The sequence below is a fragment of the Chiloscyllium punctatum genome, chromosome 21 (genome assembly GCF_047496795.1).
Source record: "Chiloscyllium punctatum isolate Juve2018m chromosome 21, sChiPun1.3, whole genome shotgun sequence".
Taxonomy (NCBI): Eukaryota; Metazoa; Chordata; class Chondrichthyes; order Orectolobiformes; family Hemiscylliidae; genus Chiloscyllium; species Chiloscyllium punctatum.
This window is the reverse complement of record NC_092759.1, coordinates 73,975,224-74,047,312: the sequence shown is the minus strand read 5'-3', so window position 1 is coordinate 74,047,312 and position 72,089 is coordinate 73,975,224.

Genomic DNA, 72,089 nt, shown 5'->3' with positions numbered 1-72,089 from the left:
CTCATCACCGCCCACACACCGCCCCCAGCCTCACCCTCAAAATCACGAAGACACCATCCCCAGGCCGACACTCCTTGATGTCAAAAACACCACCCCAGCCTGACCCTCACTACCGTCCAAATGCCGCCCCCAGCCTGACCCTCACCATCGCCCACACACCGACCCCAATTTGACCCTTACTGCAATCCAACCTGACCCTCACTGCCATCTTCACACCACACCGAGCCTGAACCTCACCACCATCCACACAACGCGCCCAGCCTAACCACCACCGCTATCTACGCTCTGAGCCCAACCTGATGCCGACCGCTTTCCACACACCGCACCCAGCCTCACCCTCACCACCGTCCACCAAATTCCCCCTGCCTGTCCCTCACCGCCGACCATGCACCACACCCAGCTTGACCCTCAGCACCGTCAACCAACCGGCCCATCCTGATCTCCCCTGCCGTCCACCAAACCCCCCAGCATGACCCCCACCACTGTCCAACACTGCTTCAAGCCTGACCCTCACTGCCGTCAAATACCTCCCTGGCCTCACCCTCACTGCCGCCCACACTCCGACCCTAGCCTTATCCTCACAGACGTTGACACACCACCCACAGCCTGACCCTCACCACCGTTCACACACCGCCACCAGCCTGACCCTCACTGCCAACAACACCCTACCCCAAGGCTGACCCTCCCCACTGCCCATACACCGCCCCCAGCCTGACCATCACCACCAACCACACACGGTCTGCAGCCTGACCCTCACTGCCGTCCAGCAATGACCCCAGCCTGACCCTCACCACCATCCACACACCACCCCCAACCTGACCCTCACCATCGTCAAAGCACCACCCCAGCCTGACCCCCACTGCCATCCACCAACCGCCCCCAGCTTGACCCTCAACACCTCCCCTCACTGCGACAAGCCTGATCCTCACCGCTATCCAATACCACCCCGGCCTGACCCTCACTGCCGCCCACACTTTGACCCTAGCCTTATCCCCACAGCCATTCCCACACCAGCCCCAGCCTGACCCTCACTGCCGTACACACACCGTCCCCAGCCTGACCCTTACTGTTGTGCACACACTGCACCTAGCCTGACCCTCACCGCAGTCCAGAAGCCGACCCCAGCCTGTCCCTCATTGCCATCCACACAGTGCCCCCAACCTGACCCTCACTGCCGTCCATACAGCGTCCCCAGACTGACTCACAACACCACCCACACACCGCCGCTATCCTGACCCTTATCACCGCCCACACACCAGCTGCAGCCTGACCCTGAACATCGGCCACACACCATCCCCAGGCTGACCCTCATTGACGTCGAACACACTGCCCCCAGCCTGACCCTCACTGCCGTCCAAACGCCTCACCCAGCTTGTACCCCACAATCACACTCACACCGACCCCAAACTGACCTTCACTGCAATCCAATTCCACCCGAGCCTGACGGTCACTGGCATCCTCACACCACCCCCAGCCTGAACCTCACCACCGTCCACACACCATCCCAAGGCTGGCCCTCAGCACTGCCCACACACCGTCCCCAGGCTGAAACTCACTGCCATCCACACACCGTCTCCAGCCTGACCTTCACTGCCATCCAATAACGCCCCAGCCTGAACCTCACTGCGTTCCAAAAACGCCCCAGCCTGACCCTCACTGCCGCCCCCACACCGGCCCTAGCCTTATCATCACAGCTGTTCACACTCCACCCCCACCCTGACCCTCGCCACCACCCAGACACAGACCCCAGCCTGTCCCTCCCTGCCATCCACACACCGACCCAGCCTGACCCTCACCGCCATGCAACACCATCCCAAGCCTTTCCCTCACCGCTGTCCCCAGCCTGATCCTCACTTCCATCCACACACCGCACCCAGCCTGCCGCTCACCACCATCCACACACCGCCACAAGCTTGAACCTCACTGCAATCCACAAACCGTCCCCAAACTGACTCTCACCGCCGGCCCACACCGCCCCAGACTGACGCTCACCGCCGTCCACACACCGCCACCAGCATGTCCCTCACATCCGTCCTGCACTGCTCCAGCCTGACCCACACCACCATCCACCAACCACCACCATCCAGTCCCCCACCGCCGTCCAACACTGCCACAGCCTGACCCTCACCACAGCCTACACACCGCCCCTTGCCTGACCCTCACCCCCATCCACACACCGCCACCAGCCTGAACCTCACCGCCGTCCACACACCACCGCAAGTCTGACCCTCACGACTGCCCACACACCGCCCACCGCCTTACCCTCACCGCCACCCACACACCGTCTCCAGCCTGACCCTCACTGCCCCCAGCCTGAACCCCACTTCCGTCCACAGACCGGACCCAGCCTCACCCTCACCGCTGTCTACACACCGCCCCCAGCCTGACAATCTCCACCATCCACACACCGCCACCAGCCAGACCCTCACTGCCTTCCACACACCACCCCAAGGCTGACCCACACCACTGCCCATACAATGCCCCCAGCCTGACCCTCACCACCACCCACACACCGTCTCCAGCCTGACCCTCACTGCTGTCCAAAAATGACCCCCGCCTGAACATCACCACCATCCACTCACCACCCCCAGACTGACCCTTACCGTCGTCAACCAACCGCCCCAGCCTGACCCCCACCGCTATCCACCAACCATCCCCAGCCTGACCCCCACCACAGTCCAACACTGCGACAAGCCTGACCCTCACCGCCGTCCAATACCGCCCCAGCCTGACCCTCACTGCCGCCCACACACTGACCGTAGCCTTTTCGTCACAGCCATTCACACACTACCCCCAGCCTGACCTTCACCACCATCCACCAACTGCCCTCATTCCGACCCCACCACTGTCCACCAACCGCCCCCAGTCTGACCCCAACCGCCGTACAACACTGCCACAAGCCTGACTCACCGCCGTCTACACACCACCCCAGCCTTATCCTCACTGCCGTCCACACACCATCCCCAGCATAACCCTCGCAGAGACTACACAAAGCCCCGAGCCTGACCCACACCACCAGCCACATACCATCTCCAGCCTGACCCTCACTGCCATCCAATAATGGCTCCAGCCTGACCCCCGACCGTCCACACACTCCCCAGCCTGTCCCTCATCGACGTCGAACACACCACCCACAGCCTAACCCTCACCGCCATCACCCAACCACCCCAGCCTGATCTCCACCGCCGTCCATCAACTGCTCCCGGCCTGACCCCCACCACTGGCCAACAATGCCACAAGCCTGACACTCACTGCCGTCCAATACAACCCTAGCCTGACCCTCACTGCCGCGCACACACCGACCCGAGCCTTATCCTCACAGACGTTCACACACCACCCCCAGCCTGACCCTCACTGCCGCCCACACAAAGACAGCCTGTCCCTCACTGCCATCCACACAACATCCCCAGCCTGACTCGCATCGCCATCTGGCTACACCTCAGCGTGACCCTCACCACCGTGCACACTCCGCCACCAACGTGTCCCTCGCTGATGTCAACGCACCGCCCCCAGCCTGACCCTCACCGCCATCTGCACAACGACCCAGCCTGACCCTCACCACCGCCCACCAACCACCCCCAGCCTGACTCCACCGCTGTCCACCAACTGCCCCCAGCCTGACTCCCACAGGCTTTCCATCATTGCCACAAGCCTGACCCTCACCGCCACCCACACAATGACCCAGCCTGTCCCTCACTGCCATCCACACACCATCACCAGCATGACCCTCACTGCTGTCCACACACCACCACCAGACTGTCCCTCACTGCCGTCCACACACCGTCCCAGCCTGACCATCAGTCATTCACACATCGACCTGAGGCTGAGCGTCCCGTCTGAACACACACCACGCCCTGCCTGACACCCAACACCACCCAACAACGCCCCCAGCCTGCACCTCACCACCGCCAACTCACTGCACCTAACCTGACCCTCACCGCTGTCTACACACCGCCCCCAGCCTGTCACTTTCCACCGTCCACACACCACCCCCAAGCTGACCCACACCACCGCCCACACACCGCCCCCAGCCTAACCATCACCGCTGCCCACTCACCGCCCCAAAATGACCCTCACTACCGTCCACACGCCACCAAATGCCTGACCCTCACCGCCGTCCACACACCGCCCCCAGCCTGACCTTCACCGCCACCCTCACACTGTCTCAAGCCTGACCCTCTCAGCCGCCCACACACCACCCCCAGCATGATCCTCACCACCGTCCACACACCACCCCAAGGCTGACCCTCACCGATGTCCAGACACCATCCCCAGCCTGACCCTTACTGCCATCTACACACAACCTCCAGCCTGCCATTCTCCTCCATCCACACGCCACCCGCAGCCTGAACCTCACCACCGCCCACACACCACCCCTAGCCTGACCCTCACCGCCTCCCACACAACACCCCCAGAATGACCCTCACGAACATCCACACACTGCCACCAGTCTGATACTCACCGCCATACACACTACCCCAAGGATGACCCTCACCACTGCCCACACACCGCCCCCAGCCTGACTGTCACTGCTGGCCAACAATAACCCTAGCCTGACCCTCACCACAGTGCACACACTCCCCAGCCTGACACTTATTGCTGTCGAGCACACCACCCCCAGCTTGACCCTCAGCATGATCCACACTCCGCCCCCAGCCTGTTGCTCACTGCCATCCACACACCAATCACATCCTGACCATCCCCTCTGAACACACATCGACCCAGCCTCACCCTAACCGCCGTTCACACTCTGCCCCAACCTCACACCCAATGCTGAGCACATACCGCCCCTAGCCTGACCCTCACCGCTGCTCACACACTGCCCCTAGACTGACGCTCACTGCCGTCCAACACTGACACAAGCCTGTCCACACGCTGCCCCCAGCCTGATCCTCACTGCCATCCACACACCACCCCCAGCCTGACTGTCACCAGTGCCCACACACTGCCCCCAGCCTGACCCTCACGACCGCCCATACACTGCCCCCAGCCTGACCCTCACCCCCGCCCACAAAGCACCACCATCCTGACCCTCACCACCGTCTCCACACCGCCCCCAGCTAGACCCTCACCACCGCCCAAACACCGCCCTCAGCTTCACCCTAACCACTATTTACACACCGCTCCCATCCACCTCCCAAACACCGCCCTCAGCCTGACGCTCAACATCGCCCACACACCGTCCCCATCCTGACTCTCACCACCGCCCAAGCACCACCCCCAGACTGACCCTCACCACCGCCCACACACCACCCACAGCCTGACCCTCACCTCCGCCCACACACCATCCCCAGACTGACCCTCATTGACGTCGAACACCCCCCCAGACTGACTCTGACTGACGTCCAAAAAAGGCACCCAGCCTGACCCTCTCCACCTACCACACAACGCCCCCAGCCTGACCCTTACTGCCGCCCATGCAATGCCCCCATACTGACCCTCACCACCGCCTACAGCCTGAGCCTCACCCTCGCCCACACACCGTCCCCTGACTGACCCTCACCACCATCCACACAACACCCCCAGCCTGACCCTCATCGACTTTGAAGACACCGACCCAAGCCTGACAGTCACCGCCGTCCACCAACTGCGCCCAGCATGACCCCCACTGTCGTCCACCAACCACCCCCAGTCTGACCCGCACCACCGTTCAACACTGCTACAACCCGACCCTCAGCGCCGTCCATACCACCACAGCCTAACCCTCACCACTTCCATCCTGACCCTCACCACCGCCCCCAACCTGACCCTCAACATCTCCCACACATGATCCACAGCTTGACCCTCACTGCCATCCACACACTGCCCCCAGGCTGACCCTCACTGCCATCCACACGCCACACCCAGCCTGAGCCTCACTGCTGGCCACACACCGCCCCCAGCCTGAACCTCACGGCCGTCCACACAAACCCTCCACCTTACCCTACACCGTCGTACACACACTGACCCCAGCCTGAACCTCAGCACCATCCACACACCGTCCCGAGCCTGACCCCCACCGTCGTTCACACAATGAACAATGCCTGACCTTCCCTTCCAAATACACTGCCCCCAGCCTGAAACCCACCGACGTCCAACACAGCCCCCAGCCTGAACCACACCGCCGCGCGGACACCACACCCCAGCCTGACCCTCCACTCCCCCGACACACTGCCGTCAGCCTGACCCTCCCCTCTGCCCACACACCACAGCTAGCCTGACGCTCTCGGCCGTCCAACACTGACTCAAGCCTGACACTCTTCACCATCCACACACCGCCCCCAGCACGTCCCTCACTGCCGTCCAGACACCGCACCAAGCCTGACGCTCACTGCTGTCCATGAATGACCCCAGCCTGACCCTCACCACCATCCACACAGTACTGCAAGCCCGACCCTCATCGACGCCATACACACCACCCCCATACTGACCCTCATGCCATCCACCAACTGCCCCAGCCTGACCCCCACCGCCGTCCCTCAACGGCCCCCAAACGGACCCCCACCGCCATCCAACACTGCAACAAGCCTGACACTTTCTCCCTCCAACTCTATTTTAATTTAGTCCCTACCCTCCCCTTCACTGTTTTGATCACACAGCATTTCCCTTTGATGTGAAGGGCAATGCTTGTCACTGGCCACTCGGTATTTTCCTATTTTCCTGGTCGTGGCAATTGAATAAAGATTCGTGCACTTTGCGTCTTTCCCTGCGTTTCACACCTGCACACACACACCATGGGTGCTGGAGAAAAATAAGCACTACCGCAGTTAGGCGGTAGACTGGGGGTTAAAAAACAAAAAAATAAATAAACTGGTCACTGGCCACTCGGGTGTTTTCCTATCTTCCTGGTGAGAAGAAAGAAAAACAAAACAAGCCTGACCCTCACTGCCCTCCATTACTGCCCCTGCCTGACCCTCACAGCCGTCCGCATACCGCCCCCATCCTGACCCTCACTGCCGCCCACACACCGCCCCCAGCCTTTTCCTCGGCGCGATCCTCACACAATCCCCAGCGTGACCTTCACCACCGCCCACACTCCGGCCACAGCCTGATGCTCACCGCTGTCCAACACTGATCCATGCCTGGACCTCACCATCATCCACACACCACCCAAAGCCTGACCCTCACCGCCGACGACACACCTCCCCTAGACTGACCCTCACCGCCACCCACACACTGCCCCCAGCTTGACGTTCTCCACCGTCAAACATTGACCCAAGCCTGACCCTCATCTCCATGAACACGCCTTCCTCAGACGGACTCTCACCGTCGTCCAGCACCGCACCCAGCTTGTCCCTCACCGCCGCCCACACACTGCCCCCAGACTGACCCTCATTGCCGTCCACACATCACACTCAGTCTGACCCTCACTGCCGTCTACTCGCCGCCCCCAGTCTGTCCCTCACTGCCATCTGCACACCGCCTCCAGCCTGACCCTCATTGCCATCCACACACGGTCCCCAGGTTGACTCTCACCGTCGTCCAGCACCGCCCCCTACTGGCCCTCATGCCGTCCAAGACCTTCCCAGATTGACCCACACCGCTGCCCACACACCGCCTCCAACCTTATCCTCACCGCCATCCACACACCACACCCAGCCTGACCCTCACCACCATCCACACATCGCCGCCAGCCTGACCCTCACTGCCATCCAAACACCGCCCACAGCCTGACGATCACAGCAGTCCACACGCCGCCCACAGTCTGACGCTCACGGCCATCCGCAAACAGCTTGCATCCTGACCGTCAGTGCCATCCACACGCTGTCCCCAGACTGACTCTCACCACCGTCCACACACCGCACCCAACCTGACCCTCACCACCATCCACTCAACGCTGCCAGCCTGACCCTCACTGCCATCCACACACCACTCACATCCTGACCCTCACTGCCATCCACACACCGACCCCAGCCAAAACCTCATCACCGTGCACATACACCACCTGCATCTTGACCCGAATCACCATCCAATAACGCCCCAACCTGACCCTCACCGCCGCCCAATAACGCCCCAACCTGACCCTCACCGCCACCCAATAACGCCCCAACCTGACCCTCACCGCCGCCCAATACAGCCCCAGCCTGATCCTCACCGCCGTCCACCAACCGTGCCCTGCCTAACACCCACTGCCGCTCAGCACTGCCACCCAACACTGCACAAAACTAACCCACACCGCCGTGCAATACTGCCCCCTGCCTGACGCTCACCACTGTCCACAGACCACCCGCAGCCTGAGCCTCACCACCGTCCACACACCGCCCCCAGCCTTATCCTCGGCACGATCCTCACACAATCCCCAGCCTGACCTTCACCGCCGCCCACACTCCGTCCACAGACTGATGCTCACCGCTGTCCAACACTGACCCATGCCTGGCCCTCATCGTCGTCCACACACCACCCACAGCCTGACCCTCACTGCCGACCACACACCGCACCAAGCCTGTCCCTCACTACCGTCCACACGCCGCCCCCATCCTGATCCTCACTGCCATCCACACTCCGCCTCCAGCCTGACCCACACCGCCGTCCAGCATCACCCCCAGCCTGAATCGCACTGACGCCTAAACACCGCCCCAAGCCTCATTCTCCCCTCCGCCCACACACTGCTCCCAGCCTGTCGCTCTACACCATCCACAGATCACGCGCAGCCTGACCCTCACCACCGTGTACACAATGCCCACAGCCTGTCCCTCACTGCCGCCCATGCACTGTCCCCAGAAGGACACTCACCGCCATCCACACACTGCCCCCAGCCTGACCCTCACAGCCATCAGCAAACCACCTCCAGCCTGACCCTCAACACTGTCAACACACCGCCCACAGCCTGACCCTCACCAGCATCAACACACCACCTCCAACCTGACCCTCATCGCCTTCGAACACACCGCACCCAGCCTGACCCTCACCGCCGTCCACCAACCGCCCCCAATTTGAACCCCACCGCAATCCACCAACCTCCCCCAGCCTGACCCCCACCACTGTCCAAAACCGCTTCAAGCCTGACCCTCACCGCCGATCACACACCACCCCCAGCCTGACCCTCACTGCCGTCCACACACCGCAACCAGACTGACCCTCATTACCGTCCACACACCGCAGCAAGCCTGACCCTCAAAGCCCCCTACACACCGCCCCCAGCCTGACCCTCACCGCCGCCCCCAGCCTGACCTTCGCCGCCGCCTACACACCGCCCCAAGTCTGACCCTCCTCTCCACCCATACACCACAACCAGCCTGACGCTTACCGCTGTCCACACGCTGCTCACAACCTGATGCTCACCACCGTCCACACACCACCCCCAGTCTGACCCTCACTGCCGTCCGCACACCGCCCCATCTTGACCCCTATGCCGTCCACGCATCACCCACAGCCTGACCATCACCGCAGTCCACACCCCCCCAGCCTGACCCTCATTGACTTCAAACACACTGCCCCCAGCCTGACCCTCACTGCTGACCACCAATAACGCCAACCTGACCCTCACCACCGTCCAAAAACAGTCCCAAGCCTGAACCCCACCACTGACGAGAAATACAACAAGCCTGACTCACACCGCCGACCTCACACCGCCCCAAGCCTGACCCTCACTGCCGTGCACACACCACACCCAGACTGACCCTCACTTCCGTCCACCCACCGCACCCAGACTGACCCTCACTGCCGTCCGCACACCGCACCCAGACTGACCCTGACTTCTGTCCACACACTGCCCCAGCCTGGCTCTCACTGCCAACTCAAAACCACCCCTAGCATGACCGTCACTACCGTCCACACACCACCCCAGCCTGACCCTCACCACCGTCCATACACCACCCCATCCTGACCCTCACCACTGCCCACACCAGCCCCCCAGCCGAACTCTCACTGCTGCCCAAATACCACTCCCACAATGCCCCTCACTGCAATACTCACACCGCACCCAGCCACACCCTCACTGCAATCTACATGCTGACCCCAGCCTGACATTCAACGCTGTCCACATGCTGACACCAGCCAGTCCCTCACTGCCGCCGACACACTGTCCCCTGCCTGACCCTCACCACTGCTATCACACTGCCCCGAGCTTGTCCCTCACCGCAGTCCACAAACCACCCCCAGCTTGACCATCATCGACGTCAAACACACCACCCACAGAATGACCCTCACCATCGACAACACACCTCCCGTATCCTGACCATTACCACCACCCACACACCGTGCCCGGCTTGATGCTCTCCGCCGTCCAACACTGACCCAAGCCTGACTCTCAGCGCCATTCACACGCCCTCCCCAGACGGACTCTCACCGCTGTCCAGCACCACACCCAGCCTGTCCCTCACTGCCGCTCACACACTGCCCCCAGCCTGACCCTCACTGCCATCCACACACCACACCCAGCCTGACTCTCACTGCCGTCTACACGCCGCCCCCAGCATGTTCCTCACTGCCATCTGCACACCGCCTCCAGCCTGACCCTCACTGCTGTCCACCCACTGTCCCCAGGCTGATTCTCACCGTCGTCCAGCACCGCCCCAACCTGACCCTCACCGCCGTCCACTAACCGTGCCCTGCCTAACACCCACTGCCGTCCAACACTGCCACCCAACACTGCCACAAAACTAACCCTGACCGCCGTGCAATAGTGCCCCCTGCCTGACCCTCACCACTATCCACAGACCACCCGCATCCTCAGCCTCACCAGCATCCACACACCGCCCCCAGCATTATCCTCGGCGCAATCCTCACACAATCCCCAGCCTGACCTTAACCGCCGCCCACACTCCGTCCACAGACTGATGCTCACCGCTGTCCAAAACTGACCCATGCTTGGCGCTCATCATCGTCCACACGCCACCCACAGCCTGACCCTCACTGACATCCACACACCGCACCAAGCCTGACCCTCACCGCCATTCACATGCCACCCCCATCCTGATCCTCACTGCCATCCACACTCCGCTTCCAGCCTGACCCACACCGCCGTCCAACATCAACCCCAGCCTGAACCGCACTGCCGCCCACACACCGCCCCAAGCCTCACCCTCCTCTCCGCCCACACACTGCCCCCAGCCTGTCACTCTACACCATCCACAGACCACCGTGTACACAATACCCCCAGCCTGACCCTCACCGCCGCCCATGCACTGTCCCCAGAATGACACTCACCGCCGTCCACAAACTGCCCCCAGCCTGACCCTCACAGCCGTCTGCACACCACCTCCAGCCTGACCCTCAACACTGTCAACACACCGCCCACAGCCTGACCCTCACCAGCATCAACACACCACCTCCAACCTGACCCTCATCGCCTTCAAACACACCGCGCCCAGCCTGACCCTCACCGCCGTGCACCATCCACCCCCAACTTGGACCCCACCGCCATCCACCAACCTTCCCCAGCCTGACCCCCACCAATGTCCAAAACCGCTTCAAGCTTGACCCTCACCGCCGATCACACACCACCCCCAGCCTGACCCTCACTGCCATCCACACACCGAACCCAGACTGACCCTCATTACCGTCCACACACCGCAGCAAGCCTGACCCTCACCGCCCCCTACACACCGCCCCCAGCCTGACGCTCACCGCCGCCCCCAGCCTGACCTTCGCTGCCGCCTACACACCACCCCAAGTCTGACCCTCCTCTCCACCCATACACCGCTGATGCTCACCGCTGTCCACATGCTGCTCACCGCCTGACGCTCATCACCGTCCACGCACCACCCACAGCCTGACCATCACCGCAGTCCACACCCCCTCAGCCTGACCCTCATTGACTTCAATAAGACTGGCCCCAGCCTGACCCTCACTGCTGACCACCAATAACGCCAACCTGATCCTCACCACCGTCAACCAACCGTCCCCAACCTGAGCCCCACCACCGACGAAAACTGCAACAAGCCTGAATAACACCGCCGACCTCACACTGCCCCCAGCCTGACCCTCACTGCCGTGCACACACCACACCCAGACTGACCCTCACTGCCGTCCACACACCGCACCCAGACTGATCCTCACTGCCGACCACACACCGCACCCAGACTGACCCTCACGTCTGTCCACACACTGCCCCAGCCTGACTCTCACCGCCAACTGATAACCACCCCTAGCCTGACCCTCACCACCGTCCACACACCACCCCAGCCTGACTCTCACCACTGCCCACACAATCCCCCCAGCCGAACTCTCACTGCCGCCCACATACCACTCTCACAATGTCCCTCACCACAATCCACACACCCACCCAGCCACACCCTCACTGTCATCTACATGCTGACCCCAGCCTGACCCTCACCACTGACCTCACACCGCCCTGAGCCTGTCCCTCACCGCCGTCCACACCCCCCCCCGCTTGACCATCATCGATGTCAAACACACCACCCACAGCCTGACCCTCACCGCCGACAACACAACTCCCATCTCCTGACCATCACCACCACCCACACACCGTCCCTGGCTTGACGCTCTCCGCCGTCCAACATTGACCCAAGCCTGACTCTCATCGCTATTCACACGCCCTCCCCAGATGGACTCTCACCGCTGTCCAGCACCGCACCCAGCCTGTCCCTCACCACCGCCCACACACTGCCCCCAGCCTGACTCTCACTGCCGCCCACACACCACAGCCATTCTGACACTCACTGCCGAATGCACGCCGCCCCCAGCATGTTCCTCACTGCCATCTGCACACTGCCTCCAGCCTGACCCTCACTGCCGTCCACACACCGTCCCTTGGCTGACTCTCACCGTCGTCCAGCACCGCCCCAGCCTGGCCCTCACCGCCGTCCAACACCTTCCCAGCCTGACCCAAACCACCGCCCACACACCGCCCCTAGCCTTATCCTCACCGCCATCCACACACCGCACCCAGCCTGACCTTCACAACCAACCACACACCGCTGCCAGCCTGTCCCTCACTGCCATCCACACACCGCTCACATCCTGACCCTCACTGCCATCCACACACCGACCCCAGCCAAAACCTCATTACCGTGCACACACACGACCTAGAGCTTGACCCTCACCGCCGTCCAATAACGCCCCAACCTGACTCTCACCGCCACCCAATACAGCCCCAGCCTGACCCTCACCGCCGTCCACCAACCGTGCCCTGCCTGACACCCACTGCCGTCCAACACTGCCACCCAACACTGCCACAAAACTAACGCTCACCGCCGTGAAATACTGCCCCCTGCCTGACCCTCACCACTGTCCACAGACTCCCCGCAGCCTGACCCTCACCACCGTCCACACATCGCCCACAGCCTGCAATCATCGCCGTCCACACACCGCACCCAGACTGGCCCTCACTGCCATCCTCACACCTCAGCGAGACTGACCCTCACTGCCATCCGCACAACATACACAGACTGACCCTCACTGCCATTCACACACCGCACCCAGGCTGACCCTCATTACCATCCACTCACCACACCCAGCCTGACCCTCACTGCCATCTGCACACCGCACCCAGACTGACCCTCACCACCGCCCTCACACCGCCCCCAGCCTGACCCTCACTGCCATCCACAGACCGCATCAAGACTAACCCTCATTACTGTCCGCACACCGCAGCAAGCCTGACCCTCACCGCCGCCTACACACCGCCCCCAGCCTGACCCTCAATGCCGCATACACACCGCCCACAGCCTGACCCTCACCACCGCCTACACAGCGCCCCCAGCCTGACCCTCCTCTCTGCACATACACCGCACCCAGCCAGACGCTTACCACCTTCCACACGCCGCCCACAGCCTGACGGTCACCACCGTCTAAACACTGCCCACAGCCTGATGCTCACCACCTTCCACACACCGCCCACAGTTTGACCCTCACTGCCGTCCACACACCGCACCAAGACTGATCCTCATTACCATCCACACACCGCAGCAAGCCTGACCCTCACTGCCGCCTACAAACCGCCCCCAGCCTTGACCTCACCTCCGCCTACACACCGCCCCCCGCCGGACTCTCACCTCCGCCTACACACTGCCCTCAGCCTGACCCTCACTGCCGCCTCCACACCGCCCCCAGCCTGACCCTCCTTTCTGCCCATAAACCGCACCCAGCCAGGCGCTCACCACCTTCCACTCGCCGCCCACAGCCTGACACTCACCACCGTCCAAGCACCATCCCCAGTCTGATGCTCAATGCCGTCAAACACAGCACACCACCTGACCCACACCGCCGTCAGCACACCGCCCCATCCTGACCCCTCTGCCGTCCATGCACCACCCACAGACTGACCATCACCGTCGTCCACGTAACCCCCAGCCTGACCCTCATTGACGTCAAACACACTGCCCCGAGCCTGACCCTCAATGTCGACCACGAATTACCCCAACCTGACCCTCACCACCGTCCACCAACCGCCCCTAGACTGGACCCCACCACGGACCAAAACTGCAACAAGCCTGATCCCCACCGTCGACCTCACACCACCCCCAGCTTGACCCTCACTGCCAATCACACACTGCACCCAGTCTGACCCTCACTGCCATCTAGACATTGCACCCAGACTGACCCTCACTGCTGTCCACACAACGTACCCAGACAGACCCTCACTGCCGTCCACACACTGTACCCAGACTGACCCTCACTGTCGTCCACAGACCGCACCCAGTCTGACCCTCACTGCCGTCCACACACCGCAACCAACTGACTCTCACTGCCGTCTGCACATCGTACTCAGACTGACCCTCACTGCCGTCCACACACCGTACCCACACTCACCCTCACTACTGTCCACAAGCCATACCCAGACAGACCATCACTGCTGTCCACACACCGTACCAATCTGACCCTCACTGCCAGTCCACACACCGCACCCAGTCTGACCCTCACTGCCATCTGCACACTGTTCCCAGACAGACCCTCACTGCTTTCCACACACCGTACCCAGACTGACCCTCATTGCTGTCCACACACTGCCCCAGCCTGACCCTCACCACCATCTGCAAACCACCCCGAGCCTGACCCTCACCTCTGTCTTCACACCGCCCCCAGTCTGATACTCACCACCGTCCACACACCGCCCCCAGCCTGACACTCACCATCGACACACCACCCCCAGAATGACCCTCACCACCGCCCACACAAGACCTCAGCCGAACTCTCACAGCCGCCCACACACCGCCCCACAATGTCCCTCACCTCCGTCCACACACCGCACCAAGCCTGACCCTCACTGCCACCCAAACACTGTCCCCAGGCTGACCCTCACCACCGCCCTTACAACGCCCCCAGCATGTCCCTCACCGCCGTCCACACACTGTACCCAGCCTGATACTCACTGCCACCCTCACACCATCCCCAGCCTGACCCTCACACCGCCCCCAGACTGCCACTCACTGCCATCCACACACCGCACAAAGACTGACCCTCATTACCGTCCACACACCGCAGCAAGCCTGACCCTCACCGCCGCCTACACACCGCCCCTGCCTGATCCTCAGCGCTGCCTACACACCGTACCCAGACTGACCCTCATTACCGCCTACACACTGCACCCAGACTGATCCTCACTGCCGTCTGCATACCATACCCAGACTGACCCTCACTGCCATCCACACACCGTACTCACACTGACCCTCACTGCCGTCCACACGCCGTACCCAGGCAGACCCTCACTGCTGTCCACATACCGTACCCAGTCTGACTCTCACTGCTTTCCACACACCGTACCCAGACTGACCCTCACTGCCGTCCGCACACAGTTCCCAGTCAGACCCGCACTGCTTTCCACACACCGTACCCAGACTGACCCTCATTGCCGTCCACACTCCGCACCCAGACTGACCCACACTGCTGTCTGCACCGCGTACCCGCACTCACCCTCACTGCCGTCCACACGCAATACACATACAGACCCTCACTGCCGTCCACACACTGCACCCAGTCTGACCCACACTGCCGTCTGCACACAGCTCCCGAACAGAACCTCATTGCCGTCCACACACTGCCCCAGCCTGATCCTCACCACCATCTGCAAACGACACCTAGACTGACCCTCACCTCTGTCTAAACACCGCCCCCAGTCTGATACTCACCACCGCCCACACACCGCCCCCAGCCTGACACTGACCATCTACACACCACCCCAGCCTGACCCTCACCGCAGCCTACACACCGCCCCCAGCCTGAACCTCACCGCTGCCTCCACATCGCCCCCAGCCTGACCCTCCTCTCTGCCCTTACACCGCACCCAGCCAGACGCTCACCACCTTCCACACGCCGCCCACAGCCTGACGCTCACCACCGTCCACGGACCACCCCCAGTCTGATCCTCAATGCTGTCAAACACAGCACCCCACCTGACCCTCACTGCCATCTGCACACCGCCCCATCCTGACCCCTCTGCCGTCCACACACCCCCAGCCTGACCCTCATTGACATCAAACACACTGCCCCCAGCCTGACCCTCACCGCCGCCTACACTCCGCCCCCAGCCTGACCCTCACCGCCGCCTACACACCACCCCCAGCCTGACTCTCACCGCCGCCTACACTCCGCCCCCAGCCTGACCCTCACCGCCGCCTACACTCCGCCCCTGCCTGACCCTCACCGCCGCCGTCACACCGCCCCCAGCCTGACCCTCCTCTCTGCCCATACATCGCACACAGCCAGACGCTCACCACCGTCCACACACTGCCCACAGCCTGATGCTCACCACCATCCACGCACCACCCCCAGTCTGATCCTCAATGCCGTCAAACACAGCACCCCATCTGACCCTCACTGCCGTCCGAACACCTCCCCATCCTGACCCCTCTGCCCTCCACGCACCACCCAAAGCCTGACCATCACTGCAGTATACACACTGCACCCAGTCTGACCCTCACTGCCGTCTGCACACCGCACCCAACTGACCCTCACTGCGGTCTGCACACCATACGCAGACTGACCCTCACTGCCGTCCACACACCGTACCCAAACTGACCCTCACTGCCGTCCACACGCCGTACCCAGACAGACCCTCACTGCCGTCTGCACACCGTTCCCAGACAGACCCTCATTGCTGTCCACATACTAACCCAGCCTGATCCTCACCACCATCTGCAAACCACCCCGAGCCTGACCCTCACCTCTGTCTACACACCGCCCCCAGTCTGATATTCACCACCATCCACACACCGCCCCCAGCCTGACACTCACCATCTACACACCACCCCCAGCCTGACCCTCACCACCGCCCACACACGACCTCCAGCCGAAATCTCACAGCCGCCCACACACCGCCCCACAATGTCCCTCACCTCCGTCCACACACCGCACCAGACTGACCCTCACTGCCGCCCACACACGGTCCCCAGGCTGACCCTCACCACCGCCCTTACAACGCCACAAGCCTGTCCCTCACTGCCGTCCACACACAGTACCCAGTTTGACCCTCACTGCCACCCACACACCCATCCCCAGCCTGACCCTCACCACCGCCCTCACACCGCCCCCAGACTGCCCCTCACTGCCGTCCACACACCGCACCAAGACTGACCCTCATTACCGTCCACACACCGCAGCAAGCCTGACCCTCACCGCCGCCTACACACCGCCCCTGTCTGATCCTCACCACCGCCTATACACCATACCGAGACTGACCCTCACTGCCGTCCACACACCGCACCCAGTCTGACCCTCACTGCCGACCACACACCGCACCCAAACTGACCCTCACTGCCGTCTGCACACCGTACCCAGACTGACCCTCACTGCCGTCCACACGCCGTACACAGACAGACCCTCACTGCTGTCCACACACCGTACCCAGTCTGACCCTCACTGCCGTCTGCACACCGTACCCAGACTGACCCTCACTGCCGTCCACACGCCGTACACAGACAGACCCTCACTGCTGTCCACACACCGTACCCAGTCTGACCCTCACTGCCGTCCACACACCGTACCCAGTCTGACCCTCACCACCGCCCACACACGACCTCCAGCCGAAATCTCACAGCCGCCCACACACCGCCCCACAATGTCCCTCACCTCCGTCCACACACCGCACCAGACTGACCCTCACTGCCGCCCACACACGGTCCCCAGGCTGACCCTCACCACCGCCCTTACAACGCCACAAGCCTGTCCCTCACTGCCGTCCACACACAGTACCCAGTTTGACCCTCACTGCCACCCACACACCCATCCCCAGCCTGACCCTCACCACCGCCCTCACACCGCCCCCAGACTGCCCCTCACTGCCGTCCACACACCGCACCAAGACTGACCCTCATTACCGTCCACACACCGCAGCAAGCCTGACCCTCACCGCCGCCTACACACCGCCCCTGTCTGATCCTCACCACCGCCTATACACCATACCGAGACTGACCCTCACTGCCGTCCACACACCGCACCCAGTCTGACCCTCACTGCCGACCACACACCGCACCCAAACTGACCCTCACTGCCGTCTGCACACCGTACCCAGACTGACCCTCACTGCCGTCCACACGCCGTACACAGACAGACCCTCACTGCTGTCCACACACCGTACCCAGTCTGACCCTCACTGCCGTCTGCACACCGTACCCAGACTGACCCTCACTGCCGTCCACACGCCGTACACAGACAGACCCTCACTGCTGTCCACACACCGTACCCAGTCTGACCCTCACTGCCGTCCACACACCGTACCCAGTCTGACCTTCACTGCCGCCTACACACCGCCCCCAGCCTGACCCTCACCACCACCTACATTCCGCCCCTGCCTGACCCTCACCGCCACCTACACACCGCCCCCAGCCTGACCCTCCTCTCTGCCCATACACTGCACCCAGCCAGACGCTCACCACTGTCCACGCACTGCCCACAGCCTGACGCTTACCATCTTCCGCACGCCGCCCACAGCCTGATGCTCACTGCCGTCCACACACCATACCCAGTCTGATCCTCAGTGCTGTCAAACACAGCATCCCATCTGACCCTCACTGCCGTCGCACACCACCCCATCCTGACCCCTCTGCCTTCCACGCACCACCCAAACGTGACCATCACTGTCGTCCACACACTGCAGCCAGACTGACCCTCACTGTCGTCCACACACACCGCACCCAGACTGACCCTCACGGCCGTCCACACACCGCTCCCAGACAGACCCTCACTGCCGTCCACACACCGCATCCAGACTGACCCTCACTGCCGTCCACACACCGCACCCAGACTGACCGTCCCTGCCGTCCACACACCGCACCCAAACCTGACCATCACTGCCGTCCACACACTGCACCCAGACTGACCCTCACTGTCGTCCACACACACCGCACCCAGACTGACCCTCACGGCCATCCAGACACCGCTCCCAGACAGACCCTCACTGCCGTCCACACACCACACCCAGACTGACCCTCACTGCCGTCCACACACCGCACCCAAACTGACCCTTACTGCCGTCCACACACCGCACCCAGACTGACCCTCACTGCTATCCACACACGGCATCCAGACTGACCCTCACTGCTATCCACACACCACATCCAGACTGACCTTCACTGCCGTCCGCACATCTTACCCAGACCTACCCTCACTGCCGTCCACACACCGTATCCTAACTGACCCTCACTGCCGTCCGCTCACCATACCCAGACAGACCCTCACTGCTGTCCACACACCGTACCCAGATTGACCCTCATTGCCGTCCACACACTAACCCAGCCTGACCCTCACCACCATCTGCAAACCACCCCTAGCCTGACACTCACCACTGTCTTCACACCGCCCCCAGTCTGATACTCACCACCGTCCACACACCGCCCCCAGCCTGACACTCACCATTTTCTACACGCCAACCCCAGCCTGACCCTAACCACCGCCCACACAAGTCCCCCAGGCAAACTCTCACAGCCGCCCACACACCACCCCCACAATGTCCCTTCCTGCTGTCTACACACCGCCCCCAGCCTGTCCCTCACCGCCATCCACACACCACACCCAGCCTGACCATCATCGACGTCAAACATCATCGAAACTCACTGCCTTCCTACTCTGCCACAAGCCTGACCCTCACTGCTGCCCAATACCGCGCCAGCTTGACCCTCACCGCCGTCCACCAATGATCCAAGCCTGACCATCTCCACCGTCCACACACAACCCCAGCCTGACCATCATTGAAATCAAACACACTGACCCCAGCCTGACCCCCACCGCCGTCCACCAACCGCCCCCAGCCTGATGCCCACTGCTGTCCACCACCCGCCACCTGCCTGACAAACACTGCCATCCAACACTGCCACAAAATTGACCCTCACCACCATCCAATACTGCCCCATGCTTGACCCTTACCGCTGTCCACAGACCGCCCCCAGCCTGACCACCATAGTCGTTCCCACACCGAAGCCAGCCTGACTGTCCCCTCTGAACACACAGCGCCCACAGCCTTACCCCCACCACAGTCCAACAGCGCCCCAGCCTGAAGCTCACCGCTGTCCACACACCACCACCAGTCTGACCCTCACTGCTGACCACAGACCGCCTAATGCCTGACCCTCATCACCGCCCACACGCAGCCTCCAACCTGACGCTCACCGCCATACAAATGCTGCCCACAACCTGACCCTCACTACCATCTGCACACCGCCCCCAGCCTGACCCTCACTGCTGCCCACACGCCAGCCCGAGTCTGATGCTCACCACCATCCACACGCCACCCACAGCCTGACCCTCACAGCCATCCACACACCACCACCAGCCTGACCCTCAGCACCGTACACACCCCGCCACCAGCCTATCCCTCAACGCCATCCAACACCTTCCCAGCCTGACCCTCACTGCCGTCTGCACACACCGCCCCTAGCATTATCCTCACCGCCATCCACACACCACCCCCAGCTCGCCCCTCACCGCTGACCACGCACCATCCCTAGCTGACCCTCAACACTGCCCACACACCACACCCAGCCTGTCCCTCATCACCTTCCAACACCTTCCCAGCCTGACCCCCACTGCCGTCCACACGCTGCCCACAGCCTGACGCTCACCGCCATGCACATGCCACCCACAGCCTGACCCTCACTGCCATCCGCACACTGCCACCAGACTGACCCTCACTACGAAACACACCCTGCCACTGACCTGTCCCATACCGCCATCCAACACCTTCCCAGCCTGAAACTCACCCCCATCCACACACTGCCCTAGCCTCATCCTCACTGCCATCCACACACTGCCCCCAGCGTGACCATCACCGCCGTCCACCAATGGCCCCAACCTGACCCTCTCCACTGTCCACACACCACCCCCAGCCTGACTGTCACTGACACCAAACACACTGTCCACAGCCTGACCCTCACCGCCATCCATCCACCGCCCCAGCCTCACCCTCATCGCCGTCCACCAACCGCTTCGGCCTGAACCCCACTGCCGTCCAACAATGCCACAAGGCTAACCTTCACCACCGCCCAATACCGCCCCAGCCTGACCCTCACTGCCACCCACACACCACCCCCAGCCTGACGCACACTGGCGTCCATAGGCCACCCACATCCTGATCGTCACTGCCATCCACAAACCGCCCCCATCCTGACCTCAGTGCCATCCACATGCCACCCCCAGACGGACTCTCACCGCCGTCCAGCACTGCCCCAGCCTGACCCTCAGTGCCGTCCACACAGAGCACCCAGCCTGACCCTCACTGCCCTCTACACGCTGCCCCCAGCCTATCCCTCACTGCCATCCACACACCGCTTCCAGCCTGACCCTCACTGCCGTCCACAACCGTCCCCAGGTTGACTCTCACAGCCATCTAGCACCGCCCCAGCCTGGCCCTCACCGCCGACCACACAACGCCACAAGCCTGTTCCTCACTGCCGTCCAACACCTTCCCAGCCGGACCCACACCACCGCCCGACACCGCCCCTAGCCTTATCCTCACTGCCATCCACACCCACCCCCAGCCTGCCCCCCACTGTTGACCACAGACCATTGCAAGCTGACCCTCACCACCGCCCACACACTGTTCCCAAACTGACTGTCATCAAAAACAAACACACCGCCCACAGCCTGACCCTCACCTCCATCCACACACTGCCCCCAGCCTGACCCTCACCAGTGCCGACATACCGTCCCCAAACAGTCTGTCATCGACTTCAAACACACTGCCCACAGCCTGACCCTCACTGCCATCCACACACCGCACCCAGCCTGACCCTCACCACCGCCCACACACCGCACCCAGCCTGACCATCACCACCGCCCACACACTGTTTCCAAACTGACCGTCATCAACGTCAAACACACCACCCACAGCCTGACCCTCACCTCCATCCACGCACTGCCCCCAGCCTGACCCTCACCAGCGCCCACATACCATCCCCAAACAGTCTGTCATCGACTTCAAACACACCACCCCCAGCCTGACCCTCACTGCCATCCACACACCGACCCCAGCCTGACCCTCATCACCGTGCATACACACCACCTGCAGCTTGACACTCACCGCCGTCCAATAACGCCCCAGCCTGACCCTCAATGCTGTCCAATATTACCCCAGCCTGCCCTTCAACGCCGCCCAATACCGCCCCAGCCTGACCTTCACCACCGCCCAATAGCACCCCAGCCTGACCCGCACTGCCGTCCAATAACGCCCAGCCTGACCCTCACTGCCGTCCAATAATGTCCCAGCCTGAAATTCACCGCCGCCCAATACCGCCTCAGCCTAACCCTCACTGCTGTCCACCAACCGTGCCCTGCCTGACACCCACTGCCATCAACACTGCCACAAATCTGACCCTCACCGCCATCCAATTCTGCCCCTGCCTAACTCTCACTGCCGTCCACAGACCGTCCCCAGCCTGACCCTCACCGTCGTTCACACACCGACACCAGCCTGTCCGTCCCCTCTGAACTCACACCGCCCACAGCCTTACCCCCACCGCAGTCCATTACTTCCCCCAGCCTGAAGCTTACCGCTGCCCACACACCACCCCCAGCCTGACCCTCCCCTCCGCGAAATCACCGCACAGCCTAATCCCCATCGCAGTCCACTCTCTGTCCTCAGACTGACCCCCACCACCGTTCACACACCACCAGCAGCCTGACACTCACCCCCATCCAACAACGTCACCAGCCTTTTCCTTACCGCCGTCCACGCAATGCCCCCAGCCTGACCCTCACCATTGTCCACACACCTCCACCAGCCTGACCCTCACCACCATCCACACACTGCCCCCAGACTGACACTCGTCATCGCCCATATATCGTCCGCAAACTGATCGTCATCGACGTCAAACACACCGCCCTCAGCATGACCCTCACAGCCACCCAATATCTCCCCAGCCTGACCTCCACCCCACACACACACCGCCCCTAGCTAGACCCTGACCGCTGTCCACACACCGCCCTCAGCCTGACCCACACCGCTGACCAAACACCTCACTCAGCCTGACCCTCACCGCCGTCCATCAACTGCCCCCAGCCTGACCTCCACCGATGTCCACCAATCGCCCGGGCCTGAACCCCACTGCCGTTCAACACTGCCACAAGCCTGACCAATAATGCCCCAGCCTGGCCATAACTGTCGTGCACACACTGCCCCTAGCTAGACCCTCACCACCGTTCACACACCACCCTCAGACTCACCCACACCACCGACCACACACAGACTAAAGCCTGACTGTCACCGCCACCCACACGCTGCCCCCAGCCTGACACTCACCGCCATCCACACACCGCCCACAGCCTGACCCTCACTGCCATACACACACTGTGCCAAGCCTGACACTCACTGCCATCCACACGCAGTCCCCAGACTGTCTCTCACTGTGGTCCAGCACCGCCCCAGCCTGACCATCGCCACCGTCCACACCACACCACCAGCCTGTCCCTCACCACCATCCAACACCTTCCGAGCCTGACCCTCACCAACGCCTACTCACCGCCCCTACACTTTCCTCACATCATCCACACACTACCCCCAGCTTGCCCTTCACCGCCGACCACACACCGTCCCTAGCTGACCCTCACCACCGTCCACACCCCACCACCAGCCTATCCCTCACCACCATCCAACACCTTCCCAGCCTGACCCTCACCGACGCTCACAAGCCGCCCCTACCCTTCTCCTCACCTCCATCCACACACCACCCCAGCTTGCCCCTCACCGCCGACCACACACAGTCCCTATCTGACCCTCACCACTGCCCACACACCGCAAACAGCCTGATCCTCACTGCCATCCACACACAGCCCCCAGCCTGACACTCACCGCCGTCCACCAACGACCCCAGCGTGACACTAAGCACTATCCACAAACCACCCGCAGCCTGACCCTCATCGCCGTTCACACAGCGCCTCCATCTGCCCCTCGCCACCATCCACATGCTACTCTCAGCCTGATCCTCACTGCCATCCTGACACTGCCCACAGCCTGACCCTCACCGCTGTCCACCAATGACCCCAGCCTGAAACTAACCACCGTCCCAACACCGCCCCAGCCTGACGCTCACCACCATCCAACAATGACCCCAGCTTGACACTCTTCACTGTCCACAAACCAACTCCAGCCTGACCATCATCAACATCAAACACAATGCCCACAGCCTGACCCTCACTTCCGTCCAACAACCACCCCCAGTCTGACCTCTTTCTTGCTCTCTTAACGCCTCTTTCTCTCGCTTCTTCTTTCTCTCACCCCCCTCTCTCCTTGCCCCTCCTTCTCTCTGTCTTGCCCACCCCTCTAGCACTCCCTCTCTCTCATCTCTATGTATCTCTCATCCCGTTTTTCTCACTCTCACTCACCTCATCACTCTCTCACCCACTCTACCTCTCTTGCCCAGTCTCTCTCGCCCTCACAAACTCTCTCTCACTCGCCCTCTCACTCACTCTCCCGCCTGGTTCCTTGCCCCTCTCTCTCTCTCGATCCCCACTCTCGCTCTCGACTCCCTCTCTCTCGATCTTCTCTCTCTTGCCGCCTCTATCTCTCGACATCCCTCTTTTTTGCCCTTCACTCTATCTCTCACGCCTGCCTCTCTCTCATTCTCTCAGCCCTCATTCTCTCTCTCTTCCCTCTCTCCTCTTCTCTCTCTCTCTCACCTCCCCATCTCTCTCTTCCACTTTCTCCCTCCTTTTCCCTCTCTCTCTAAGACTTGCCCCCTTTCTCTCTCGTTCTTTTCCTCGCACCTCTCTCTCTCTCTCTCTCTCTCTCTCTCTCTCTCTCTCTCGCCTCTGTTTCTCATTATCTTCGCCCCAGTCTCGCTCTCTCTCCCTACTTCACCCTATCTCTCTCTTGCCCCCTGCTCTCTCTCTCTGCTCCTTCACTCTCTCTCTCCGTTCTCTCACTCGGTGTTTCTCTCTCTCCCCACCTCCCACCGTTTCTCTCTGACTGAATCTCTCTTCCTTCTGTCCTTAACTCTCTCTCTGACACACTCTGTCTCCCTGGTCTTTCCCTCTCCCTCTAACCCAGAGACTGGGGGTTGTTAGTGAGTCTGCGTGTGGGGGGTGGGGTGAGATGATAGAGAGATGTGGGAAGTGGAAGGTGGGCAAAATGGGGTAGAGACGGAATTGCGGGAGGGAGACAGAGACGGCAGGAGAAAGAGAGAGTGAGGGTGAGGGGGAGAGAGAAGAATGGAGGCAGGTGGATAAACTTATGTTTGGGGTGTGGGAGAGAGTGGGAGAGTGAGGCAGAAAGGATAATGGAGACAGGTGGCGAAACCGGGGTTGGTAGGGTGTCTGAGAGGGAACGAGAGGGAGTGAAAGGGAGAGGTCGTGAGAAAGAGAGAGTGTGCAGAAATAGAGAGAGAGAGAATTGAGGAGGAAAATTGGGGGAGAGGAAATGGGGAGACCAGTTTGGAGTAGGGAGACAGAGGGAGTTAAACCCAGCTCCTGAGCTCAGGGCCCGGTGCCCTCCCCTTCCCTGACGACCAGGAGTTGCGGCTGAGTCCATCTCTTTCCAGCTCAGCTTCTCCAACACAAAGACAAACAACAACATCGGTCACTCTGCTGCTCGGCACGCTTCAATCAACATTTTTATTGGTTACAAATAACAGTGATGGTTACAGTCAGTGGGATGGTGCCTTTTCTCACTGGCCCCTGAGTTGTGAGAAACATTGAAATATTTCCCTGTAACCCCTCTGTGGGATAAGGATGGACAAACCAGCGCTACCCTCAGCCTGTTACCATAGCGACAGGCTGCTCCATCGTTGAAACACTGAACTGAAGTGAGAAAATCCCGGATGGTGTGATTAATGAGGGAATTTGATGGATGGATGGTTTTGTGTGAAGGGATATTTCAGCACATTCTTCAGCTGCTGCCTGAACTTAGTCTGGGTCACGGCATAAATCGCGGTGTTTGTGCAGCAACTGAGGAGCTGCAGCATGAAGCCCAATTCCCGCACAAAGGGATGGAGATACACAGGGAAATACACAATCCAATACATCCGCCTCCATAATGAAAACAGCATGAACGTTGACCATAACAGGATGAAATTGGCCGAGATCACAAACAGTAAAATGATGGATTTTTTTCGTTTTCTCATTTCAGTGTCAGACTGAGCGTCCCCATTGGTGTGAGCGCGGAGTCTCCTGCGTGCTCTGCTGGTCACTAAAATGTGTCTGACGGTGAGAACATTGAGCAGCAGAATCAGGAGAAATGGGACACACGGGGTTAGAATGTGGTGGAGGAACTCGATTGTGCCCCAGACAATGGAGTAACGAACACCGACTGTTACATCACAAAACCAGGGGTCGTTCCACAGCCAATACCGAGCTGTGAGCATAAAATACCAGAAAATGTTCTTTAAACAGCTCAGCACAGTCACTGCTCCCAGAACCACAGCCGCCGTTTTCTCACTGCAATATTTCCTTTTCAGCTTCTGGCAACAAATGGCAACAAACCGATCAAAGGTGAAAGTGACGGTGAACCAGACAGAGCAGTCAGTGGCTGCATAAAGCAGGACGGCGTGGATATTACACAGGGGGACGGAGTCCCTCAGGAAATAAAACTGTTCTCGATAAACAATGGGAATGTGTCTCAGGATCAGGTCGAGGATAATGACCAGGAGATCCGCCGTTGCCATGACCCCCAGGTAACGTCTGACACATGGAGACAAACTGCAATCTTTATAAAGCAGGACGTAGATGGTGACTACGTTAACTGTGAGGAAGGAAAACATCCCATTATCCATGAGCCTGAAGGCAAAGGGCCCCGTTTGATCGGGGACTCAGTGAGATTTCCAAATGTGTCCCTGTATTCAGGGATTTATTAAAATAATTGGAGCTGGAATAACAAATGGGAAGGTCTGAATTACTGACAAAAATGTGACATAAACCACAAGAAACCCTGCCTCCCCAAACACACAGAGACACATCCATAAGGACAGATGGTCTCTAGAACATTCCCACACACTCGATTCTCTCCCAGTTTCCTGAACACAAAAGGAGTTTGGGAATTTCTGTATTTTGGTCTAAATTGTGGTCGATCCTGTGTCGTGGAGAAATGTAAACGCAGGGAAAATGTATTCACCCCTTTAACTGCCTGAGGGGTCTTCGGAACAGTGTCTCCTTCTCCCTGGAACTGGATATCTTCCCTCGGGATCTTATCGCTGGTTCAATTCACTGACATCCGGCCGTTCATAAACAACGTCAAGGACATTACTTTCTTGGGAATGTCAGTTATAGAATGTCGGGGACAGAACGTTCCAGGGAATGTCAGTTATAGAATCTCAGGGACAGAGCATTCTGCGGAACGTCAGTTATAGAATGTTGGGGACAAACGTTCCCGGGAACGTCAGTTATGGACTGTCGGGGACAGAACGTTCCGGGGAATGTCAGTTACCAAATGTCAGGGAAAAAACGTTCCGGGGAGTGTCAGTTTTCGAATGTTGGGGACAGAACGTTCCTGGGAATGTCAGTTATAGAATGTCAGGGACAGAGCATTCCGTCGAATGTCAGTTATAGAATGTTGGGGACAGAATGTTCCCGGAAACGTCAGTTATAGAATGTCGGGCACAGAACGTTCCGGGGAACGTCAGTTACAGAATGTCGGGCACAGAGCGTTCTAGGGAACCCCTTGACCTGTCCATCACCTTTCCCCCCTACCCACCCCACCAACATGATGTCCTGTGCCTGGGCACACTGTAACATTAATGGGTTGAGAGATGGAGGGTCCAAACACAGGAATGGGAACTAAAGGCATTGCGAGATCAACTGAAAGTGTTATATATACCACATTCTCAATGCACCTCACAGAACCAGCCTAAACACCATAAACCCAGAGGACAGATGTGTTCACCATGGAACACGGTGTGGACCAGGCCAGTGTACTGCTCAGTACAACCCAGCAATCTGTCCAGATTCATCCATTACACTGGTCAATACAATCCAGTAAACTGGCCAGAGTGGAACACTGCACCGATCAGATCAGGGCATTGATCTATAAACACGGACTAGATATCTGTCCAGCGCGGTGAGAAGTGCAGACGAAAGCAGTGCATTGATCTATAAACCCGGATGAGATATCTGTCCAGCAAAGGGAGCTGTGCAGACCACATCATTGCATTATCTATAAACCTCAACCAGATAGTCTAACCAGCACAGCGATCTGTGCAGTGATCACCCGTGAATTAATCTGTAAACCAGGAGCAGTTACCCTCCCAACATGTAGGACTGTGTACCCCACCCCAGTGCATTGATCTGTAACCAAGGAGCATGTACCCTCCCAGCATGTAGGGGTGTGTACACCACCCCAGTGCATTGATCTGTAAACCAGGAGCAGTTACCTTGCCAGCATGTAGGATTGTGTACACTACCCCAGTGCATTGATCTATAAACGAGGAGCAGTTACCCTCCCAGCATGTAGGACTGTGTACACCACCCCAGTGCATTGATCAGTAACACTGTGTGAGATCCCTGCCCAGTGTGGGGAAACTTACAGCCCATGCTGGAACTGACAGGATGCGCAGCTCACATCCATTTCCAGCTCCATCTCTCCATTGGGCCATGACAAGGGGGTGCTGTGAGTGTGAACATCACTGCCACAGAGATACAGAGACGGAGGGGGAATCAGTTTAAACAATAACAAATGGGACGGGTATGGGAAATAGACAGAGTGGGGGAGACTGAGAGACAGTGTTATGGAATGATGTGCTCCCAAGTTTCAAAATGCAGAAATGAAAATATTTAACAGCATCCTGTAACATAAGCCAGTGTTTCCAGGAATGGTAGGTGAACAGGATATTGGTGGGTGTAAAGATAATGCAGAGTTTTGGATGTGTATTTGTTCTGCAGCTTTGTATCTGGGTGTAGGGTCAGCAGAATCTTTGACTCATTGGGCTAAGACTAAAAATAATTTGTCTCAGTGCCATTTTCATTTACTGTGACAGAGGGATCATCTACACTAGGCCGAGCTAGTTTCCTGGTGCGATCTTATCGAACTTACCTCATTAACTACCCACCCTACCCCATGATATCCATCTCATTCACTACCAGCCCGATTCTCCAACCCATCATGGCTGGAGGTACTAACCATCGCCCGGGTGACCCTGGATATTCCACGATCCATGATACTGGCGCCATCTTTAAAAGGCCAAGGGGCACACGGTTGAGCATTCTCCATTTGGAGCTGCCCTGCACAGTTTACCCCGAGCATGGCAGTTAAGGGGTAATTACACCACGGTTTGTCGACACGGCCACGGAGGTCCTGGTGAATGGGTTAATACAGCGGAGGACCATTCTCTTCCCAGAGTGCGCCACACCACCAGAACCACCGAGCATGGTCTGAGCTCACCACCCAGTTCAGTGCAGTATCTCTGGTCTGAAGAAATGCCCAGCAGTACAGGACAAGCATCAATAACCTTCCCCGCTCTGGCAGGATAAGGGACACTGATATTCTCTCTGCTCCCTCACACTCAATGTATATCTGTGACAGCACCGACTCCTGAACAAGGCTCATTGTCCACCACTGTCGCTGCCGCATGCAGCACCTTCTACCTCTCTCTGTGTCTCTGTCTGTCTCTGTCTCTGTCTGTCTCTCTTTCTCTCTCTCTCTCCCTACCTCCACTTTACTCCCCCCCAACATTAATAACACTGCATGTATACAACACTGTGGACTGACTCCCTCCGGACACCTCACCATGACAATGTCCCCCACCCACACCAGCATTAAAAGCCGGGCCACCCACTCCCACCCTCCCTCCCTCCCTTTCTCCCATTCCCGGAGAAACAGCCTGGGATAGGACAGGAAGTGCCAAGCCGAGTGGTGGAGTGCCCGATATCCGTTCCCTCATCCCCCTCCCCCTGCCATGTTGGGAGGACCCTGGTACAAGCCGGAGAGGACTGGGACCCCGCGTGTTGAGATTCCGAAATGTCCACGTTCCACCGACCGAGTAAGGAGCAATATTCAGTGAGGGGCAATTCTCACTTTAAACCCACTGGCAGCTCCGTTCCACCCCCCCCCCCCCGACACAACTTAGAAGCCGTGGCTCTGATGCCATCTCCCTTTTGTGTCGAGCTGGTACAAAAGGAATCCCCACGGTCTCGGTGGGCAGGAGGGTGAGCTCACAATACATCGTCACCACCACCTCCCAGGAAGGTAGCACCGAGACTCCCTCCTACACCTCCTCCTGTAAACAGCTCAGATACTGTAACTAATTTGTGATAGTTACTGCTTTCCCCATTGTCCTGACATATTCAACAATCTGTGCTCATATACGCCCAGCGCTCTCTGTTTGTGCACCCGCTCTATAATGGCACAGCCTGTTTTAAACTGTCTTTCATTGTCTTTCTGGCCAAAGTGCATCACCTCAAACTGCTCTGCATTGATCCCCATCTGCCATAAACCTGAACACTACACCAACGTGTGATTGTCCTGTTAGAGTTCCACACTCTCCTCCATAGACTTCAGAGTTCTTCTAGGTTTCGTGCGAACGACAAGCATTGAGAATGTTATAGCCTCACAGTCCCCATGAAACAACTGAAATCCTGCCCCATATACACGAGTGTGAGCAAATGAAATATTGATATATTCCTCTGGACAAAGTCGAATACTGACATGCTGTCAACGGATCAACAAAAATACTGACACACACCAGACGGAGCGAATGAAATATTGACAAACCACAGAGCAAGAGAAATCCGGATTGGTCCCACTTATCGATATTCATCAGGGTATAATGTGATGAAGTTGAAAGTGTGTACTGTACCTTCAAGAGAGAGGGAATGCTGTTCTGAACTGAGAGCTTACAAGCACCTGTGATACGAGAGGATGGCAGACCCAGAAACAGTATATTGTTATCGAGCTGGAGTCGGGTAATAAGCAGTTAAGAGAAAGAGGGTCCCAGAGTTGTGAATAGTTGATGGAAAATGTTCACTTACAGTCTGAAAAAATAAATTGATGGTTTTTTATTTAAACAATCGAATTTGACAGATCTGTCACTCATATTTTAACAGTTTACGAGGCGAATTGAGTATTTCTTTGTGTTTCATTTAAATTACCAGATGAGCTTCACACCGTGTGCTCACCATCTCTTTGTGTGTATCTGTGTGTGTCTGGTTTGGCAGTCGCTTTGGTGCTTAAAGTGATGCAATGCCACCCTCTGCTGGCCTCCACACGCCGCTGCAAGGCATTGGCAGAGGGTGAAAACCAACAGGGATTAATTCAGAGATGGGTAGGGAGAGGGCAGCTGTTCACAGCACCATCCAAACTGATGTCTTATCCATGGATTGATCTAAATGTCCATTAAACGTTGTAACTGTCCCTGCTTTCACCACTTCCTCTGGAAGTTCATTCCACACACAAGCCAGATTCTGTCTAACATAATTACATCTCATGACTTTCGTAACTCTTTTTTCCTCGCACCGTAAAAATCCCTCAGTTTTGAATGCCCAACTCTAGAGAAAATACATCAGCCCTTCAGCTTCTCTGTAACCCTCATTATTTTATAAACTTCTGTAAAGTTACCCCTTAATCTCATATTCTTCAGTGAAAAAAGTCCCAGCCTATCCAGCCTCTCCTCATAGCTCACTCGCTCCTTTCCCAGCAACATCCAGGTTAATCTATTCTCAATCCTCTCCAGCTTAATAATATCAACGTCAGTAACATCACAGCGAATAGTCAAGGTATTTTGTAAAGGTACGGGGCGTTCAAAACTAGAGGATATAGGCTTAAGGTGAGAGGGGAAACATTTAAAAGTGACCTAAGGGGCAGCTTTTTCACCCAGAGGGTGGTATGCCTATGGAATGAGTGGGCAGGATGACCAGACTGGACACAGTATTCCAGAAGTGGTCTCACCAATGTCCTGTACAACCTCAACATGACATCCCAATTCCGATACTCAAAGGTCTGTCCTATGAAGACAAATGTGTTAAACACCTTCTTAACCCCACTATCTGTATGAGATGCAAACTTTAAATAAATAAACCTGACGGCCTAGGGTTCTGTACTACACCACTGCCAAAGGCTCTACTTTTAATTGTACAGGTCCTGCTGCTGTTTGATTTACCAAACCCAATACCTCGCATTAATCCAAACGAAACTCCATCAGCCACCCCTCAGCCCAGTGTGTGATATTACTGTCACCTCACCCTGCCCCTTCAATTTTAAAACGCCCATCCATCTCCAGGAAGCCTACACACTCCGGCCTTGATTTTCACAAAGATCCTGAGTTTGGGTTGCCTTGTGTGGTTAGGGGGAGGAGGGACAGATTGCAGACACAGTCAGTGGGGAGGAGAGGTCGGACAGTAATCAGCGGTCTGGTGTCATTTTATGGTTTTACGAAAAGGGGAGTCACACGTGAGAGTTGGGTAAGAGTGATCGGTGTTTTGGGATCGGAAATTAAGCTCTTCCTTCGTCTCTGGCGTACAGTAATAAATATCTATTTGAGACCCTTCATTGGGCAGAGTGTGTCTTCAGGATTTCTTTCCTTAATATTACAGATTAAAGATAATAGCAAATAAAGATGTTTTTAGTTAATTTCGATGGCACAGCACGTACACTCTATATCCTACAGTTGAGACAAATATCTTGCATTTGTTTAACAATACAAAGTGTTGTTTGTAAATCAGTAAGGAACCTGATTAAAATAAATCCACATCGAGCTGAAAGTGGGCACTAAAATATGACCCAAAATCTGGGTATGGTAGTGTGGTGGGTCGTGTCCCTGTCTCTGAGCCAGAGCTCTGGATTTGATTCCAATTCCTGAACTTGTGTGGTAGTGTTCCTAGTTCTGGGCTAGAAGGCCTGTATTCAAGTCCTGCCTGTTGCAGAGTTATGTCACAGCATGTCAGAACAGGCTGATGAACAAACACACAGGAGAATAATGTTACATCTTTATGGGTATTGCTGAGTGATGCTAGTATCCCTACCTCCGGGCACAAAGGTCCAGGCGTAAAGGCCACAGAAGTGTCTCAGTATACATCTGAACAAACTGATTAAAATGGATTTAGAATTGTGACCTGATGGAGAAGGAAGAGGTGTCAGTATTAAATTTCATAATTTAGGCTCAGGATGACTGAACGTACAGCCATTCGTGTTGATCGGAGTCACATTTTGCAGCAGTAAAGGTTTATAAAAGCAGAATGGTCATGGATAGGGTGAGTAGTCATGGGTTTTTCCCCAGATTAGGGACGTTGAAAACTAGAGGGCATTGGTGGAAAGTGAGAAGGGAAAGGTTTTGAGGAGGCCTGAAGGGCACCATTTCACACAGAGGGTGGTGGGCGTATGGAATGAGTTGACAGAAGAAGTGGTGGAGGCGGGTACAACTACAGCATCTGGGTACTGAGAGACCTGGCGAGCTTTTCCAGCAATTTCTGTATTTCTTTAAAAAATGCATTCAGTTTAACACAGTTATTCTGAATAAATTAAACAATTTTACTTTTTAATGACGCAGGGACATATAAACATATCTTCAAATTGACCGAGACCATTTTCTGCAAAGCGTATGGCTCTGTGTATGACAGCAGAAATGATGCACCGACATGGAACAGGGAATGTGATGGAGACATAGTTTGTACAATATAACAGGAGACCTCACATGGTCCAGTTTGGGAGAGGTTGACATTACTGTGTGATTCAACTCAGAGAGGGAGAAAATGTAATCTGCCTGAGAAGGAATGGCCTATTGCACTCTCTCTCCTTCATTGTTCCTCATCACAGCAATGTCTGCGAGCAAATAAAAACCTCTACAGTCATCGTTACCATTCTTATTTTTTATGGAATCCCTGCAGTGTTGAAACAGGCTCATTGACCCAATAAGTCTATACCACCCTTCCTAACCCATTCCCCTATATTTACCGCTGACGATTGCACATAACCTAGAAATCCCTGAACACTACGGACAATTTAGTATGACCAATCCACCGAACCTACACAGTTTGCGGTAGGAAACTGGATTACCCATTAGAAGCTCACACAGACAAGGGGAGAATGTGCAAACTCCACACAGACAGTCACCCAAGGCTGGAATCGACCCCAAGTCCCTGGTGCTGTGAGGCAGCAGTGCTAACCACCGTGCTACCCTTTGGATGATCCCTAACCGGAATTCACTTGAATCTACTCACTGCCTAAAGCAAAGGGAATTCAGCCAAATCCAAACTCTCCCAGGATGAAATCCCATTGCTTGCAGCTTGTGTGAGTACAATATCTTCAGATGTAGAATAACGTTTTGGACAATCTCGCAATTTTTCCTTTGTCATGAGTTCCAATAATATTTGGACCAAGTTCTTTCAAGTTAAAATTGCAGAGATTTTGTGTGTGTGTATCAGTGTTTTTAGAAAGGGAAATATTGATTATATATTTGCAATACCTTAACAGTTTGCCATTCATCTTTCCATCATAGTTTGAGTAACATTGCTCTGGATCATAAACGTGTTGTTTTAGCAGATTAAAGAAACTAGCCTGACTTATTCCTAAAACTGACCCTGACCAAGTCTGAGACAAATATCTTCGGCCATATCACCAACCTGGTTACATTTAACATTTGTTGTGAGCAGTGGAGGAGTGGGACTAGCAAAGGAAACAGTGACCCAAAAAGCCGGGGAACTATAGACTTGTGAGCGTGATGTCAGTGGTGGGTAAGTTGTTGGAGGGGATTCTGAGGAATACCATTTACATACATTTGGGAAGGCAAGGGCTGATCGGAGTAGACAACGTAGCTTTCTGCATGGGAAATCATGTCTCATTAATTTGGTTGAGTTATATGAAGAGGTGACAAGAAGATTGATGAAGGCAATTTGGTAGACATTGTCGAAATGGACTTCAGCAAGGTGTTCTTTTAAAGAACAAAGAACAAAGAAAATTTACAGTCCAGGGACAGGCCGTTCGCTCTCCAAGCCTGAGCCAATCCAAATGTACTGTCTAAATCTGTTGGTCAATTCCTAAGCATCTGTCTTCCTCTGCTCCCCACCTACTCATGCATCTGTCCAGACGCCTCTTAAATGAATCGACCATGCCTGCCTCTACCACCTCTACTAGCAACGACTTCCAAATGCCCACCACCTTCTGTGTGAAGTACTTACCGCGTGTATCCCCCTTAAACATTCCACCCCTCACTTTGAAATCACGACCTCTCGTTATTGAATCCTTCACTCTGGGAAAAAAAGCTTGTCTCTGTCCACCCTGTCTATACCTTTCATGATTTTGCAAACTTCAATCAGTACCCCCCTCAATCTCCTTTTTTCTACTGAAAGTAAACCTAACCTACTCAGCCTCTCTTCATAGCGAGTATTTCATTCTGATTGGTAGACACATTAGTAAGTTTCAGTCACATGGGATATAGAGGAAGCTAGTCACAATTGGCTTGAAGAAACAGGGATATTTTTCAGACTGGAGGATTGTGAGGAGCAGTGTGCTGTAAGAATCAGTACTGAGTTCCCTGCATTTCATCATTTATGTAAAGGGTTTAGATGTGAATATTGGGGCCATAGTTAGTAAATTTACAGATTACATCAGAAAGGTGGTGTAGTGGATTACTTCAGAGTACAACGAGACCACAAATAGATGGAGCGAAGGGGCAAGGAGTGACAGATGAAGTTTAATTTAGATAAAGACGAGGTTTTACAATTTGAGAAGGAAAATCAGGGCAGAAATTATTCATTTAATGGTATAGTCCTGCGGAGTGTTGTGGAACAAAGGTTCATAGGGCTGTAGGTACATTGTTCCTTAAAAGTGGAGTCGCAGGTCAACAGAGTGGTGCAGAACATATTTGGCACATTTGCCTTAATCAGTCAGAGCGGTGAGTATAGGGGTTGTGGTGGTATGGTGCATCTGTACAGTATGTTGGTGAGGCGACTTTAAGAATACTGCGTCCAACTCGGTTTTCTGCAGAAATGACTTACACGGATGTTTCAGGTCTGGAGGTTTGAGCTTTAGGGAAAGACTAATTAGTTTGAGGTATTTCCACCTGGAGTGTCAGAGGTTGATGGGTGACATTATAGAGGTTTATAAAATCATCAGGGACATGGATATTCTGAACAGCCACGTTCTGCTCTCCAGGGTAGGGGAGCCCAGAACAAGAGGGCATAGGTTGAAGGCGAGGGGGATTTATTTAGAAAGGACCTGAAGATAAATGTTTCACACAGAGAGTGGTGTGTGTACAGAATGTGCTGTCAGAGGAAGTGGTGAAGGCGGTTACAATCGCACATTTAAAAAGTATCTGAAAGAGGAGGGATATTGGCCAATTGCTGGCAAATGGGACTGGATCAGATTTGATATCTGATCGGAGTGAACAGATTGTACTAACGGGTCTGTTTCCGTTCTGCATGACTCTCTCATTCTATAAGAGGGATGACGAAAAGTTCTGAAAGGGCCATTCAAGTCGGAATTCTCTTCACTGGAAGCTTATCGTGCCTCTAAGTTCACATTGATTGAAATCTCTTTTAGGTAAATATTTGACAGAGAAATGAGTCATGCACAATGGGATGCATACAGGAAAGTGGGGTTGCGACCACAACCTGATCAGCCACAATCTTAGTGGCTGGTGGAGAAGGCTCAATGTATCTCATGACCGACTCTTGCTCTTCAATCCCGTGTTTCTGTGTTCCATTCAGCCCCTCATACCTGCTAGACAGAACAGTTGGAGGCTACGTACTCCTATAATCTGGTGCAAAGAAACAGAGGAGACCATTCAGCCTCTCAAGACTGCTACGCACGCTTTGAGGTGATTTGTGAAATGTAATTGGATAACACAGACTGGGTATGAAAGAGGTCTCATCTCTCTTTACAGAGTTTCTCCTCTCTGCAACTTGTGATACATTTGTTGGTCATGCTGTAGAACCCGATTCAATGAGAATGCAGCCCCTGTACTGCACCCAGCGATGGTTCACAAAATCCTCTGGGCTTCCTGAATGCAAAATTCAATGATAAACATTGATTAAAATAATTCCCACTAACTTTCCAATAACATTATGTGAGTACATCAGAAACAGGGGCAAGTCGTTCATCCACAAGCCTGCCTTGTCCTTCACTAAGATCATGGCTGATCTGCTCAGATCTGAAATCCTCTTTAATGCCCAATTCCTCGTAGCCCTCACCTCTCTGACAGATCAATATCTATCTACCTCCACTTCAAATACTTCCAGTCATCTTGCTCCCCAACACTCTTGAGAAGCGAAATCCTGACATTCAATACCACCTGTTTGAAGAAAACATGTGCTGCTCCTATATCATGGCTTATTGATGTGAACAAAAGAGGTTGACACAAGGGTTCAGGTAAAAATGACTGGCCCTGATATCAAGGTAATGGTTAACTTCTGTTGACATAAAGGAGCTTATCAAAACTGGACTTAATGGGAATCAGAGTAAACTCTCCAGGGTTTGGAGTCAAACATGGCACAAAGGAAGAAGGGCATCATCTCAGTCCTGGGTCACCTCTGTGGGAGATCCTCAAGGTAGCTTCCTCTTCAAAAAACAGCTTCAGCTGCTTCATCCATGTTTCACCGCCACCACACCCATCCCCACCCTCCCCACCATAAGTTCGGAAGTGGGTATGGTAACTGAATTGTCCACAATGTTCAGAACATTTTATGCCCTATCAGCTCCTGAACTGGTCTGTGTCCATGTGCAGCAAAACCCAGACTCCATTGAGACTTGTGCTTTTAAAGTGTCTGTAAAATTCATGTAAAAGCACTGCCTGACATTGCACATTACCACAGTAAAACAAGAGTTCATTCAGCACCTCACGCTGGTTTCACAGGAATATGAGGAAGCCATTCAGCCCATTGACAGTATTAGAGTAGAACAGGGACAGCCTATTCAGTGACTCCAGCCTATTACTCAGGAAGGGAAGGAGTCTAGTGTGATGGATCACACCAGAGCCCCTCAAAAATATTTGAAGGCAGTAGCATGGACTCTAATGTTATCTTATTTTAAAGGAAATGTAAAGTGTCTGTTCCAGATGCCATGTGACTGGTCAAACTACTCGGTGTGAAGCAAAATACGATTTATTTCAACACAAAAGATGTAATAAAACCAAAGAAATAGGAATTTAGAATAACGAAATTCTATTGGAAAGCTTAACAGAATAATAGATCTAGGAACTATTACTAATGAACTCGTCCAACACAGGAAATTTCCATAAACACAGCCGTTAGCAAAAAGGAAAATTCAGGAATTGAAAACAGCATCAAGAGAAAATTCAGAGAGTAGCAGCCAGGAGACATCCACTGAAGCTTGCAACTCTGTGGAGACCCCAACAGTTTCTGAGGATACTGAGAAACCAAAACCCAGTGATCCTAACCTGTGAGAGCTGGCCACACCCATTCAGGCTGAATTAAAAGAAACCCAAGGCCTTGGTAGCTGATTACTCAAGTGGTCTTAACTATCCAGATTGGTAACGATCGTTCAATCTCTCTCTTCAAAGAAACCAGGACAAAATAACCTCTTAAAGCTGCAGCACCATCCCACTTGTCAGCAGATCTAACTGTCAAACAGGAACCAGGGGTAACCCAGTCAGGCCCCTGTCCTTATCCAATCGGACAAGGAAGAAGCCAGTCAGTCCCTTGAGCCACTTACACAGGAATAGTAGGATGCCATTCCCACCTCAGTGTACTTTCACGGGGGCAGAATGAGGGAATGTATGCTGATTCCTGATGAATGTCTTATGCCCGAAACGTCGGTTCTACTGCTTCTCGGATGCTGCCTGACCTGCTGTGCTTTTCCAGCAATCGACTCTCTACTCTGATCTCCAGCATCTGCAGTCCTCACTGTCTCCTAATCGATGCTCTCACATGCTGAACACGTGGAGCAGAAGCTGCACAGACAGACTGTTCCACGTTGTACCTCATGGCTCCGTTGCTTATGATACACACGTTGGACTTTAACATGGTTTTCTAGCAGGGAAGCCATATGTCTTGTGTGAAGTCTCAAGAAGGCATATTTCTTCTCCAAGAAGCCAGCCTGGTGTTCTCTATGTAGGGTGGAAGCTGTTGAGAAAAGCTACCTGCTTCAGGCGGAAGGTATTGTGGCTGCTGTTGGGGATTGTGAATAACCTGACGTTCAGTACAGGGTTCACTCGCCGACTGTACAATAACTTGGGGAGAGTTAATTTAGGTATATAAACTATCAGGAAAGTCACGTTAGACTGATGAATGAACTCACTAAGTTCAAATAGTGCTGATCTTGTTCATATTAATCTTATCTAGTGCACGTCCTGTTCAGTGTAACCTGTATGCTTTACTCTGTCCAAGTCTATTTCCAGCCTATGATCTGCCTGGACATGCTTCCTATGATCTGCCTCCACTGCTCATAAACAAAGTGTTTCCCTGTACTGAGGTACACGTGACAATAAATCAAACCAATCAATCCTGGTTAAAGTATGGAATTTTTCTCCCTGTCAATGTCCGTTTTGGAAATAAGCGATCGATGTCACGCCTCATGTTTGAGCATCACCATTTCATCGTCTCTCACAGCTCTACAGACTAAACACTCAGCTTCTTCACTTTATTCTCATGATACCATCACACATGTCTGTGGTAAGGAGATCATCCCTTACAAAGGAGATCAAATCTGTAGAGAGTGCCCTAAATACTCTTTCAGCAAGGCTCTACAACAGCCGGAAGATGGCTTTACTTATGTACTCGAATCATCTTACAATCTAGGACAGCATACCATTATCTGTACCCATTACGTACACAGGGTTTGATTCAGACCGGTCAGCATAGACTTCTGAGTGGGAGATCATGCTTCCCAAATTTCTTAGAGTCCTTTGATGAAGTGACCAAGAAGGTTGATGTGGGCAGAGCGGTAAATGTAGTCCCTATGTATTTCAGTAAGGACTTTGATAAGTTTCCACATGGAAGGCTGCTCTTGAAGGTTCCATCACGTGGAATGCTGGGGATTTGGCCATTTGGATACACAGTTGGCCTGTTGGTAGGAAGCAGAGTTGAGTGGAAGGATGCTTGTTAGACTGGAGGTTGGGTCCATAGCTGTTTGTTGTCTATGATTTTGTTGAGAATGTACAAGCCATGATTAGTAAGTTTGCAGATGACACTAAAATAAATGGTAGCTTTATCAGTGAGGAAGTTTATCAGAAATTGCAGCAGGACCTTTATCAGGTGGGCAAGTCGGCCGAGAAATGGCAAATGGAATTTAGTATAGAAGTGTGAGGTTTTGCATTTTGGAATCTCAAATCAAGGTAGGAGTTCCATGCTGCATGGGAGCCACCTACGGAGTATAGTGGGCAGAGAGACCTTTAGCGTTCAGGTTCACGGTTCCCTGAGAGTGGAGTCTCAGGTAGACATTTGGGACTCTGGCCTTCATCAGGCAGGACATTGAGTATAGAACTTGGGAATTTATGTTGCAGTCACACAGGGCTTTGGTAAGGCCGCACTTGGATTATTGTGTTCAGTTTTGTAACCTTGTTACAGGGAGGATGTAATGAAATTAGAAAGAGTGCAGAAGAAATTTACGAGGACGTTGCCAAGATCCAATGGTTTGAGTTATAGGGAGAGGTTGGACAAGCTAGGACCTTTTGTTTAGAGTGTAGGAGACTGAGGGGGGGGGGGGGACCTTATAAAGCTGTATAAGATCATGAGGAATATGGATAGGGTGAATGCTCTCAGTCTTTTCCGAGGTTTAGAAAATCGAAGACGAGAGGGGATCAGTTTAAGGTTAAAGGGGAAGGAATACAAGGGAACCTGAGGGGCCACTTCTTTACAGACGATGGTATGCAGATGAGCTGCCAGCAGATATGGCTAAGGGGGTACATTAACAACATTTCAAAAGCATTTGGATAAATATGTGCATCGGAAAGGACTGAAGGATATGGGCCAAGTGCAGGGAAATGGGGTTAGCGTGGATGGACATTTACAAGGTGGAGTCGAATCCCTCTGTTAATTAAAACCAAAGCCCCAGAAAAGCTCGCCTCACCTCATAATCTGTTAAAATATTAGCAACACAGATATCCTACATTCCACTATTTAAACAAAAATTAACAAGTTATTTTCTTAACTTTAATAGTGAACACTAAACAACAACTATTCACAAATACAAGCCCCTCTTGTCTTAGCTACTTATAACTGATTCCAACTTTGTGGAAATATGCTGTTCTAACAACCCACACATTTACAATCTCAAGACCACACAGTCTCCATCTTCCCCACTGTGTTCACTCTTCCAGCTGCTGATCTCCCTGGGTCATGTTTTATTTACTGCAAGTAGGTTTGACATGACCATGTGTCTTTGATAGAGAGTGTTTGAGATGGCTAGTTAGCAGTCCCGCTCTACAGCAGTTACCCTGTTGTTGTATAGCAGTGGCTCTCCCTCTAGTGTTCAAAATACTGAGTTTATATAATCCCCATGATATAATAATTCACATAATTTGATTGCTTTGCAGGTGTCCAAACAATAATATTCACATTCTGTTGGCTTCTGGTATCCTGAACGTTAGTTAAACTCTTTGCTTGTATTTGAATTGTTGTCAAAACAGCAAGAAAAACTCAGCTATCAATTTCCTAACTAATGGTGACATGTGGAACAGTCTGACCTTTAGCTGGCATCTATGGTTGTACTTTCTATTCAGCAAAACCCATTCTGTCTTAAAGTGACCTGACATGCTTTTGGCTTCATAACACCTCCCCACTTTAGGAAAAAAAAAATGAACCATCAGAATGAAAAGGCGGCATCATTTATTTTCTTCTAATTCTTAATTCCATTATTATGAAATACAAAAGTATTCATCCCAGCTATACCATGCATATTACTTCTGCATACATATATAACACTACAATAAGTCAAATCTTATCTCAACTTTTTCCTTTATATCCACGAAAACGCATCTGCTATCACATTTTAGGACCCACAGCATGTACATTTTGTGGGATTAAAGTCGGGAAGATAAGACTCCAATGAAATAGTGTCGTATTCTGGTCTTTAAATATTCCAAAAATTGCGAGAGGTTTGTCGTTGTCCACAACCATCTCCGACAATTCCTTTGTCATATAAACATTAAAATAATATCAGTCCAAAACGTAATCATTATTTTTCAATAATGGTGATTTTCATTTTTTTTCTGGTTGATAGAGATTTTTCGACAAGTACCCAATTGGCCATTTAATTCCAATGTCATCTTTCTATATCATTACATCTCCGACCGCTATATCCCGAGCATCAAACACAATTATCAAAGGGTTTCAAAATATTTGGTGCAGATAAAGCTGGTGTGGTAATTAATCCTGCTTTAAAATTCTCAAATGCTTCCTGCCATTGTTCTGTCCACCACAATTCTGTGTTCTTCTTTAATAACTCCATCAGTGGTGCCAATATGCTGCGAAAGTTTGGAACAAACTTCCGATAGAATCCATTCAGTTCCAAAAATCATGCATCTCTTTCTTCGAGGATGGTCGTGGAAATTCCTCAAAGCGCTTCGTCTTTGTGTTTCATGGGGTCAACCTTCCATGTCCAATGTAATGTCCTGAGAATGTTCCCTCTGCCTTCGTGAATTCTGTTTTCGTTAAGTTTATTACCATGTTTGCTTCTTGTATTCGTTCAACACGCTCTGCCAACTGTAACATGGGAGCTTTCAATCACTTGCTAAAGATCACTACATCATACAGATAAATTGCACAATTTGTTCATCTGGCCGCAACTCTGTTCCTGAGTCTTAAATGTGGCTGGAGCATTATTCATTCACATGACATACTCGATAAAGTTTTTGTCATACCCGATATCTTTACCAGATAGTTTAACTGAATCAACACTTCTTTTAATTTGAAAGGGGCCACTAAACCTGGCTTTGAAGGGATTTCCTACCACTGGTGACAATACTAATACGTCATCCCCACAGGAAATCATCAAAGTTTTAGAGTTTTTTTATCTGCCACCTGCTTCATTCCATGCTGTGTCCTCTTCAGGTACTGTTTACATAACTCACCTACTCCATCTAACCTCTCCCTCAACTCACATACATAATCCAAGTCTGAGATATCCGGCTTTGGTCCTGTCAGTTTATACTTGATTAATTTCAAAGGACCTCTCCCTTCATGTAGGGATATTAACTCAAAGGAATTAAACTGAGTAGATGTATTTGGGGCATCTCCGATGACAAGCAAGTTAATGGGACACCTTTATCCCTATCATTCAGGCAATCTTGATCGTACGTTGTTAACATGGTCTTCAGTGTCTGATGCTAATATCCAACGTTCCCTGGGAGTCAGGATGGGACGCCCTTGATTTGAAGTTCTGTATGCCTAAGCTATCCATGACTTCCTTAAACAGCTGAGCAGTAAAATGAGACCCTTGGTCTGACTGAATCTCTCTAAGTAGCCCACAGCGAGTAAAGAAAGCTGCCAACTCCTCCACCTCCCTGTTTGCCTTAAACACTCCAATAATGGAATTGCCTCTGGCAATCTTGTGGACACATCCATTATGGTCAGCAAATATTGGTTTCCACTTTTATTTTAGAAAGGGCAGCTATACAATTAATTATAACCCACGTGAAAGGTTATTCAAGTGCAAGAATTGGCAACAAAGGTGCTGGTTTTAATACAGCCTGTGATTTACCTACGATTTGGCATGCATGATGTACAACAAAAATTAACCACGTCCTTGTGCATTCCAGGTCACTAGAAATGCTTCCGTACCTTAGCCTGAGTCTTCTGTACACCTAGGTGGCCATCTGCAGTTAGTTCTTGTGCTAAACATAATGCTGTATGCTACCGGTAACACAATCTGGTTCACTTCAGTCCATTTCCCTTCTGCACTGACCTAACGAGGTCTCCGTTTTAATTTTAGGATTCTATCTTGAAGTTAATAATGTGCGAAAATACATTCTGATTCTGTCTCTCACTCTCTCTTTCTCTCTCTGTATATATGTTCTACGTCCATTAGCCTTTCAGGATTAAACACCTCTGCCTGACCGTCTACCCTGTTCAGGTTTTTCCTACACCAAACAGGGTGTCAGGTAACTGAACATAAACTCCTTTGTTTCTTTCTTTCATTTTTCCTTCCTGCTGTAAATTATGACAGTGGGATCTTGTTACTACACTGTCTGCAAAAATTCCTGGGTATTTTTTCTTTTAACTCCCCAGCTCCTTCGTCTTCCGTTGCCTTCTCCACGACAAGTGGTGCCTCTCACATCTTGGATCCCAACTACAAGAACAAACTGTATTCCTGGAACTGACACTGTCGCTCATTCTCACTGTTACTTCCCCAATCTTGATTTGGCATTCCAACCTGATGTTACACAAGGGAATGCTTAATTTCCGTCCCATTCCACAAATTATCACGCTCTTGAATAATATGTCACAAAGAGTGAAAATACTTCCATCTCTTACTATAAGAGGCCGAGAGAAAGTGAGGACAGCAGACGCTGGAGATCAGAGTTGAAAATATGGGGCTGGAAAAACACAGTAGGTCAGGCAGCATCCAAGAGCTATAAGAGTTGACATTTCAGGCATAAATCCTTCATCAGGAAAGCTGGGGGTAAGGTAGGGGCAAGGGGGCTGAGAAATAAATAGGAGGATGGGGCTGGAGCTGGATGGACGGGAGCTTGGAAGGCGATAAGTAGATGCAGGTGGGGTGTGATGGAGATAGGTTGGAGATGAGGGTGAAGTGGAAAGGTGGTAGGACAGTTGGAAACCGCAAACTATACAGCATCAACATCAACTTCACCAATTTCCAAATCTCCCTTCCCCAACCTCATCCCAGATCCAACCGTTCAAATTAGCACCACCCTCATGAACTGTTCTAATTGTCCATCTTCCTTCCCACCTATCGACTCCACCCTCCCCTCCGACATGTCAGTATCACTCCCACCTACATCTTCCTAGGCCCTTCCCAGTGACCCTCCCACCAGCCCAGATCCTACCCTCCTATTTATCTTTCAGCCCTATTACCCCCCACCCCCCCGCCACAATCCTGATGATGGGTTTATACCTGATATTTCGACTGTCCTTCTCTTAATATGCTGTCTGATCTATTGTGTGTTTCTGGCAGCTCACTTCTCAACTATTGGAGACTGAGCAGTTCCCGTATCTCACAAAATTATTATTTATTGTCCTCCTTCCCCCCACCCCCTCCCCCCACCACCTTCTCAGTAAACTTCATCCACAGAGGCGAATTCTTTATATAGACCAGACACTGACTCTATACCTAGGCTGTGCACTCTCCTGTAGCTCCTTGGAGACTTGGGGTCTTCTTTACCAGGTTCACTAATGCCACTGTCTTAACTTCTTTTATGGCATCTTTTCCTAAAGTGTGTTCCTTCAACGCCCAGCACGGTGTGTCCCAGCTTACTGCAGTGAAAACACCTTTTCCCAGTGCCCTTCTTAAACCATTGGCACTGTAATTCTATGTGTTCCACTCCGTTATAGTGAGTACACCTGAGGCCTTTCACCACCTTACAACCCCCTTGCGCCTATTTTTCACCTGTGGTAAACTATTGCCAATGTGCTTTACTCTATGTTTTGCAGTGTAGGATCTCCCTTTCTCCCAATTTTTATCCCTCACAGGATGAAAATCCTCCCAGAAGCAAAATTTCATCTCATGCACCAATACATATTTACCTGCCATTTCTGCCACGCTTCTCACTTCTTGAGCTTTCTGTTAATTCACATGAATTCTTACCATCTCTGGAAGTGAGTCTTTAAACTCCTCCAGCAGAATAATCTCCCTTCGACCTCACAGGTCTTATCCATTTTTATGGCCCGCACCTATCTATCAAAATGACTGTGTTTAATTCTTTCAAACTCAACATAAGTGTGACTTGGTTCTCTCTCTATTTTTCTGAACCTTTGTCCATATTCTTCTAGTACCAACGCATCACCACTCAAAATAGTTAGATTAACATCTGCATAGTCTCTTGAACCATCATCTGACAGCGCTGCACATGCCTCACTAAATGTGCCCTGCAGCTTTGTCTGAACTAGCATTACCCACAAGTTCACAGGACACGCCATCTACTGAGCTATTTTCTCAAACAAAATAAAAGAGGTTTTGAATTTTTTTTCACCGAAATATGGCAAGGTATTAACATAGTTGTATATATCCCAATATTCTCCCTTCATCTCCATCCTGTTTATTTAACTTTCTTGTCTAATTCCCAACTTCTGAATTTCAAATTCGCTCTCTCTTTCTTTAGCCTCTCTTTCTCTTTCTTCTCTCTCTGTTTCCGTCTCTTTCTTTATTTTCTAACTCCAGTTGCCATATTTGCAATTTAAGTTTTCTCTAACTCTACTATAGTTGCCTGTTTCTCTGATACACCAAAGTGCTTGACCAACTCCATTACAATTTCAGCTTTCCTTTTGTGCCTGGTTAAACCCAATTCCAACCTATTTGCTAATTCTAAAAATATTCCTTCTTCTGTCTTTGTAAACTTCCTTGGCAAATTTGGGAACCTCTTTATTAATGTTAAAAGCAATTTCTCTCACTTTTAATTTAACCAACTACAAGTTAACAAAATTAAATGCATTTTCCCACCGGTTTTATTTGAAGATCTAGGTCCCTAATTACTACGTGTTGGAATCAGCTGGGAACTTTTGTACCCAAAATCTGTTCAAATCTGTCCAAATCCCATACCACAAGGCCACAAACTGTTATGACATCAATTTCGAAACCCTCTGTTGATTAAAACCACACACCCAGAAAAGCTCACCTCCCCTCGTAATCTGTTAAAACACAAGAACTCCCAAATGCCACTAATAAAAGTAAAATAACAGTTTATATTTATGCAAGTCAGCTGGTTGTGCGTGAAGGATTGTTTTCAGATGTTTCAACACCATGACGAGGTAACATTGTCAATGAGAGTCTCCGCTGAAGCACTGGTGGTATGTCACGCCTCTCTATTTATAAGTCTTGGTTTTTAAGGTGGGTGATGTCATTTCCAGTTCTTTTGTTTTACAAGAGAAGATAGATAGGATCTAAATTTATGTGTTTATGGATGAACTTCTGGTTAGAATGCCATTCCTCTAAGAACGTCCTTCCGTGTCTTAGGATGTGTGTGCGTTGTCCAATCAAAGTGGTGCCTTTCTTTGTTTTTATGTATGGAACATAGTGCCAATGTCGTGTCTTTTGGTATCCAGTTGGTGTTCATGTATCCTGGTAGCACGACAACAGGACCATTTCGATGGCGGAAAAATAATGTTATACACACTGTTTAATCAATGTGTATGTGTAGATAAGAAACATTTTTCTTATGTGCACAACAGTCAAAATGAACAACGGAGTCACAGTTAGCGAAAAATGATGCATATACCAGCACATGATGTATAAAATTTATAAAACTTTATTAGATGCTCATCTAAAGTGATATGTTCCCCTTTTCTTAATTTTCCCTTTTTTTCTGGAATTCTCGACTTTAATCTCTCATTCTCATCAGGATGTGTATTATTAATTCTCGCTTCTGGTATCCGAACTTATTTCAGTTCATCCAATTGCTACCGGGAATTCAATATATTGATCTTCTGGGTTCTTTCCAAAGTTAGTGCCTGTCATATCATTGGAGATACAATTTCTGCCATCACACACAGCATTTGAACACATTGCTCTGTTTTACATGCACTACACAAAGGACCACAGCACACAGGCATTGCCACAACATTGAGGGATGTACATGTAAAACTTTCAATAATCAAGTTTTTTCATTTTTCACATTTCCTCATGTATATCCTCTCTCTCGTTCTCTCTTTGTATCTAGTTAAGAAATTTACCAATTATTCTTCACATCCCTTCTCTTAAAACTCCTCAATTTAGTTTATATCTATTGCTCTCTTCGTGATGTCATGTGATCATACTTGAGCTTTATTTACTACAAAGACATGTGGGAGGAGTTGGCCAGAGTTAATTGGTAGGGGAGCCGAGCAGGAAAGACCATAGAGCAGCAATGACAGGAGTTTATGGGTATAATTCGGAGGATATCAGAAATTCATCCCAAAGGAGATGAAACATACTCACGGGAGGACAAGGCAGCCATGAGTGATAAGGCATCAAACCAAAAGAGGAAACATACAATGTGGTGAAGATGATTGGGAATCCAGGCAATTCATTGGCTCTGAAACTACATAAGGCTGGCATCACTAACACTACAGAGCTCTGAACCATGGTCAGAGAGAGACACAGAGGGAAACGCATTCACCTCAAACACAGAAGATGGCATTACTGAAGGAAAACTGCAGATGAATTAAGTAATTGCATAAAATCAGTTAAATGCTTTTGCAGAATGTGTCAGATTGGAAGCATGACCCGGGGAGCGACCCTCAGCAGAATGAGAGATTCAAAATGGAAGTATTTCCACATCAGTAACCAGAGATGGTCACTGAGTACAGGGCTGATGCGAGAATGGGTCTCAGTGAGAATTCGGGAACAGACAGCAGAATTGCACTGCAGATATTGCAGCTCAAAACTGCGTATTTTTGTAGTGCTGTAAACCACAGCAGCAGGAGAAGCAGAACAGCATTCAACCACAACCTGTAACTTTTCTCCCCAGGGATAATCTCCTCAGTCTGTCATGACCATCAACACGACATATGTTTTGGTAATGACTGTGGGTGAACATGTCAGGGTGAGAACCACGTGAACCTAAACCTGATGCTAACACATTAAAGCTACAACACTTGACAAACAGATCTGATCGAAGCTCTGCAGTCCTGCCACATGCAGTCATAAATGGTGATGGAAGATTAAACAAATGACTGGAGGAGAGGATTCCATAAGTATCCCCATACTACATAACAGAACTGCCATGTACACCAGTGTAAAACACAAGGATGTCATATCTGCACTATTCTCAGCCAGAAGTGTTGAGTGGATGATCCACCTCACTCTCGTCATGATGGCCACAGAATTACGGATGCCAGTCTTCAACCAATTCGATTCATTGCACGTGACATGGAGAAACAGCTGAACACAGAAGATACAACAAAGGCAATGAGCCCTGGCACCATTCCTGCAATAGGATTGAAGACTTGTGCTGCACAACAAGCCGTGTCCCTGGGGAAGCTGTTTCAATCCAGCTCCAACTCTGACACCTACCTGGCAATGTGGAAAATTTACTCAGCTATGTCCGGTCCTCTAAGAGGAGTATAATTACAATCTGACCAATTACCACTCCCTCAGTCCTATCACGACAGTCACATTGGTGGGAGTTCTTTTAGACAGAGCTGTCAAGCAGCAGAGAAATAACCTGCTCAGTGTGGTTTCCGATAGGTCCCCATGTGGAGATGGTCCTGTTGTGGAAATGTCACTGGATTACTAATCCAAACCAGGATAATGGTCTGGCAGCTGGTGGAAATAAAACATAAATGATATAATATTAAGATGCAAAATCTGGCATCAGTAACCGTGACCTTGAAGCCAATGTCGAATGTAAACACCAATTTCCTTCCCCAATGTATTTTCAGGAATTGAGTCTCCTGTGCTTTCCTGGTCTGGTCTAAACGTGACTCCAGACACACAGACATATGATAAACTTTTCAATGGTCTCTGAATCAGCCAATCAAGACACTCTATTGTCTCAAACTGCTTTGAGTTCTTAAAGGATATACCTGGACAGAACAACCAGCCGCAGCCGGTATCGGAAAAGGGAACAGGAAACGCAGGTCTGTTGTGTCCTGCAGAGACCTCCTTCCTAACATCCGAGAGTTGTGACAACTTTTACAGAGTTTCCCACAGACTGCGCAGAAACATCAGGAAAGGAGTAGGCCATTCAACACATTGAGCCTTCCTCATTGTCGTTCATGTTCAAACATCTCCACAATGCACTTATCCCACAAAATGAATATATCTGTTAATGTGATTAACCTTGGAAAGCTATAAAATAGGAAGTGCAGTAGTCCCTTTGGTCTGTCGAGTTTGCTACACAATTCAATATAATGATGTCTGGCTCTTTATTTCCACACCATACTCCTGCTCACCCAACATCCCTTTACTGTATCTAAATCCGTATTTATATTCAGTGTCTTGACATCCAGATTCGGGCACATTCGCCACGTTCACCACTCTCTGAATGCAGACATTTTTTCTCATCTCATGCAGAATGGCCTATCTGGAGCTAGTACTGTGGTCCCTTGTGTTAGACACCATAGCCTGGGGAATAATCATCCCTGCTTCCAATCTGTCACACCCTGTCAGAGTTTTATATATCGCACTGAGATCTCCACTCACTTTCCCATGGAATACAGCCCAGTTTTCCCAAACTCTGCTCCCACAATAAGCCTGTACTCCCAGAGATCAAAAAAGAGAAAATTCTGGAAAATCTCAGCAAGTCTGGCAGCATCTGTAAGGAGAGAAAAGAGCTGACGTTTCGAGTCTAACTGACCCTTCGTCAAAGGGTCAGTTGGACTCGATATGTCAGCTCTTTTCTCTCCTTACAGATGCTGCCAGACTTGCTGAGATTTTCCAGCATTTTCTCTTTTCTAGTTTCAGATTCCAGCATTTGCAATAATTTGCTTTTAATCCCAGAGATCAGTCTGGTCATCCTTCACTGCTCTCCTTCAATGACAGGATTTCCCTTTATGAGGTACGGAGACGAAAACTACACACAATATTGCACAATGTTTGAGATGGTTTCTCACCAACGCCCTGTAGAGCTGCAGTAAGACACGCTTACTCCTGCATTCAAATCACTCTGAAATGAAGGTCAGCACACCATTTACCTTCCTAATTGCTTTCTGTTCCTGCAATATTGTTTTCAGTGACTGGTCTCCAGGGAGTTCCAGATCCTTTGCAATGTTACAGCTCCCCAGTTGGTGGGTCTATGTACACTGGTCAGCGTGTCAATGCCATTCGCAGTATTTATTTGTGGGTTCAGAACTCACTGCACTGCAGGGACCTCGGACAGCTGCCAGAAGGAAACATCAAAAAGAAGCATGCGTCCCTTTGTAGTTCAACATGTTTCAAACAATCCCTTTTTAAACGATAGGCTTCCAGTCTATTGTTCCCGCCAAAGGGCACACCATCACCTTTACTCACCTTGCTCTCCATCTGCCACGTATCGGCCCATTCACTTCACTTTTCTTAGTCAGCGAGAAGCTTTTGTGCAACCTCCACACCCACTCACAAGACAACATCATTTAGTGCTGTCAGCAAGTTGGGATATATTGTATTTGATGCCCACAACCAAATGTTTAATTGGTATTGTGAACAGTTGGGACCCGAGCACCGATCCCTGTGATACCGCAGCAACTTTCCTCTGTTAAAAAAAATGTTGTTTTTCAATTTATTTATTTCGTGAATCTGGGTGTGTCTGGCTGGTCCAGCATTTGCTGCCTGTTCCTGGTTGCTCTTAAAAAAGTGGTGGTGAGCTGCCTTGTTGAACCGCTGCAGTCCACTGTGGATTCAGTGATAATAGCACCATTGAATGCCAAGTGGCAGTGGTTAGATTATATTTTAGTGGTGATGGTCACGGTCTAGCATTTGTGTGGCCTGAAGATTACTTGCCATTTGTCAGCCTGGATACTGACCAGATCTTGTCGCATTTGGACATGGGCTGATTCAGTATCTGAGGAGCCACTAATGTTGCTGAACATTGTGCAATCATTGGCGAACATCCACACTTCTGACCTTTTAGTAGAGGGAAGGTCATTGACGAAGCAGCCCTGAAGATGTTTGGGCCTAGACCACTGCCGGAAGGACTCCGACAGACTTGTTCTGGAGCTGAGTTCACTGACCTTTATCAACCATAACCATCTTCCAACGTGTCAGGTATGATTCTAACCAGTGGGGAGTTGTTCCCTCGTGCCCATTGATTCCAGTTTTGCTAACACACCTTGATGCCACACTTGGTCGATGGCAGTCTTGTTTTAAAGGGCTGTCCCTCTCATTCCACATCTGGAATTCAGCTCTTTTGTCCATGTTTGAACCAAGGTAATGAGGTCGGGAGGTGAGTGACACTGGTGGAGCCCAAACTGGGTGCCATTGACCAGGCTATTGCTGAGCAGGTACTGCTTGAAAGCATTGACACCTTCCATCACATTACTCATGATCGAGAGTAGACTGATTGTGTATTAATTAGCCGGATTGGATATGTTCTGCTTTTTCTGTATAGGAGATACTTAGGTAATTTTCCACTTAATTGGGGAAATTTCATTGTTGAAATGGTATTGGAACAGCTTAGCTCGGGCAGTGAGAAGTTCTACAGCACAAGATTTCAGGACTATTCATGCCAGAATGTTTTCAGCATGTGTCCCCTTTGGGGTATCCAGTGTCTCAACCGTTTCTGGATATCGTGTGGTGTGAAGCAAATTGGCTGATGATTGACAACTGAATTGCTGAGGACCATTGAAGTAGGCCTAGATGGACTGTTGCGAATGCATCAACTGTACATTTTGCACTGAAGTGCTGGCCTCTTCCACCATTAAGGATGGGGATACTTGTAGTATCTCCTCCTTCAATGACTTGTTTAATTGTCCATAACTATTCTCAACTAGAAGTGGAAGGACTGCTGATCTTAGATCTGAACCGTTGCTTGTGGGATCACTTAGCTCTGTCTATCGCTTACTGCTTATGCCAATTGGCACGTGAATAATCCTGGTTGGTGGCTTCTTGTTGACACCTCTTTTTCAGATATGTCTGGTGCTGCTCCTGCCCTCCAGCACTCTCTATGAATCCAAGGTTATTTCTCTGGCTTGATGGTAATTTTTGTGAGGGGGTATGCTAGGCCATAAGGTTGTGGGGGAGTACAATTCTGCTGCTATTGCTGACCCATACCACTGTGGAAACCCAGACTTTAGCTGTTAGATCTGTTTAAGTCTGGCATATGTAGCATGGTGATAGTGCCATTCAAACTTATGGAGGTTATTCTCAATGTAAAGGTGCGACTTTGTCTCTGCAATGACTCTGCGGTGGCCACGTTTACCGATACTGTCATGGACAGATTCCTCTGCAGCTGGCAGATGAGTAAGGATGTGGTCAAGTATGTATTTTCCTCTTGTTGGTTCCTTCACCAGCTGTCACAGACCCAATCTCTCAGTTATATCCCTTAGGACCCGAACAGCTCGATTAGCAATGCTGCTGCCGAGTCAGTCTTGGTGGTGGATATTGAAATCCCCCACTCAGACTACATTGTGCGCCCTTGCCACCCTCAGTGCTTCCTCCAAGCGTTGGTAAGCATGGAGGAATACTGATTCATCAGTTAAAAAAGGTGGTACATGGAAATCAGCGGGAGGTTTCCTTTCCAATGTGTAAACTAACGCCATGAGACTTCGTGGGATACAGAATCACTGCTGAGGTCTACAACAGTGAGAGCAATTCCCTTCCAACTGTATCACACTATGCCGCCTCATCTGCTGTGTCCGTCCTGCTGGTGAGACAGGACATATCTGGGGAAGATGATGGGGAGTCTGGGACATAGTCATGGTCACAGAATCACACCTTATAGACAATGTCAGGCTTTTGCTTGAGGAGTCTGTTTATTTCTATTCACTGTTTCCCGCCAGCTGTCCCATTCTAGAAACATGTCCATATCTTCGCACCAATTCACTAAGATTTGATTTTGCAAACTGGGCTTGGAGTTTTACCAAAAGAATTTCTGAAAATCCAAATGTTTTACACCCATTGCTTCTATTTCATTTGTCTCCCAGTCTGTTTCTCAAAAATAATTCCCATTTCTTAAATCTATGTTAGTGTTTTCTATGTTTATTAGTTCAGCCCCAATAATTTCTCCTAAACCATTCACTTATTATGCTTTATGTTCCATGTATTATATCGTTTTCCACACCAGACTTGGTTTTCCTAGTATTGGTAGAAAATTCTGTGAAGTCAGAACTGAAGCAGCTGTTTCATAGTTCTGCCATTTCCCTATTCCTCATTCTCCATTCTCTGGTTTCAGATTGGAAGGAAGCTGCACTTGTTTTCTGTTATTTCCCACATTGACATTATTTGACAAGCTATTACAGTTCAGTCTTATAACCCTTATGAATATACCCTTCAGAAACACAACAATTCCTGCCTTAGCTGTTCAATGACTGACCTTGGATAGCCACACACTCACAGGAGTATATATTCTGTACTGTCAGAAATACAGCTGTCAGAAATACAATAGTCCCACTTTCCTAAACCAGGCCGATAGCCGCGAATGATATGACACTTCCAAGTGCTCGTTCACGCACTTTTTAATGGTAGCCGTGATAACTCTCCTCTCAAGGAGTAATATCCTGACACCAACATCCTCTGGGTGAAAAATAACAATCTTTAAATTCTCACTAAACTTCAAACCGTTCACTTTAATAGTGTGCTCCCTTGTTCTTGACCATCTGACTAAAATGAACAGCTGCTGTCTATCCACCCTGTCCGTGTCGCTTATTATCTTATCCTCCTGAATCATGGGCCCCTCAGCCTTCTCTGCTCTAAAGTAAACAACCCGAGCTTACGTAGCCTCTCTCTGTAGCTGATATGCTCCATCCCAGGGAACATCCTGGTGAATCTACTCTGCACCCTCTCCGGTACAATCACATCCTTCCTGTAATGTGGATCCCAGACTACACACAGGATTCCATCTTGGCCTACCAGAAGACCTGTATAGCGCTTATAACGTACGCCCCAATTAATAAATGCTACACCCAAGGTCCACTTTTTAACTAACCTATTACCCTGTTCAGTCACATTCAGGGATGTGTGGAGATGCACCCTCTGAGCTTCCTAGTGTGCTGCCATTCATTGAGTCCTCGCCTGTCTGCTTCCTTCTTCCAAACTGCATCTCCTCATATTTATCAGGTTTATATCCCATCTTCCATTAATTCAATCCATCTGTATCTTTCTGTAACATAAGACTTTCCTCCTCACTGCCAAACAACCGGGCAAACACAAACTTACTTATCACAACCTCCACCCGATCCACCCAACAACAGCATCCCCCACCCCCATTCACATCTGCACCATTTAGGAATACCACAAATAACAGGGACGCAGCACTGATCCCTGTCGCACACCAGGGGATACTGATCTCCAGCCAAACAAACAGCCTTCTCCACCACTCCGTCTCCTGCCATTAAGACAATTTTCGTTGTATATTTTCACGCTTTTGGAAGGTCGAATTTGAAAGCTGAATATAGGATTAAGGATAGGATTCTTGGTAGTGTGGAGGAACAGAGGGATTTTGTTGTGCACTTCTTTCTTATAATAGGGCGACCAGAACTGGACGCAATATTCCAAGTGCGGTCTTACCAAAGTTTTGTAGAGTTGCAGCAAGATCTCACGACTCTTAAACTCAATCCCCCGTTAATGAAAGCCAAAATACCATATACTTTCTTAACAACCCTGTCCACCTGGGTGGCCATTTTAAGGGATCTATGTACCTGCACACCAAGGTCCCTCCTGTCAATGACCCGCTGCCGCCTACAACAGCCCTCTACACTGTCAACGACACCTCCAACTTTTGTGTCATCTGCAAATTTGCTGACCCATCCTTCAATCGCCTCATCCAAGTCATTAATAAAAATTACAAACAGTAGAGGCCCAAGGACAGATCTCTGTGGAACACCACTCACCACTGACGTCCAGGCAGAATATTTTCCCTCTACTAACACTTGCTGTCATCGGTTGACCAGTCAATTCTGTATCCAGACAGCTAAGTTCCCCTGTATCCCATTCCTCCTGACCTTCGCAATGAGCCTGCCATGGGAACCTTATCAAATGCCTTGCTGAAGTCCATATGCACCACATCCACAGCTCGACCCTCATCAACTTTTCTAGTCATGTCCTCAAAGAACTCGAATTCTGTTGCTGCCTCCTCCTTCTCCCAAGTAAAACACATGTGAAGTTCTCATGTCACAATCTCTCAGTGTTCTCCAGCTTCATATACAGATTGCCCCCTTGATTTGTGATGGACACTAACTGTTCACTGATTATTCTGTTCTTTGTGTGGTTCGTGTAGAATATCATGGGATTCTCGCGAACGGCACCTGCTTGCAGTTCTCAATGTCCTCTGTTATTCAGTCCCCTCTATGTTTCTAAGATTCACTACAATCACCTCTCATTATTTGAAATTCGAGATCACAGGCCTAGTGTCCCAATCAAACAATCTTGCCATTTTCGGGATTAATCTGGATATTGCCTTTTGCAGTTCCTCTATACTGAGTATATCCGTTTTTAGATGGGGACTCCACAGCAGTACACAATACTCTCAGTATTGTCTCAGCAACATGCTATGCAACGGGTGCATGACATCTTCTATAATCCAGTTACAATTATATGAATGTAAACATAATTGTTACTTTCCATTTGCATACGTTCTGCCCAATACATTCCACTTTAACTTTTCTGATGATATTAGTATGTGAGTTATTAAAAAAATGCTCCTGAATATCGAACTATACGTTATCCATTGATTCCTCATGGGTGAAGACTACAAGAATCACCTTACAACTATTACAAAATACTGTTTGCCATTTCTGATTTTCCTTTCATCGATGCATTATAGCACTCCCCAGTTATGTTATTACCTTCTAAATATCCAGTAGCATGCAGTTTGTAATTGAGACCAACAGACAACCGGCTGCGGATGATAAGCTACTGGTCTGTAGTTCACCACTCTCCATCTTCATCTGTTCTTAAACTGGCGGATAATATTTATTACCGTCCCATATCTCGATTGGCTCCCTTTTTTCGGGAATGTGTCGGAAAATAACATGAAAATACGTAATGCAATCAATATGATAATTGCTGAAATTATTGTATGAAGCAAATCTGGTCTGTCAGATTTATCAACACTCAATCCAGCTGTCCTTTCAAATGCTACCTCATCACTGATATGAATGAACTTAGACTTTATTTATACAAGTCCCATGGTCACTTTGTATTTCTGGGAGAATTTCCGGATATTCTTCCATGAAGACAGACACAAAGAATCTGATTCTTTTCCCTGTAATGTCTCTGATCTTCACAATAAATTACCCTGTCCGCACACTCACTGTTCCACGTTTGATCTTGTTTTTAGTTTTGTTTCTTACATTGTGAGAATCTTTATAGCCGTTTTTATGTTGTATCTTCGTTTGCATGCTTCTTCGCTTTTTGATTGTTATTCCCTCAGTTTATTGGTCCGAATTTGCGAGCTCCTATATTTCTCTGAATCCACTGGCTAACTACAACACTTGGCATTTTTACTAAGCTGCTTCCTTTGATCTAATAAGTAGATGGCGGGATGTGAATGTGATAGCTCAGAGAGGAGGGTGGAGTGGTTAGGTGGGAAGGAAGAATGACACATATGAACATTCTAGATGGCGGTGCCGAGTTGGAAGGTTGGACTGGGATAAGGTGGGATTTGGAGAAATGGAGAAACGGGTGAAATCCACATTGATCACTTGTGGTTGAAGGGACCCACGGGGGACGATGAGGCTTTCTTCCTCCATTACTCAGGTGATTAGGGTTTGGTGATGGAGGAGGCCCAGGACCTGCATGTCCTTGGTGGAGTGGGAGGGGGAGTTAAAGTGTTTAGGCACAAGTTGGTGACGTTGGCCAGTGTGGCTGTACCAGACATGGTCTCTGAAATGATCCAGTGCCCCAATGTAGAGAAGACCACTTTGGGTTTAATGGATGCAGTAGATGAGGCGTTCTGTCTCCCTTCATCACCTTTCACTTTCAACCCCTTCTTCATTTACCTCTCACTTTCCAGGCTTCCTCCCCCTTCCACATACCCCTCCCATTTATCTCTTATTCCTCCCCCCATCCCCAGTCCACAAGCTTCATTCCTGATGAAGAGCAAATGCCTGAAACGTCGATTCTCATGCCACTAATATGCTGCCTGACCAGCTGTGATTTTCCAGCAGCACATTCTTCGATTCTGACCTCCAACATCTGCAGTCTCCACTTTCTCCTCACAACTTCATTGCTGATATGAATCAGATTCATAATGGTTACTTCAAATAAAACAAAAACTGTTGTGTACACAAACATCAGAAAACCAGTACAGTCCGCACCGTGCTTCATTGTCGATCATGCAGCCTAACAACAGCAGGGACTCCTATTTGATTCCAATCTCGGGTGACTGTTTGTGTGGAGATTGCAAATTCTCCCCGTGTCTGGGTGGGCTTCCTCGGGTACTCCGGTTCCCTCCCACAGTCAAAAGATCCGCAGGTCAAATTAATTGGCCATTTTAACTGCCAATAGCGGTAGGTGCATTAATCAGAGGGAAACCGGTTGGGTGGGCTACTCTTTGGAGGGTTGATGTGGCATTTTTGGCCTTAAGGGCCTGTTTCCATACTGTAGGGAACCTAATCTCAAATAAAAAAAGTTGTGGTCACTTTTCCCAAAAGGTCGTTTACAGCAAAGTTTTTAATTAGCTCTTCTGATCATTCTACACCAATTCCTAAAAAAAACCTGATTTCGACCTCGGTGCTCGAAATAATGTTAATGCAAGCCATCTCCCGCATGCTCATGAAATTCTTTCTTCCCAGCATTAGCATTCAATTGGGTTAACATAGCTTAGATATAATTTAGACAGCACATTATTTCTGCAGTCCCCACAAACGTGTATATCCCATTTCCTGCCTTATAAGACGCCCAACATTTGGATTGCAGCTTTCACTTTAATATATAACTCCCATCAATGTTTGCTTCTCGTTGCTGTTTCTGAGCTCCACCTTTCAGGGTTCATTGAAACCTCAGTGAAGTTAGTTCTGGCGAGACTAATGGTAGAAATGATCTCGCCACATCATTTATGAACTTCTCAAGCTTTATTCCGAGATTTTATCCAGATTTCCTATTATGCTGGTGAAGTAGAGAAGGAAAACGATTTTTCAACAATGCTGTGTATTCCCCGCGACAGCTGAGACAGCTCTAACCTGGGTGGGCACCTTACAGCAGGCTGGTAAACCGTTGCTGCTACTGTACAGGTTCTTAGTGAGATCACATCTGGAGTACTGTGTACAGATTTATTCTCTTCACGGAGGAAAATATATTGTTACATTGGAAGCAGTTCTGCGATGGTTCCCTCAACTGATTCGTGTAATGAAGCTGTTAGTTTATAAGGAAAGGATGGTCAGGTTGGTCCAATAAACATTGGACTTTACAAGAATGAAAAATGATCTTATTTTTACATAGATGACCAGAAGGTGTGAGCAACCAAAGCCAATTACACACATAATGGAGAAATCCATGCCATTCTCCAGGAACAACACAATGATATTCAGGTTTTCAACACTGTGATTCCGAACAGGACGAGACTATTCAGCCCTTGGAGACTGATATGCAGTTACAAGAGAAGGCCAATCAGCCCCTGGAGCCTGTAACACTGGACCCAGAGTAGACCACAACGGACCAAAATCCTATTGCACAGCAAACGGATCAGTCCATTCAGCCCCTGCACGTCTGTTACACAGGAAATGGAAGAGTCCACACAGTGACTAGAGATTGTTATGCTGGGATAACAGGAGGCCATTCGGCCCCACTGAGCCTGTTACAAGTGAATTGGATAAGGATGCAATCTATCTGAGACTTTTCATATGAGAAAGGCAGAGGTACTTCAGGCACGTGTCTGTTGTAAGGGAGCAGGTTAAGACCAATCATAGAAGACCTCGTCCCATGTCAGGGATGCATGAGGAGACCGTTCAGTTTCTCCAGCCTGTTACGGACGAATATGTGAAGACCCATTATCACCCACCCCTCTAACACATCAACAGGAGGAGGTCATTCTGGCCTTGGAGCCGACAAAACGGGAGCACCCAAAAGACGTCAGCCCATCAGGTTAGGACACCAGCAGGATGATGAGTCCATTCAGCTACAGATGGCTCTTACACAGCAATTGGAGCAGATCTCTTAAAGCCTTGTGCCTGTTAAACAGGAATTCAAAGAAAACATAAAGGTTTTCGAAAGGGAAAAAGTTATAATAATGGTATACATTAGAGAGTAAAGTTTAACGATAAACTATAGTAATTTAAGACAAATTGTTAGAATCCATTGTTCAGGACATTTGCAAAGTTACTCCACACTCCGTCAGAGTCAACATGGTTTTACGAAGGCTAAATCATGTTTGAATTGTTTGCTTGAGTTATTTAAAGATGTCACAAACAAGGTGGATCGTGGGAATTCTGGAGATGGACTATATCTAGTCTTCCAGAAGGGATTGGATATATCACTTGTCCAAAGAGTAAGCAGTAAAAGCAGAAAACATGGGTTTAGGAGGAATTTATTAGCTTGGATGGAGGATTGGTGAACCAATAAAATGCAGTCAGATGACATTTTCTTTTGACAAATGTACCTTGTGGGGTGCCACTGATTTCAGTACAGATGCCTTAACTATTTGTCATCAATATTATTTCACGGTTGACAGGATAGAAAATACTACAACCAATTTTTCAGATGATACTAACATCGGTGGAAAATTACATCGGAATGAGGATGTAAGAGGTTCAAAAATGAATATGGATAGGCTGGTTAAATAGGCTAACATTTGGCAATGAAAGTTAAAGTGGATAACTATGAAATTATTAAATTTGACCAGTGACATAGAAAGACAAAATATTATCTAAATGGTGAGAAACTTTAAAGTGCTCAGGTGCAGAGGGGTCTATGTGTTCACGTGAATTTCACAGAAAACCTGCATGCAGATACAGCAAGTAATGGGAAAGGCAAGTGTAGGTTCCGTTTTTATTCGTAAAAAGATAGAATAGAAAGGTAGGGAGTGTTGCTGTAGCTACGCAAGACTTTAGTGAAGCTGCAACTGGAGTACCGTTTGGGTGAGGAAGGGTGCATTTGCATTGGAGGTAATTCAGAACGGGTTCCATGGGGATTCCAGAAATGAGGGATGAAGAGAGATTGAGCAGTTCAGGCGGATACTCTCAAGTTTATAATAGTGAAAGGAGATAACATTGAGGTCTGTAAGATGCTAAAAGTAATTGAAAGTGTAGATGTGGAGTGGATATTTTTTCATGTGCCGCAATCTACAACAAGAGAGCAGAAGATTGGAGATGGCAGGAAAGTGGAACACAGGCCGTGATGAGGTCAGCCATGATTGTATTCAGTGGTGGAGCAGGCTGGAGCGGCTGAATTGCTGACTGATGTTCCTTGTTCTTATTTAGCCTTTCGAATGTGTTACAAAGGAATGGGCGAGGACTGGTTATCAAACAGGAAGCTTACACTCCCGAAAAATCAGTCTACATCAGTTCGACAGAACGTCACCAGTGATGTCGACACACTGGGAGATGATGGATATGTCACTCAGTCCTGCCTGGAAAGTTCAGGATCATAGAAGCTGAATGAAACAGTGACCCTAACAGCCACTGGCAGCACCGTTCTCCCCCAGTGTGAAGCTGCAGGTCGTGTAAAAGGGGGTGACACCGCTCTGTGACCAGCTCCTTGTTCAGTCAGGGCTCCCTCACACTCTGCTCCTGGGTAAAGTGGAGCTTGGGAAGCTGTCCCTAGAAAACCCGTGTTGGATAGAGCAGATCCCTTTCCCCACACACACTCACTCCGTGGGTTCAGAGCTTCCCATCTCTACAGCTTCTGCTCCATTTATTGTTCATGTTACAGACCCAGGTACTGTACCTACAGTCCCCAGGCTCCATCCAGATTTGGGTCAGCAAATCATCAGGTCTCCCTGAATGTGTGAGGCAGCTCACAGCGCAACCTCCAGCAAAGCACCCCCAGCCCCTCCACTAACTTTCCAATAACAGGAGTCAGTCGCAAGCCCCTGAGCTACGAGAGTTATGGATCAGACGAGACCCCCATAAAGTATTTTAAGAAGGTTGCTTTAGCCCAAACTTTTCCTTATTTTAACCGTAGATATGCAGTGTGAAGCAAAATACCATCTATTCAAATGCATTAGTTAAAATTCAGTCAAAGAAAAGAACAATTGGGTTAGTTTATATGTTGGAACACATACACAAACAATAGATGCTGTACCTTCTTGGTAATCAACGCTTGGCACAAAGGAAAACTCAAATACAAATTGTTACGTGCAATTTTACAATCCAGAAAGAAACTACATTAGAAGAGATCTCAGAGAGAAGAGCAGCTGGGGATCATGCATTGAAAATTCCAACCCTTCCGTGACCCCAAGCAGCCGCTGAATGCTGCAGCTAAACACAAAACGAGTAGACCTGGTCTGGTCGAGCTGGCCCCTGTCCTTTCATTGTTCCCATAGTTTTAATAAAACCTAAAGGCCTCCTCAGTTATTCTCTTCAGTCGTTTTCAGGCGGCAGTTCGGCATCACTGCCTTTAAGACCTGTCTTCAAAAACGACCAAGAGAAAATAACCTTTCTAAAGTGACAGTTTCGTCAAACCTCCCCCTTTGAAAAAACTGAACCATCAGTATTCAACTGCAGCTTAATTTTAAGCCCCTTATTATTACTCTATTAGTTAACTACAACACATTTGTATGACATTGACACTAATCACGCAAACATTCACAACCTCATTCAATTTCAGTCAGTTTACTCCCGCCACAACATACCTCTGTCTTTCTTCATCCAAGTCTCGACAACTTGGCAGCAAGTACAGTTTCTTGTCCTGTCACCTGCATAACTTCCAAATTGAATGGCAACAATTGTAACATCTATCTGAACAGACTGGAAGTATTCTCCCTAAATTTGTCTGAAAACTAATAGACGTTATGATCAGTATATAGATTTTGCTCAGGCATGTTGTTGGCAATGTAAATGCTGAAATGTTGCAACGACATCACCAAGCTCAAGGCCACCTTCCCAATTGTGAAATATTTTTGTTGATGGTTTCACCGGACACTCCAACCTCAGGTTATATAATGGAGCTCTTCTCATCTCTGTCATAGTCATACTAAATGACATATCTCCTTATGTCTCAGCATAAACGAGTTATATGCTCCTACACCTGTTAATGCTGTAACCTCTTTACCTGCTACTTCTGGCCTACGCCAGTAAACCATACGTTCACTGGTATATGTTTTAAGAAGTTCTCGCACATCCTTCTTAACCCTTCAGATCTTTGATTTATATGCCAACTTGGCATCATCAGTCTCTGTAGCTTCTATTCTTGCCATTGTAACTCTCTTCTCTTCCAAATGACTCAGGAAGTCAATATTTGAACTACTCCCAAGTAAGAATCTCTCTAAGAGTGTCATAGGTTTGCTCTGCTTTTACTGCCCTTATCTATCTTTCAAAATTACTTTGACTGACTTTTTCAAACTCAATGTATGTTTAAACAGGGAGCCTTTTTTAAAAAGTTTCTTGAAACGCTGTCTGTAGGCTTCTGACACAAGCTCATATGCACTTCAGATGGCTTTCTTCATCTTCTCATAACCCTCCCCCTTCCCCAAGATACTTTCTCTGAAATGGATGCAAATACCTCAACCCTGATACCTTTTAGCTATGTTTGGATCAACTAAATCCACATAGTCACTGGACACTGCATTCGTTTATCCACTTTCTTAAATAAAATTAAAAAGGCATTTACATCCTTCTCATCAAATGTTGGCAATGCCTGGATATATTGAAACAGATCTACATCAGGTCTTTGGCTACCATCGAGTTGCTCATCCTCACGAATCTCCTCATTTCAGCCTATTGTCTACTTTCATCTCCGCGTTCTAAGTCGACTGTTCTCTCTAATTGCTAAATGTATGGATAAATGGCTCATGCCCGAAACGTCGATTCTCCTGCTCCTTGAATGCTGCCTGACATGCTGCGCTTTTCCAGCAACACATTTTCAGCACCAGTCAATGAAGGCAAGCATGCAGGTACAGCAGATATGGAAAAAGCTAATAGCATGCTGGCCTTCATAACAAGAGGGATTGACTATAGAAGCAAAGAGGTTCTTCTGCAAATGTACAGGGCCCTGGTGAGACTGCACCTGACACATTGTGTCCAATTTTGGTCTCCAAATTTAAGGAAAGACATTTTGGCTATTGAGGGAGTGCAGCGTAGGTTCACAAGGTCAATTCCTGGAATGGCGGGACTATCTTATGTTGAAATATGCTTGTATACCCTTGGATTTAGAAGACTGAGAGGGGATCTGATTGAGTCGTATAAGATTATTAAAGGATTGGACATTCTGGACGCAGGAAACATGTAGGCTATTCCCACCACACTAATAACACTGCATGGATACAACACTGTGGACTGATTCCCTCCAGACAAACAGCAGGGCCACCCACTCCCACGATCCTTCCCTCTGTCCCTTTCTCCCATTCCAGACGAAGCAGCCTGGAATAGAACAGAAAGAGCCAATCCAGGTGGTGGGGTGCTCAACATCCGTTCCCTCAACACCTCCCCCCCGCACCCCGCCACGTGGGGAGGGGCCTGGTATGAGTTGGAGAGGACCAGACGCCTCGTGTGGAGACTCTGAAACATTCACGTCCCACCGATCGAGTAAGGAGCAATGTTCAGTGAAGGGCAATTCTCACTTTAAACCCACTGGAAGCTCCGTTTCCCCCCGGCACAACTTAGAAGCCGTGGCCCTGATGCCATCTCCCTTTTGTGTCGACATGGTACAAATGGTATCCCCACCGTCCCGATGGGCAGGAGGGTGGGCTCACAACACATCGTCACCACCACCTCCCAGGAAGGGAGCACGGAGACTCCCTCCTACACCTCCCCCTGTAAACAGCTCAGATACAGAAAATAATTTGTGATATTTACTGCTCTCTCCACTTGTCCTGACATCTTCAATAATATGTGCTCATATGCACCCAGCGCCCTCTACTCCTTTATAATGGTACAGAATGTTTTATATTGTCTTTCAGATTTATTCCTACCAAGGTGCATCACCTCACACTGTCTGCATTGATCCTGATCTGCCATAAACTTGAATACTACACCAAGGTGTCATTGTTCTGCTGGATTTCCACACTGTCCTCCATAAACGTTACAATTATTCCAGATTTGGTATCTGCAAACATTGAAATGGTCCTACAGTCACACTCCATGGATAATTACTGACTCACTCACTATTTTGAGCAAGTGCAAAACTAACACACTCACTGAGGACAGACTTAAATACTGGCAAACACCAGACAGAATAATTGAAATATTGACAAGGTCAACATGGAGAAAGAGAAATACTGACAGACAATCCATGTCTTTATTAGTTTCTGTGTATTAGTGAGTGTCTCTAAGATTCTGTATTAGTGTGTGTCTATCTGTGTGTATCAGTGTGGAACGAGTCTGGCAGTCTTTATGGTGCTTAAAGTTATGTAATATCCCCCTGACAAGAGATCTGAGGAAGGGTCCTTTCATTACTGTCTACTGATGCTGTCAGACCTGCTGATATTTCTGTTGCTGCCAGTCAATGCTGGCCTCGCCACACCACTGTACAGGTGGGAGTGGAGGGTGAAAATCGTCAGCAATTTAGTTTGGGAGGGACAGAGGGAGGGCAGCAGCTCACAGCACCATCAACACTCACACACAGACACACACGCACACAAACACACACAAAAACACAGACACATACACGCACATACACAGACACACACACACACACACACACACACACACACACATAAACCCACACACCCACAGACCCACAGACACACATACACAATCACACACAGACACCCACACACAGACACATATACAAAGGCACACACACACACATACACACAGACACGCACACACTCACAGAAACAGGCACACATAGACGCATACACACACACAGTCAGACACAGACACAAACTGAACAGAATAGACACACACATACACATAGATGCAGACACACATTCACAGAGTCAAACACAGATACATTCACAGATGCACATACACTCTCAGGAACAGACACTCATGCATACACACAAACAGCCGCACACAGACGCACACACATACTCACAGAAACCCCACACCCACACACACTCAGATGCAGAGAGACATCCTGCTACTTGGATGCTGCCTGAACGGTTATGCTTTTTCAGCACCAAACACTTTCAACACAGAAACACACACATACACAGTCACAGGCACAGACAGACAGACAGGCACATAGACACACACATTGATACACGCAGACACACAAAAACATCTTGCAAAATTCCACGTTTAGTGACATACTCTTCCAAATAATCTTACATGTAAGAAAGGATTGAAAATTCCTAAAATACACCAGCAGAGCATTGTATAGCATCACTTTCAACAAAAGAGCGATAGGGAGGAAGGGAGGCTTGGAAACCTATTCAATGATTCACCCAAAAACAAAACAGTTCCCATTGCACACAGATGCAGATGTAGAGATACAAACACACACACATTAGTGCAGAACACACAGATAGATAGATACATTGTGATACACAGATAGACACACAAATCGACAAGTGCTGATATACATGGAACCATTGCGTTATGCAGGGGGGTTGAAAACAGATCTGTCAGCTCATACACTAAATGCTAACGATAATCTCAAACTAAAGTAGCCCCACGTTCCTGCGCTTGGGCCATATTTTTCCAAACATTCTCTTATCCTTTTACTTAATAAAATGTCATTTAAACATTGTAACTTTTCCCACATTCATCACTTCTGAGGATGCTCATGCCATACACGAAGCAAATGATGTGTAATCACAATGTACATCATAGGTCTTGATCAGATACACGTAAGAAATCTGGGGGAAGCTCGGGAAGTGACTGCTGAAAATCTTGATGGGATTTTCTTATCATCAATAGCCACATGTGAGGTGCCGGAAGGCACGAGGCTGACTAACGTGGTGCCATTATTAAACAAACTGGCAAGGAAAGGCCAGGAAACAAATGACCAGTGCGCCTGACATGGGTGCTGGGCAAGTTGTTGGAGAGAATCCAAACGACAGGATTTAGATTCATTTGGAAAGGCAAGGACTGATAAGTGCTGCATTTTGGAAAGGAAAATCAAGGCTTGGCTTATACATTTCATGTTAAGCTCCTGGGGAGTGTTGCTAAAAAAAAAAGAGACTTGGAGTGCAGGCTCACATTACTTTGAAATTGGAGTGTAGGTAGATAGTATATTGAAGAAGGGGATTGATATGCTTGTCGTTGTTTGACAGTGCATTGAATGTCAGAGTTAGAAGGTCATATTGCGCCTGTACAGGAGATTGGTTCGGCCACTATTAAATAATTCGTGCAATTATGGTCTAGCACTTCGAAGAAGGATTCAGACAAAAATTACAAAGATATTGCCAAGGTTGGATATTTTGACAATTATGTAGAGGCTGAATATGCCGTGGTTATTTTCCCTGGAGCATCAGCGGTTGAGGGGTAATCATTGAGGTTTATATACTCACAAGTGGAATGGTTAGTGTCAATAGCCAAGGTCTTTTCCCCAGGGTAGCACGTTCAAAATCTAGAGGACAAATATAGGTTGAAGTTCAGAGGGGAAAGACTTAAAAGGGATCTAAGGGGCAACGTTTTCAAAGAGATGGTGCTTTCTATGTAACAAGCGGCCAGAGGAGGTTGTGCAGGCTGGGACAATTACAACCTTTAAAATGCATCAGGATGGGCACGTGAATAGGAAGTGTTTCGGGGTATATGAGCTAAATGCTGGCAAATAGCAGATGTCCTACGTTAATGTAGGACATCTGTTTGGCAGGGACAATTTGGGTAGAGCTGGGTATCTCGAAGACTTTACGTCTTCTGTATACATTTCTCTTCTCATCTTAAAATTGCCCCCGGTCTTGAAATCAACCACCCTTAGGAAAGGACACCTGCCATTCAACATTATCTATACCCTCATTGTCTTATAAACCTCTATAAGGTTGATAAGGTCTCAACTTTCTACGTTGCCGTAGAAAAAGTCTTAGTCCACCGAGCCTGTCCTTATAATATAAGCACACCATTCCCAGCAACAAACTGATAAATCTTTTCTGAACCCTCTCCAGTTTAATAATATCCTCAATGGAACTGGTTGACCGGAACTACACAGTACTTCAGCAGAGACCTCACGAATGTCCAGCTCAAACTGAAGATAATGTTCCAGCTCCTGTACTTAAAGGTCTGAGCAATGAAATCCAGCAAGTAAAACGCCTTCATTACCACCCTGCCCACACGTGATGCAAACTTCAAAGAAATATACCAGAACTCTAGATCTCTCTGTTCTACAACGCTACCAATGGCCCTACTTTTACACTTAGATGTTCTCTCCGTGTTTGTCTTACCAAATTCCAATACATTGTATTTAATGAAATTAAACTCCTTCTGCCACTCCTCAGCCCAGTGAGTGATAGTAGTGTGTTAGAAAGGCTAGACAGTAATCAGCTGCCTTGGATTCCTTCGTGGTTTTAAGAAGAGGGCATAGTGATTGATGTTTTTAATCCAGACAGTATGTTCTTTGTTCGTCTCTGGTGTTTAGTGATAAATATCTACTCCAGGTCTTTTATAGTGCAGAGTGTGTCTGCTGGATGTTTTTTTCTCATATTGCAGACCACAGGCAATAACCATTTAAGGTGAAAATCACAGCCAAACAATTAAAGATCTTAAGAGTTTATCTCGAAGGCAGCGAACGTAAACTCAACATCCGAGAGTTGAGGGGAGTACATTTCATCTGGTTAACAATGTAATTAATTTAACTGTGTATTTCAGCAAAATGAACCAAATTTTAATGAATCTACACAGAGCTGAAAGCTGACATTTAAAATGTGACCCAAAATCTGGGCACGGTTTTAAACTTGTGTAGTGGGTAACGCCCATGCCTCTGAGCCAGAGCTCTGGGTTAGATTCCAATACCTGAACTTGCGTGGTAGTGTCTCTCACTCTGGACCAGTAGGTTTGGAGTCAAATCCTGCCTGTCACGGAGTTATGCCACAGTATTTCAAAACAGGTTGGTGAACAAACACACATGAGAACAATGTTGCAGCGTTAGGGTTTAATGCCAAGAGGTGGTAGCATGCCTACTTCTGAGCCCAAAAAGTTGAGATACATATCCCACAAAGGTGCTTCATAATGTGGCAGAACAAGTTGTTCAAATGCTTTTAGAATTGTGATGTGATGAAAAAGGAAGAGGAGTCAGTAATGATTTTCAGAATTTAGGCCCAGGTTTACTGAAAACACTGCCATTCGAGTTGTTTGTGATCAATGTTGCACATTCTAGATTTTTATAAAACCATGAAGACCATGGATAGGGTGAATAGTCAGGGACTTTACTCCACGATAGGGAATTCCAAAACTAGTGGACGTAGAATTAACGTGAGATGGACAAGATATAAAAGGGACGTAAGGGGACCATTTTCACACAGAAGGTGACATGTGTATGCAATGAGCTGCCAGACGAAGTGGTGGAGGATGGTATAATTACAACATTTAAACGGCATCTGGATGGGGACATGAATTGGAAGGGTTAAGAAGGATATGGTACAAATGCTGGAAAATGAACCTAAGTTAATTTACGACATCTGGTTGGCACGAATGAATTTGACCAAAATGTCCATTTCTGTGCTGTACATTTCTATGATTCATTGATCCAAACAAACGTGATCTCTTTGTAATGTTACGTAACCTTCTTCACCAACCACTATATAACTAATCTTGGTGTCATTTGTAAACTTGCTCACCATACTTTGTATAATTCTCATCTAAATCATTGATATAAATGACAACCAAAAGTCGATCCAGCAGCAATCCCTGTGGAACACCACTGGTCACAGGCCTGCATTCCAAACGTCAACTTTCCTCCACCACCCTCTGCCTCCTGCTAATAAGCTGAAACACACACACACACATACAGACATGGAGACACAAAGTCATTTCTGCCTTAAAGACAAAGATAGATACTTTTTAATTGATAAGAGGACCAAGGTAACAGTGAGAAACATGTTATCCATGACTGAACAGCAAATCAGACTTGATGAACCAAACAGTCTAGTTCGGCACCAATTTCATACGCTCTATGGTTTACACTGTCTGAAATGTGTAACCAAGAGAGCAGTGGAGGCTGAATTGGGTAAATACTTTACTGAACTGAGTCAATTGGAATGTGGGATAGGTTTGAGGGGCTGAATGGTCTATGTCTTTCCTATTGGTTGTGCCCTCATTTTTAAAAGGGGAAGCTGACTTGCTGTGAGATTCATACACTTGCAAATTTAAAGGCTTCCCCATTTAAGATTGAGATAAGGATGTTCCTATCTCCTTAGGGTTGTGCTGTCTGTGGTATTCTCATCCCCAGGGAACAGTGAAGACTTCGCCATCGAGTCATAGAGTCCTAGAGAAGTACAGCACAGAAAGAGACCTTTCGGTCCAACTCATCCATGCTGACCACATATCCCAACTCAAACTATTCCCACATGCTATATCCCTCCACACGCCTCCTATTCATATAGCTACACAGATGCCTTTCACATTGTGCAATTGTACCAGGCTCCACCACTTCTCCTGGTGATTCGTTCTATGCACGTACCACCCTCTGCATTAAACAGTTGCCCCTTAGGTCTTTTTTATATATTTATCCCCTCACCCTAAACCTATGCCCTCCAATTCTTGACTCCCTTACCCAAGGGAAAATAACTTGCCTATTTACCCTATCCATGCCCCTCATGATTTTTTAAATAAACTCTATCAGGACTCCTCAGAAAGACAATTGCATATTTTACCGTGTAGTGACTATGGCAAATTTTCAACACAACAGCCATAAATGAAATTAATGATGAAGATTATTGGTTATGTTACTAAGGGGATGCATGTTCATCAAGCTAATAGGAATTATACTCCGCTCCTCAGTATCTGAAGGTCCAAATTGAGCACATGACTGATATTGCAGATGGTTCTATCGTTGCAACCGAAAGACAGCATTTTTGACCGTGTAGCGATCCCTCAAATCAAACATAGAACACAAAACATTGAACAATACAGCACAGAACAGGCCCTTCAGCCCATGATGTTGTGCTGAACATTTGTTCTAGCTTAAGCAACTATCCATGTACCTATCCAATTGCCTCTTATAGCTCACCAATGACTCTGACTCTGCCACTCCCACAGGCAGCGCATTCCATGCCCGCATCACTCTCTGGGTAAATAACCTACCCCTGATATCCCCCCATGCCTTCCACCATTCACCTTAAATGTAAAGTTATGTCCCCTTGTAACACTCTGTTGTACCCGGGGAACAAGTCTCCCCACTGCCTGAATTAAAGTAAATTCAGCTAAATCCACCTGTTCCAGAAAGTAATCCCATTACCAGTAATTTGTAAGAGCAGAATATCTCCAAAAGCTGAATGATGATTGGGACAATTACTGGTGTTTCCTTTTGTCAAGAGTTCAATTGATATTTGGGCAAAATGCTTTAAAGTTAACGCTCTGCAGAGATTTTATTTTTCAGTTTGTCATCAAATGTGTGCATGTGTCAGTATTTTTCGAATGGGAAACATCGGAGCACAGATTTACAATATGCAAACGGTCATTTATCTTTCATTCGTTGTTTAAGTAATTTTGGTTGGGTCATAAACTTGTTAATTTTAGCTGATCAAAGAATCCTGCATGAATTGTTACTAATCCTCACACTGTCTGAGAACTATATTATTGATCATATCAACAACCCGGTGACATTAACATTTACAATGAGCAGCAGAAGCGTGGGACGAGGAAATGGAATAATGTTCTGAACTATGGGTCAATTAGTCTGACGTCATTGGTCGCCAAGATGTTGGAGAGTATTGATCGGGGCAGGATTTACGTGTATTTGCAAATGCAACAGCTGGTGAAGGATAGTCGACATGGTTTTGTGCATGGGAAATAATTTCTAACAATGTTAATTGCGTTTTGTGAAGAGGTGACAAAGAAGATTAGTGATGACAGTGTGGTAGATGCTGTCCGTATAGACTGCAGCAAGGCATTCAACAGGATTCCATTTGGCAGACAAGTTAGTAAGGTTAGGTCATAAATAGATCCAAGATAAGCTAGCCAAAACACTACAACATTCAGAG